At 46.7% G+C, this 72,089-nt stretch overlaps 1 protein-coding gene across 1 annotated transcript; it reads right to left on the bottom strand.

Annotated features, from left to right (window-relative positions):
• Window positions 1-15,482: 15,482 nt before the first annotated feature.
• COL6A1 (collagen type VI alpha 1 chain) lies at window positions 15,483-70,971 on the bottom strand. The gene is made up of 35 exons (XM_088476385.1): window positions 70,672-70,971; window positions 65,989-66,118; window positions 62,995-63,195; window positions 62,678-62,837; window positions 62,425-62,547; window positions 60,379-60,399; window positions 60,238-60,258; window positions 59,990-60,034; window positions 59,854-59,907; window positions 59,714-59,758; window positions 59,602-59,628; window positions 59,327-59,353; window positions 57,714-57,758; window positions 57,149-57,202; window positions 53,519-53,581; window positions 53,112-53,174; window positions 50,400-50,453; window positions 50,268-50,303; window positions 48,781-48,843; window positions 46,975-47,037; window positions 42,461-42,523; window positions 38,491-38,553; window positions 37,260-37,310; window positions 36,041-36,076; window positions 35,869-35,931; window positions 34,714-34,779; window positions 34,257-34,292; window positions 33,818-33,854; window positions 32,746-32,754; window positions 32,195-32,328; window positions 31,325-31,434; window positions 29,278-29,461; window positions 29,022-29,202; window positions 28,370-28,399; window positions 15,483-17,683 (listed from the first exon to the last, which is right to left on the bottom strand). Exons 1-35 carry the CDS (start codon window positions 70,850-70,852, stop codon window positions 17,073-17,075), a joined length of 3,150 nt encoding a protein of 1,049 aa, XP_088332511.1. The 5' UTR covers window positions 70,853-70,971; the 3' UTR covers window positions 15,483-17,072.
• Between the last annotated feature and the right edge of the window lie 1,118 nt (window positions 70,972-72,089).

The following is a 72,089-nucleotide window of genomic DNA, read 5'->3' as shown; positions in this document are numbered from 1 at the left end:
TTGTTAACCCTTTCCTAGTGAAAGGACTAAGGGCCTGATTCAGCGTTATATGCTAACGCCGTGGCAGCTGTGAATGTGTAAGCAGTCGCTATGCAAATGTCTCTGTAAAGCGCTGCGGAATATGTGTGCGCTATATAAATAACTGGTATTAATAATAATAATGTCGCAGCTGTGGGCGATGTATTGAGACGCCCACCTGCGGCTTTGCAAATCCCAGCATCTACAATAAATGTTGCAGCATCTGCATACAAAGACACAGCATTATCCGCAGATCATTCGATTGTTCCATTTACCCGGGCCCGGGCTTGCTAGAGGGGCCTGGCGTTCGGCTATATGGCAAAATTTTGCTTCCTTGGACAAAGCTTAATATGCCAAAGAACTTTTCTCAATTTCTGAGTTTGTAGCCAAATTTGACAAGGGAGATTTTACAATCTATTCCACCAAATTGTGACTTGTCTGGCTCAAATTTAAACATTCCTCTCCTGCTCGATCTTGATTCAGTAATAGGTTCACTGGACCATTTGGGATACTTAAGGTGCGTACACACAGGACGATTAAAATGCTCGATATGAACGATAACGATATCGATCCTATTGTCATCGATCATATCATGCATTTTTTGGTCCCCTCCAACCCACCAATGACCTGCGACGCGCGGGCACGCATGGATGATAACAATATCGTCCATCTCCCGTGTATGCAGGCCAACCTGGGTGATATCGACCAGGTTACTATAGGGACCCACCAGGGCCGAAACTAGGATTTTTGTCACCAGGGGCAAGACAGTAATTTGGCGCCCCCCATGTAATTCCCCCTGCAGTAGTGCCCATATTGTAATGCCCCCATAGTAATGCCCCTGTAGTACCCACCATACAGTAATGCCCCTGTAGTGCCCATGCTCCCATATTAATGCCCCTGTAGTGCCCATGCTTTCATAGTAATGCCCCTGTAGTGCCCATGCTCTCATAGTAATGCCCCTGTATTGCCCATGCCCCATAGTAATATCCCTGTAGTGCCCTTACAGTAATGCCCCTGTAGTGCTCATGCCCCCACAGTAATGCCCCTGTGGTAATGCCCCTGTAGTGCCCATGCCCCAATAGTAATGCCCCTGTAGTGCTCATGCCCCATTAGTAATGCCCCTTATTGCCTATGCCCCCATAGTAATGCCCCTGTGGTAATGCCCCTGCCCCCATAATAATGCCCCTGTAGTGCAGCTTATTAAAAAAAAAAAATACTTACCTTGAACCCCGCTCCTGCATCCAGCGTCGCGTCCGGTCCGCCGGCTGCTCCTTGGAACTATGGGGGAGATGTCATGACGTCTCCCCCATAGTGCCCGTGGGGAGAGCCGGAAGCTGGAGTTCGGGAGAGAACTCCAGCCTCCGGCTACACCGCGTCGCTGCAGAGAAGGAGCCGGGCGCCCGCTGGTAATAAATATTACCAGCGGACGTCCGGCTTGGAGCCTCTCTGCAGCGCCGGGCTGGAGGTCACTGGCACCAGGTACAGCGGCTCACCCGGTGCACGTGCACCTCCAGCCCCCCCCTAGTTGCGGCCCTGGACCCACGAACGTTGATCGCGGGTCGTTGCCCGTTGTTGGTGAGTTGGTGGTATGCTGGATGATCGATTTTCGATCATCCAGCACTCCGGGAAGGTGCAGGACGATCAGTCAGTGATATCGTTATTTCTGACTGATCATTCCGTGTGTACGCACCATTACTCCTTGCCTGCTAAGCAATCTATTCACATACTGTAGGGCTCTGTGATTTAGATCGTGAGTCGTTGGCCATCGTTGGTGGGTTGGTGGTATGCTGGATGATCGATTTTTGATCATCCAGCACTCCGGCAAGGTGCAGGATGATCAGTCGGCAATATCGCTATCGCTGACTGATTGTACCGTGTGTACGCACCACTACTCCTTGTCCCCATACTGTAGGGCTCTGTGATTTAGATCAGGGGTTCTCAACTCCAGTCCTCAAGTACTTTCCACAGACAGAAACACTTAAAACATGACCTGCGGGGACCTTACTTGAGGTTTAAGGTAAAGAACCACTGATTTAGAAGCTTGAGTATTTGGAAACATAAAATACCAGGTATAAGAATACAATCAATGTTCAATTATTATTTATAAGACTCTAAAGTCTGGGTAATTTTTTTAATTATGTAACTTTTATAATGACTGAGCTACCTTGCACATAAATCCATTAAGAATACAAAGACAGAACATTGTTAATGTAGTTTAATATGACATGAAAGCCACTAAAAATAGAACACAAAACATTAAATTGTATCTGTTATGGTCATGTATGAAAACAGTCCTATATTTTCTTGGACAGTCACACTGACCTTAATATGGGCTTAGGGCTGTAACGAGTAGTGTGCGACCAGTGCTACCAACTAGGACACATGGCCTTAGGGTTTTCACCACTACTGCCCTGGTGGTAGCCTCCTCTGGCTTGTGGAGAAATAGACCCAACATTCCTGAGATGTGCCCAGCACCTAGCTTTTTACTCCTGGTCTCATCTTCTGTGATGTCACATGTACTTTGGGGAGTTGTGGGTGGGACGGTCATAGGGCACAGAAGTGCTCTGCTGCAGCACTGCAAGGGTTAATATTAGAGGGGCATTGTGATTTGCGGATGTGACCTAAAATGCCCCAACATTCAAATCATGAATGGGACTGTGGGCCTGATTCAGACCCGGATGCTATTTGCGGACGCTCGTTCTTAAAAAGGAGCTGGATATTTAAATTGAGCGCTCGCTCTTTGTGGTTTGTTGACACCTCTATGTCTGAGCGAACGTACGAAAAATGCGCTCGCTATTTTGTAAAGACGCCCCTTTGCCGTTCGCATCACACGTCATCTCCGTTATTTATTAGATTAATTGGGAACATCGAAAGGCATCTGAACTGCTCGCAGTGCATGTGGTAGGATTTACTTCCCGCTATCACTGCGAGCCGTTCAGGCTAAAAGACAACCAAGTGACGTGGTCGATGATGCTCCTTTACTAATTATGCACTCCCATTAAACGCCATTTTGACCGTTAGGCACGCCTGCGTTCGGATCTCCACTCCCCCGTTTTTCAAGCACCTTCCCCTGTTACCACCCACAAACGGTACATTCTGTCAATCAAATTAGCAGCCCCTCGTTGTTTTACGAGCGCACGATTTCCAACCGCAATGACTGGTTTGTGCATGCGCATTGCGAACCATACGCATACGCAGTTGTGCGAACATCGCTCAGAGCGAACGAGCGGCCGCTTACGAGTGGCTCTGAATCAGGCCCTGTGTGCATACGTCCCAATGATTTGAGGGACTCTCCCATAGTCTGAACAGTAAATTTATTCATACTAGCAGGAAGTTGGACAATATGTCCCCATTCCCCATGCAGTGCCATATGTAACCACTAGGCGATTGAGGCAGCAGTCTAGGGCTCAGTGGGTTCTAGGGGGCTCACCTATCATCCGCTCCCAGTATAAACCACAAATAATTTTTTACTTATGTACTCCAATTCTAGATGTAGGAAGCAGTGCAGCTGTACAATGATAGTGCTGCTGGGGGCTATTTACACTTACGGAATCCACAGAGGAAGACCTTACAGCGCTGATACTCGGCTGACTGAGGGCCTGATTCAGCAAGGAACGCATGGATAAAGACGCACGCACCCGTCCACTGCGAGAATATGCTAATGAATGCATACGCACGCAGAATAAGCAGACACCTAGCACCACATAATACCACCCACTTCCCTTAACGTGTGTCCTCTAATACCTGGCAAGACAGTGGAAACATCGATAACCATCGAACACATTAGCATAATAGTGGTTGACCTGATCTCACTCAGGATTTGTGCCGCTTCCTGTGTGCAACTAGACCTCAGGCTATGTCTGTCGCCGCAAGGGCTTAATGATGCACGCCCCTGAAACGCCGTTCAAACACACGGGCACGCCTGCATTTGTCCAACCACTCCCCCGTCATCACCCAAAAACGGCACTTCCTGTCAATCACTTGTTCCTGGGGCTGCGGACTTTCTGCGTACGCATACTCCATCGCACTGGCCGGTTCGCGCACTGCGATGCATACGCATGTACAGAGCAAAACATCGGCCAAGTCCGTGCGTTCTCTCCTGTGCGTTCCTTGCTGAATCAGGCCCTCAATCCCATGAGACTCAACTCCAGGTCAGAGGACCAGGGAGCTGAGCTCTGATTGGAGGAGCCAACCACATGCTCCTCTAACCCTTGGAGGGGGAGATTACATCACTCAGCCTGAGATTGGCACCACCTACAGAGGTACACACCATGTATATATGTGTGTTATGTAATGAGCAGTCTTGCTCACACTTTATATCCATGATACAGTATATATTGAACAATTTAGATATTTACAATGTTGGGAGGTAGAATTTAATGGTTAGACCTTTAAAGGAATATGTAAGTGTGATTATAACCTTTGCACTTGTCTTTGTGATATACAGTATTTTTATGGCGGAGCCTACGGGATTATGCTTATTTATATCTTTAATCTTATGTCTACTACAGTATACAAGCCAGTAGATTAGATCTCAATATTCAAGTTTGATACATTTTGTTTCAGTTCATAGGAAATTAAACTGTATATACTGTATATAAGCAACTTGAATAGTACCAGGAGGAATGCATTCTATAGTAACAGAGTCAAGGGGCCTATCCATTAGCAGATGCTTTTCTGAAAGATAAAAGACAGAAGATATCTATTGAAAATTGCGGTGGCTGTGCTGAGATATCTGTCATGTACATGACAGATTTTGGCAAAAGACGAACGATGAACGATATCGCATGACATCATTCAGGGAATGGATTTTTTTCTCTGCAGCGCTCTGTAACTGCTGCTAATATCTTTCGTTGTTCGTCGTTTACTGCATATAAACTGCCAGATATTTCTAATATCTGGCAGCGATATGCGATAATCGACCAACATGCTGGAGAGATGAAAGATTAAATTTATCGGCCGCGGGACTGCGTATCTGTCATCGTTCAGGGCCTATCCATAGCAGATAAATTGAACGATTGAATGATATATCGTTCTATCATTCAATTTATCTGCTAATGGATAGGCCCCATAACTGTTTTCTCAGGAAAATCTCATTGTGTTTTGTGCATGTAGAAAATGTTAGTGATTTCCTTTTTTTATAACAAAAAAACAGAGGCCCTCATTCAGAGCAGAGCGCACGCTCTGAATGAGGGCCGCCCTCCATAAAAATGGAGCGTCCTCCTGGACGCTCGTATAGCTGTGGGTCACCACCCACAGGCTATAGGAGCGAGCATTTGGGTGGCCGCGATGGTCGTGACCATCGCGACCATCGAAACTGCGAGCCGGAGCCTGCGGTTGAGGTTTTCAACCGTAAGCTCCGGAGTGATTTTGGCTCTATCAGAGCCAAAATCACTCCCACTGACATCACTAGTGATGTCAGTGGGCCGGCTTCTGACGGGAGGCGTTCCCATGGGAACGCCCCCGTCAGGGAGGCACGCCCCCGGCACGCCCACCAAAGGGGGCGTGCTGTCAATCAACATCGACAGCACGCCCCCTTTGATCAGACACAACGAGCGAAGGACTTTCCTTCGCTCGTCGCGTCTTGCGCATGCGCACGACGGAGCTCCCTCCGTCGTGCGCATGCTCAGTGCAGAACATCAACCCACTTGCGAGCGGACAGCCGCTCGCGAGTGGGTCTGAATCAGGCCCAGAGTCTATTTTTTTGGTATACATGCTACCATTGGGTGAAATAATCAGACGTCATGGCCTGGTTTACCACTGCTATGCAGATGATACACAACTGTACCTGTCCTTTTCTCCAGGTTCAAAGGACCCAATAACAACCCTAAATGGCTGCCTATCTGAGCTTCAGGAGTGGATGAGTGCCAGATTGCTGCGACTGAACCCTGATAAAACAGAGGTTCTTATGATAGGTCACAGGACAGGGCTACAGCATAGCCAACCAACAGGACTTACGCTTGGGGGATCAGAATTACAAAACACTAAACATGTGCGGAATCTTGGTGTTGTCCTGGATAGTGGCATCTGACACTTAAACATCAGGTATCAGCCACAATCATATCCTCATTCTTTCATCTGAGGAACATAGCCAGAATCAAGCACTTAATTCCCTCAGAAGATCTGCGTAAAGTCATACATGCATTTATATCATCACGCCTAGACTACTGCAACGGCCTCTACCTCAGTCTCCCAGCAAAAGAATTGCACCACTTGCAGATGGTACAAAACGCAACTGCCAGGCTATTAACCAACCAACCACGTTCCAGCCACATAACACCCATTCTCTACTCCCTTCACTGGCTGCCTGTCAGATGGCGAATTGTTTTCAAGATTGGATTACTAACTTACAAAGCCCTTCATGACCATGGCCCAGGGTACCTGAAGCAGCTTCTGATTCCTTACTGTCCCACTCAATTACTGCGGTCCGTTGACGAAGGACTGTTAACAGTACCTAGAATCTCACGGAATTCGTCTGGGGGTCGAGTTTTTAGTTTTGTGGCTCCAACCTTTTGGAACTCACTTCCCCGCACAGTTCGAGAGGCCTCCACTCTAGAATCCTTCAAAAATAGTCTCAAGACTCCCCTATTCACCCAAGCATTTCACTAATGTCCCTTGTTTAAACTTATTTTGTATTTTGTACTGTAAATGTAAAGCACTTTGAGTCCTTTAGGAGAAAAGCGCTATATAAATTAAATTAAAAAAAAAGTCCAAAATCTGTTTCTGGGTTGGACTTTGTAACTTGCATGGTGGATCTATCCCAGTGTGAATCTCCCTGAAGGGGTGTAGTAGGTGTTACCAAATCCTGATCGTCCCTAAGGTAAGTATCACTAACCTAATCCCCCCCCCCTAACCCTAACCCACCCTTAGAGGTGCCTAACCCTAACCTCCCTCCCAAGTGCCTAACCCTAATCCCCCCTCTGAGTGCCTAAACCTAACCCCCCCTTCCCCGCCGCCTAAACCTAAGTCCCCCGGGGGGGTACCTAACCCTGCCCCCCCCGGATCTGCCTAACCCTAACCCTCCCTTCCCCTAGCCTAACCTCCCAGGGGGGGTGCCTAACCCTAAGTCTCCCCGGGAGCCCTAAACCTAACCCTCCCCCCCCCCCGCAGCTGTCCGCTCCCGGCGCCCAGCATCACTTTGATCGGGATGCCGGGCATCGGTCTTCCGGCGCCTGTCATTAGTACCACGCCGGGATTAGAACGTCTGGAAGCCGGCAGTCGGATTTAGACCGTCGGCTTCCAAACTACATCCCCCCTGTACTTCGCATAGTCCATTAATGAAATCTGGACAGCAAGGGGTATATTTTACTAAAGTGAGAGTTAGAAATGGAGATGTTGCCCATACTAACCAATCAGATTGTAGCTATTAGCTTCTAGAAGGTGCTAGTTAAATGTTAGGTAAAATCTGACTGGTTGCTATGGGCAACATCTCCATTCTAAAAACTCTCACTTTAGTAAATTGACCCCAAGTGTCAACCAAGAACAGTAAGGATGAATCAGCAGATGCACCTTTTAGCGTATTCCGGGTCTGATTCAGAGCTGAGCGCAGTGCCGATATTTACACAGTTGAGCGATATTTTGTTACTGCATATGCACAAAAATTCCAATGATCCCTTACTGTGCACGCAACAACCCAAGTGTTCTATGCCGTTTGAAATTGCGTACGATATCGCTAACCCTTGAAAAGGGGTTTGCGATCCCTGGACATTTCATGGTGGAGACTGGGAGGTGACCTAAAGTGATAGTAAAGAGGGACCATTTCATGGGCGTGTTATGGGAGTTTCATGGGCGTGTCTGGGAACACTGATGCATTCCCAATCGCAAATACAATACTTCATAGGCCATGCTTAGTTGGAATAGAGGAGAGTAGCTAGATTAGACCACAAATGTCGGTGGTGCGACCGATGTTGCGTTGATGCTGGAGTGTTTATAATCTCCATCGCAAATGCACAGACCACACAGCCTGAGAGTTGACCTCTCACCGTTCGCCACACTCCCGGTGAGCCCCTAGACTCCCCCCACCCCTAGTTGCGGCCCTGTCCCTGCCATCAATATATTTTGCTGCTGGATAGCAAAAGAGTCATCCGGGGAGAGAAGCAGCAGGCAGCAGGCAGCAGGAGTTAAGTGTGGACTGGACTGAAGATGGAGAGACATGGGGGGTTTGGGGGGAGCAGGAGATGCAGTGACACGAGTGAATGAAGTTGAAGACATGGAGCTGGGGGGACACGGGGGGTGCTGGAGAGACACAGGATAATAGAGCTGAGAAACATGGGGGAGGGGGAAAAGATGCTGAAAGACACAGGGGAGGATGAGGCTGAGAGACACGGGGGATAAGCCAATGACTGACAAGCCTGTACCAACAAGGAGGGATGGGGGCCCCAAAAACATGAGTGTGCCAGCCCCCAAGATTTCTGTTGCTGACTCTGACCCTCCAACCATGAATAATGGTGCATATTGCAAATCTATAGTACATTTCTGAGTTTCGGACAGATCTTTCCTAGGATCTTGAAAATGTGATATAATTGACTGCGAGTTATAGAAGGATGAGACAAAAGTATTCTACAGTATATTGGGACACACCTCTAAGCAGTATATGATATTAAATATTAAAACATATCTTTTGTTAGGACTTATTAAAATTGCGAATTATAAACCCCTAAGTTATGTGTATAAATGTCTCTTGTAATTATAAATTGTGACAGTTAAAAAAGGGTATAATGACCGCAATAATGGTACAATAGCAAATGTTACCCGATATATTCTAGTCAGTTTATGTAGCTTTCTGTATTCATTTATCACCTTGTTACTTCCACCTCCCAGATCTTTCTGATAATCATAATTGACCACAATTCAGACATTATTACCGGACTACCCCATCCCTAACCAGTTTACCGCTAGGAACAGGGATGGTACGCATTGGATGTAATCCTATATTACCAATAGGGGTTACCACTTCACCTCATGGTTCAGTAGTGGCAGACAGATTGGCCGGTCAGCTCACACCTCCTCTTGCTGAGCAATGTACAATTATAACACCTGGCACAATGCTGCTACTAAGGAGGGTTTATGTTCCGGTTCCTTTGGAACCTCCTCATACACTTTATCAGATAAAACAATATAATTTTTACATTTTGGCGGTTTCTTTCCTACATTATTATATGGGGGCATTGGCGCACTCAGAACATGCACCAACATCCTTCTTCTCTCTTCACTATTGGTTGCGATTTAATACCCCACTCCTCACTTTCACGTTGCCATATTTCCAAACATTCATTGTGCTTAAACTGCTACTTACACAAACTTATTTGACTTTCTTTATCACCTACATTTTGCCATATATTTGTCAAAAGTACCAACAATGGGAAAAGATCTCACACTATCTTTAGTCATTTTTGACTACTACTCACAATATTTACAGTAGTTGCGTCCACACCATATTTTTTCCCTACGATAAACCTAGCCGTTCGGCATAGTACAGGAAATCATTGCTGATGGTTCATTGACCATTTCCGACATCCCCTCTTGTTCTTTTATGGCTTCAAACTCGACTGTCTGGCTCCAATGGCCAGTACCGTGCCTAACTTCTCATCTCATTGGCTTCCCTGGTACAGAGGCAGGTAGGATAATACCAATACAGACAGGCCCGCCAAGAGCCGTTGCGGGCCCGGGTAACAGGGGGCGTGGCCTAATCGCGGGAGGCGTGCCCACTCCCCCTTCCCGAAAAAATGAAAATAAAAACCTTTGCAGCGCCGCTATGTGCTGGGCTGCTGTGAAGGAGGGGGGGGGGGCAGCGCCGGACCCGGGCCCCCGCCGGGCCCCTCAGGAAGCCTGGGCCCGGGTAATCCGTACCCGCTTTCCCCCCCCCTCTCGGTGCCCCTAAATACAGACAAGGTCCCCAGCTGCTTGTCAGCAAAGCCCAACTGTAACTGACACTTTCGCCCTAACGGTCTACCGCATCTTACTCCCCGTCCTGTTTTCTTGCGTTCTAGCAATTAAACTACTCTAGTATATGATTGTAGCCTGGATTTAGACAGACGGCCTCCCAGCCGTCTGCATTTTGACTGTATCCCGGAAACATGCTATATAAACATTGCTACAAGCCATGCCTTCCACCTTAGGACTGAGGAGCAAATACTGAAATGAGTGGAAGCTGGTATCATTCACCTGTACAATGAATAAAAACACAAAACTTAGCACTCACCATTGTAAAATCACGCACTATAATACATAAATGGGGAGAATGAGCCACTTCTATAGTCCCAGTACTAATTATAAGGAAAGACAGGAAGCATTCTTGTTGCAGAGATTTTAAAACAATTATCAGCCCCTGCTCTCTACCTAGAACAGTACCCGTTACCAAAGATTGAGGGGTCCTATGGCAAGGGGGGAGCAGCTTTGCAAAACTTGATCTGGCAAAAGCTTACTTTCAAATGAATATTGAATATTTCACAAGGCCTTATTCCAGTACCACCGTCTTTCTTTTAGGATTTGCACCAGCTCCAGCCATTTCACAAAGAACAGTAGTTCAAGTGCTACAAAGGATACTAGGAACCCAGTAGAATCTTGACAATATGATAGTAACTGGTACAGATTATGTAGATCACTTAAATACACTTGAAAAGGTGCTTTTAGAATATGCAAGAAAGAACTCAGAGCAAACATTGTAAATGGAAATTCAATTTATTTATTGTGGTCACCTGATCAACAGGGTCTACACAAGTCGGAAGGCAAAAACTGAGGCAGATTTAAAAGCTCCATTACCCGAGTCAGTGTCCCTGTTAATACCCATCCTAGGTCTGGAGAATTATTATCACTAAGGTGCATATCCAATTAGCCGCAGGTGAAACCCAGAGGCTAATTGGATATGCCCCTTTGTTTTAACTAGTTTGTCGACTAGGTTGCATCCATTAAATTCATGCCTATGCGTGTATGCACATGTGTGAACACTGCCAGTGGTCATATATCTGTGAAAAAGCTTTTCAAGAAACCAAGAAGTTGATCACTTCAGACAAAGTAATTACCAACATAAACGCATCATTACCTCCAGTATTCAATCGGAGGGCAACTCCTCATTCTACGGAAAAGGGGAGATCCTTTGTCATACCAAGAGGGATGGTAGCAAAAGGCCAATTGCATTCACTTCAATGTATGTGGCAGAACGGAATTATGCACAGATTGACCGCGAGGGGATAATAACTCTAAGGAGAAAAATTCACCATAGCGACTGACTATCAACCCCTAGTGTTGATGATCTTCTAACCCAATAAGGGAGTCCTTGAAATGACAACAGACAGAATGCAATAGCAGACGAAGGCCGTATAGGCATGAGAATAAATAAGAATCCTGGGTTTTCTGCTGATTAGGCTGTCTTGACAGCCTTGTTACTAGGTAGATTTGCTGAGTTATTGGTCAGGTGGTTGGTTATCTGACCAATGGAGTGAATTGTTGGAGTGTTTGAGGATTATGTATATACTGTAAGAAGTGGTTGTGCATGTGATCACCCTCTTTGTCAATTTTGGAGCCCACCCTCCCGCCCAAAGCTTTGCTGCTGGTGTTTTGTTGTGCTAACTTTTTGTTCCTGATTGTGCAGCATGGTGGAAGAACGCTGCATCTCAGTGGCTTTATTGTGGCGCAAGAGAGCGTTGTGAGGGCGCCGGAACTCGATGTATTATAGCAAGTTGGTCCTTTTCGTACGAGGGGACCCGAGCGCTTTTGTACGGAAGCGCTCGGACTAAGCCCAGGAGGGAGGCGAGACCTTCGCAACGTAAGTGCGTCTTTAGGGGGAGCGTTTCAGTCATTCCCCATGTATGTCTCCAGCTTGAAAGCTAGAACTGAGTATGCAGGGTCTCCTGGCCACCTCGGTTAGGTGAATTATTTAATTGATAAATAAAAGCTATGACCTTTTAGCCAAGCTGTATTTGTTTCCGTCTTTTTATTTATAAAATAAACTAAGTGTTAAGTGTAGTAAGGATGTTTAAGGTATTAATCGTCAATAAACCAATGGAGGTCAGAGTTCATTGAACCTTACACATACAAGATAGAGTACAGAGGTTCGAAACTTCACTGCAACACCGATCACACTCTCCCCTTTGACTACCAGATCCTCTAATATGTTTCACGCCAACCTGCTTGAACAACTACCAGTATTCAATAGCCTCATTAATACTTGTAGTGAGACCATGAAAGAACTGTACTGTCAAAAATGGATGACTTGACAGTAAAGAAGTGGTTGTTAAAGTACTTAAAATACTCCACCAGTCCCCTGTAAAAGCTGCACTCCTGGACACCCAGAGAGGCCTAAGCTCAGGTACTATGTTCCCACCTGTCCCCTCTAGGCGGCTCTGGTTACTTTATAGTGGATGACAATTCCAAGTGGCCTGAGTTTCCAAAAATTAAATCTGCTACTCTTCAGAGATGAGTTAACCCTACGGCTTGGAAGAGATAAAAGGCAACAATTCGTCTTGGAAAATTCTAGAAATTCATAAGGATGAATGGTTTTAAACACTTCACTTACACTCCACACCACCCAGCCACTAATGGTTGGCTGCGAGATTCATACAATTGTTCAAAAGAGCCCTTAAAGCTATGGATCACGGACATACAATATACAGTATCTCTAAAGCATAAAATAGTTTGCTTCATATTTGTATCTCAATGCAGAACATGCAACTAATGGCCAATCCCCTGCTTTGATGTTCCTCAATAGAAAACTAAGGTCCCATTGGTACTTATTGAAACTTGAAGTTTTGTAGAAGGTGCATGCCTAACAATTCAATTACATGAAACCAACCTGAAGTTTTAAAGTAGGCCAAGTAGTGTTGGTGCATGAATATAGAGTTGATAAATGGCAATCTGGACCTATAATGTATACAGAAGATCGAGGGGAGAGTACATGGCCGGGTCCTCTAATGTGTACAGAAGATTGAGGGGAGAGCACATGGCAACCCAATATAGATCAGATCCTAGACACCCAAGTAAAGGAGGTCACAATTCAAGCACAGAACCACGTCAGGTGCAGGGTGTGGCTTCAACTTAGACACTTGATGATCTGGATACACCTAGGGAAGCTCCTGCTGTTCTGAGTAGAGCACAATCTTACAACTGCGATGAAAAACCCCATCAGAAGTACCTTATGCCTCTGGGTTCCATAGTCAGTATCCAGGGGGAATCCAGAGACCACCTCAAAGAGTGGACTTGTAGCTAATATGTGGTACCTTGATAATATATGTTACATTATTACCCAATGGGCCTGATTTAGAGGTGCGACCGCGGCGCACAGCGCATGCGTCTCGATAATTTCTGTTGGGAGATGCAGAACGAATTTGAAAGCTAGCCAAACGTGGGCGTGCCACAGCCAGCGACTGCATCTAAAGACAAGTGGCACTGACACAGATGCACATGTTCAGACAAATAATCTGCCCCTCACATAGGGCCAGTGCAATGTTTGATGGTGCGACAGATGGTACATCTTAATACGCACAGCGACTGATTAGCTCCATAGCTGTGTATCACACAGTAGGAAGACCATCGGCCATGGCATTAGCATAAAGATGTCATGGCTGAAGCAAAAGACTGCTGGCGGGATGTACTAAGGGTCTCATATGTACCAAGCACCAGGATGCGATACATTCCGAGGCTTGGACCCGGTGGATAATCTTTAGATGGCATTACAGTAATCTTTAGATGGCGTACATCTGCGCGTGCACCAGGCGGACTTCTGGCTATTTAACTCGGAAGTACTTCCATCGCAAAGGACAGCTCTTACCGGGAGAGCTGTCCTTCGTGATTTTCGATAATTGGCATAATGTACGGCAGCGCGAATCTCGCCCTGCGTCCACTCTTAATCAAGCTCAGTATGTTTAACTGATCTTTCTTATGTAGGAGGTGGGTATACTGTAGTCAGTGGATGCAGATCCGAGGGGGAGGGAGATATACTTATATATAGGCAAGAGGATATGTTGACTGTGTAATGTGTTTCCTGCTGGTATGCAGTAAAAGGTTCCCGCAGCGGTTGCTGTCTTTCATCACGTGTTGTACAACATTTTGATGCGGTTCCCAAATACTGCAGGGTGATAAGGAGCAGGGCAGGAGTGTATGTAGCCTATGAGCACTCAGGGACTCTGAGTCCAGCCATAAATGCAGCTACCATTAGCCCTATTGTGTAGTTAGTACACAAGAATAGTTAGCAAAATAGAGCAAGGAGATCATTTTATATGACTGGAGAGACATAAATCTTTAGGCTAGTTTGCACCAGACTCAGCATATGATTTAAATGTTAGTTAGGTTGCAGTGAGATGATTGATGGGGTCTTTGGCCAATAGGTTTATTCTCTAGGTGTTAAGGGCAGTCTCTTTTGTTGTGACCTTTGCCCACCCTCCCGCCCTATTAGCTTTGTTAGCGTGTTTGTCGGCTCTTTGGGATGGCGGCTGTTGCAACAGCCGGATTGTATTTGGGGTACTTGGAGTTTTGGGGGTGCTTCTCATTCTGGGCAGAGGGATAGGCGTACTGATCCCATGGGTCAGGGTCCCCATCGGTCCAGGTGGGCCCTTTCCTTCTTGTCTGAAGTAGGATAGCATTTCAAACTGGGGCGGATGACGGCAGAAGGCTTCATCCCGTATAGGCAAGATTATTTTCCACGCAAGGTTCAGGGGTCTATTTACTAAGCCTTAGTTGGCGATAAAGTGAACGGAGATAAGGTACGAACCCATCAGTTCCTAACAGCCATGTCACAGGATGTGTTTGAAAAATTACAGTTAGGAGCTGATTGGCTGTACCTTATCACTGTTCACGTTATCTCCATCTAAGGCTTCGTAAATAGACCACTTAGGCAGTTGGTCTTTACCTTGCAAGTCGGAGACGAGGATGTGTTGGCGGCTTGCCTCATCCTCGTCAGTCGGGGGCCTTTCGGGCTAGTTTTCTTTTCTGATTGTTATTCGTTTTGCTATTACTAGCGCCGTTCTTCACACTGCCACCAGACAAAATTTTATGTACTTAACAATAAATAAAAAGCTGACCCGTTCCCCGTCACCAGGGCCGTAGCTAGGGTAGTGCGGCCGGTTCCATCTCATAGGGCACCACAGGTCAGGGGGGCGCTGTTTGGGCCTGTCAAATTTCTGTTTATTATCATTCTTGCTTGTAGCTTCCTCTTATTTCATCCCCAGCATCTCCTGGCCTCTCCTATCTCTTCCCTGGCCCTTCCCCATGAAGCCATGGCCCTTTTTTGGGTGCATTATGTCCCTTTGAAAAATGAGGGGGGCGCCAATGCTCTTTCTGGCACAGGACACCAAAAAGTTTAGTTACGGCTCTGCCCGTCACATAGCTGTATAGTGTCGTTATTTCTTAGAATTAAGCAAGTTAGAGTGAGTGTAGTGTGTATCAGCCGATAGTTTATAAATCAAATACAGCAATTACAATGAAATAACCCAATAATACATCTGTTTTAGCAATTAACAACTCAGACTCAGTAGAGGCAAAACCCTTTTATTCAGAGACCAAATGAGTAGAGGTTGAAACAAATAGGGGGTCTGTTAAGCACTCGGTGCCAGAGGTGTTACAGTCACCCCACCAACCCAGCACAGAGTGAGCCAAGCAATACAACATATTTCTGTACACAGAGACAGAGGTGGTCTAGACCCCACATGCTCTTATTTTTCCTGAATATAGCACCAATAAGAGAAAAAAATATATATTAACCTCTGCACTTCCGGATTGATTGTACCAAAATCTGAAGTCTGCCAGCGATCCTATGTTCAGCGGAAGTGCAGAGGCGTACAACGTGAGTAAACCGCACCGGAAGCAAAGTGGTTCATCATGTAATTTCACTTAATGTACAAAATAAAAATGATGGTCCCTGTTTATTTTGTTTTGGTCATTATTGAGAAAAAAAAAATTAAATGGATAAAAAAATATGTTAAAAAAACTCTTGGATTATATATCTGAAATATGACATTTACATGGCGGACAATAACGGTTTTTTTGTACAGCGTTCGGTCCAGCTCACAGGTATGTTTTTTTTTTTCCATGTGTTGAGTAAAACCTGTATATCGTTTATGTATAAATCACCAGGATCACCACCAGATGTGCATGGCATGTTCTCTACAGATGGAATGATTGCTGATAAGACTGGTACTGTATATAAGTAATCCTAGGGGTATACTGTATGTACTAAAATGCGGATCTTTAGAATTGAAGTTGTTGCCCAGAGCAACCAATCAGATTCTAGTTATTATCTTCTAGAAGCTGCTAGATAAATGATAAGTAGAATCTGATGGGTTGCTATGGGCGACAACTCCACTTCTAAAAACCCGCACGTTAGTAAATATACCCCCCTAGTCTCATTAATGGGTGATTTATTGGGCAGCCACTTTTGTCTTTTGACCAAAACATTTTGTGTTTTGAGCATCTACTGTTTACAGATTTCATTTATACAATAAATCCTTATAAAAAAAAAAAAACTTAATTTCTAGGACACAGAATATACAGGCAAGCCCAGGCAAGGTTCTGTAAATTTAAGTAAGTGTGACTTTTTTTTTGTAGGGTCAACCTCTTGTGTAATCTGGGTTCCTGTGTGTATATGGGAATGTACATTACAGATACATGTAAAGACATATATATACCCCCACTAAAGCCATTACCCCTCTCTCATACCTTTTTTTTTTTTTTAAGAAATCAGTGTCTAAATTGAAATATTAAACATGTCATAGCGAATACTGTGCCGAGGGACTAATATCTCTGAGCATCCTGGAACCCTGAGAAAATTGTGATGCCAAAATAGTGCCGGCTTTTTTCTCTCATACTAAGGGGACACAAAGAAAAGGGCAATTTACCCCAGAAAGGTGAATACAATGCAGTCAAAACATTGTGAACACTTTTACCGTTTCACTAAAATGAAGGAGGAATGCCTGCCCAATTCATCTCAGGGTTCAGAGGAAGGTACAGTATGAGGGCCTTTGATGGACAGGATAGAATTAAAATCATTATTATCTTGGATCACAGTGCATGTGGCTGAGGTTACGACTCCAGCCTAACGTGTCGGGAAGAGACGAGCTATTAATCTACTGGGTTTTAAGAGAAACTCGGCGGCTCACGGTTTTGTACAGGACACCACGAAGGAGAGAAGGGTAGTCAGCTACACGGAACAGGTTCCTGTCATTGAAGGAGGCTTTGGGATCCGCAGGAGCACCTGTGAGCAGTACTCGTAAATTATCCTCATGGGGTCGGTTTCCTACGGCCAAGACGAAGATCTCAATCCCGGCATCTCGAGCAGCTCGCGCTGCCTCTAATAGTTTTTCCTGCGCCTGCGTGTTCCCATCAGAGAAAAGCAGAAGCTTCTTGCTTGCTCCAGCGCTAGAGACTTCTCGGAAGAGTTCAGTCACAGCAGTCAGTGCTGCTCCTACATCGGTGGCACCATTCAGGAATTTCATCTTATCTATCACACTTACCACCTCAGTGTAATTGGACCAGAACTGTGGTTCCATTTCTACCTGAGTAGCGCCACTGTACTGCACTATAGAGACACGCACAGAGTCAATATCGGGACTCTCGGCCTCCAAGAAACGTTTTACCACTCTCTGCACAAAGTTTTTGCTTGTTAGGAAGTTTCGGCTGCCAACGCTGGCTGAACTGTCCACGAGAATGGTGATGTCAGCGGGGGCCTCAAATTTGACTGTGCGAGGAGAGAAAAGAAGCTGAAATCATTGTACATACAGCTCTCACTACTAACACTACACAATACAAAAATTTGCTATGTTCTTTATTTTTGCTGAAGATATTGCTGATGACTATAGTTCATAACTAACTACTAAATATACTTATGCTTTACATGTCCAATACATTATCACATAGCTCATTTATATAGCCATGCAGAAGGTGCCCAATACATTATCACATATCTAAATACCGGCGCCGAAATCCCGTCAGGTCGGGATCCCGGCACCAGTATCCTGACTGTCCACATCCCGAAGGGTAAGTATCGGGGTGTAGGGGGAGCTTAGCGTTAGGTAGCGGGGTTAGGTTTAGGCATTAGGGGGAGGGTTCGGATTAGGGTGTGGGGTAGGGGAGGTTAAGATTTGGCACTAGGGGGGGAGGTTAGGTTTAGGCAACGGGGAGGGGGTCTTAGGTTTAGGGTGTGAGAAGAGGGGGAGGTTAGGTTTAGGCACTAGGAAGGGGGGGTTAGGTTTAGGCACCAGGGAGGGAGGGTTAGGGTAGGGAAAATACTTACCATGGGTTTGTATGGGTGTCGGGATGTCGCTGACGGTATTCTGAACAGCGGCATCCCAAAAGCCGAGATATCATACCCAACCCATATAATTTATATACTCATTCAGAAAGTGCTCAATACATTATCACATAGCTCGTTTATATACACATGCAGAAAGTGCTCAATACGTTATATAACATAGATAATTTATATACAGTGGCGTCACAAGGGGGGTGCGAGCCGCACTCGAGTGTCACCCGTCGAGAGGTGACACCAAGGTGCAGGCTCCCTCTTAGTGACAGGAGCCGAGTGTTGCATGTGTAGCATTAAGTGCAGCACTCGGCTCCTGTCACAGTGAGGGAGCCGGCATTGCCCGTGCCCGCACCTCCGACAGCCCCCAGCACCCCACTGACGAGTTTAACCACGAGCCGCATAGCCGGGACTGGGTACGGGCCGCGAGGTCACGCCCCTTTCCAAGGCCATGCCCCTTCACTTCACGAGGCCACGCACCCTTTTCGGCATCGCGCGGCTGTGCCGCGTGCATGGCATCTCTCCCCGCATCGGGTGTCACCACAGGGAGGGACGCCACTGTTTATATACCCATGCAGAAGGTGCCCAATACATTATCACATAACTCATTTATATCCCCATGCTATTGATGCACAATACATTATCACATAGCTAATTTATATCCCCATTCTAATGATGCACACTACATTATCACATAGCTAATTTATATCCTCATGCTAATGGCGCACAACAGTAAATCTTCTAAAAGGAACAAGAAGAAGTGTTACCCACAGCAACCAATCAGAATTTAACTATCATTTATAAAGTACATTCAATAAAATGTCAGTCAGGGATATATTTACTAAGAATCGTGATTGGAGGTTTACTAAAGCAAAACACTGGTGTAAAAAAACAATCCAAACAGAAACACATGGCCAAACACGTAAGTACTTTCCATAGACAGGTATAAAACTCACGGATTTACTAAGAATTGTGTTTATAAAAACACGGTAGAACATGTAGCAAAATAGAAGAATTCAATAGACCTCCCTGTGAGCTGCGTGCAGGGGTGTATCTAGGGGTCCGGGCGCCCCTGGCAACGTAATGGACTGGCGCCCCCCATAGTTTCTGAAAAATTACACTATACACTAAGTACTTATGTCTCCCCAGCAAGTATCCCTTCTGTCTCTCCAGCCAGCCCCCATGTTTCATCAGCCAGCACCTCCATCTGTCTCCTCAGCCATCCCCCTGTCTCCCCAGCCATCCTCCTTCTGTTTCTCCGGAATCGGTATGTATTATCCTGACGCGAGAACCCGGACCTCACCCTAAGTGCCTAACCCTAACCTCCCCCCAGGGGTGCCTGTCATTAGTACCCCGCGGTCGGAATCTCGACTGTTGGCTTCCTGACTGCATCCCATTTCTCCAGCTACCCCTTCTGTCTCAAAAAACCAGCCACCCTTATGTACCACACTGTGTGTGTATGTATATATAATATATATATATATGTATATATAAAATATTTTTAGCTGGACTATATAAAATTAGTCACCCAGTCTGCCCCCATAAAGGCAGTGCGATGCCAGTAGTGAGGTCTCGATGAGTAGGAGGAGTCCCTCCCAGGCCGCATTCACAGAACTCAGCTCTAGCTTCTCACTGAATCTACAGGCAGGCGGCCGGCAGCATACCTGACCCTGTAGGTGATGTCACCCGGAGGAGACACTGAGACCCTATGCGGCGCATGAAGGCCTTGTGAAGCCTTTCACTGCGCCAGTCTTTTTCCCAGGTTATGCCCAGGTTTCTCTGACTGCCCCCTGCTCCTCCGGTAGGTGTGGTGGTGACCCGGCAGGGTTTAATGGGTGGGACCTCGCTCGGACAGGCTGTTTTGAGGAAAAAAATACTCCTGTCACCAGCGGTTTCTGAGGGGGCAGCGGGCCTATTTTCATTGGAAGAATTTCGACCCCTTTGCCGCGGGTGGCACTGCCGGATGGCGCCCCCCTCTAGGTCGGCGCCCCTGGTGAGTGCCATCCTGGCCAATAGGTAGATACGCCCCTGCGTGTTCTGCAAAAGCGCTGCATACAGTAGATCAGTGTCATCTGGGCAGTGCTTCTGTGTTATAGGTGTGATAAAGTTTTAAAAATGTGAAAAAAACACAGCGTGGCTTGGCTCTCACCCCCCAAAAGCCTAACCAGCCCGGAACCTCTGAGCCTGTTCTGGTAAAGGGAAAATGGGAAAAACCGGTGTGGTGTTCCCCCTATTTTCCTATAACCAGCAGCGGGCTGAACCTAAGCCATAGCAGGGGGACACACAGCATGGGGTCCCCCTGCCAAAGCATTCACCAACCCCAAACTGGTCAGCCCAGAAACTGGTCAGTCCTCGGAAAGTGGGGACCCCAAAAATAAAATGGGGACCCCTCTCCTGAGGATCAATCAGCACTGCTGGCAGTGGGTGCAGGGGTAATCTGTAAAATATAGGAATAAAATTGTTCTTTACAGTGAGACTACAGGTCTCAGAAGCCTACCCTGCAGCACCTGTAGAACCACAAGTGCCAGCAGGCTGCTGGCACCTGTACCCCCACTGTGAAGATATTTAACAAAAACAGAGTGGGCCTGATTCAGACCCGCTCGCGAGCGCTGAGCGCTCGCAAGTGGGTTGATGGTGCCCTAGTGCGCATGCCTGATGTCGCGATGGTCTTGACCATCGCGACCATCTTTTTGCCCGCTCGCATAAGCCAGGAGGCCGCTCCAATTTTAGGTAGGAGGGCCCTGATTCAGAGCGAGCGCTCTGGTCAGAGCGTCCGGCTCTGAATCAGGCCCAGTATACGGATACATTTTTTAACTCTTTATTACACATTCACTCGTTCACTCACTCGCACTATACCCCTACTTCATGGCACTGGTCAGTCCTCTTCTCCAGTAGGCATCCAGGGTCTTTTAAAATAAAATGGGGTCTCCACTTTCTGAGGATTGTCAGCCCTGGACTGACCAGTTTGGTATTGGTGAATACCCTATTCAGTGTGTCCTCCTGCTATGGCATTGTTACTACCCAGACTGGTTCTAGAAAAATAGGGGGAATCCCATGCCGAGCTCAGAGGTCCAGGGCTAGTTATGCTTTTTTTTTGGGGGGGGGGGACCCCACTACCTTTTTTTCTTAATTTTTAACAGTTTCTTCCACCTACTGTACAACACACAAAAGTCTGCACAGATCACACTGACTGTGCAGTGTTTCTGCAGAACACACTGCTCACAGGCAGGTCTATTCATTCCAGTCCACTAGGACTGAAATCGCACACGATCAAAAATGATGGCATAGACCATCGAAATACATGATTCAGTGAAATACGATTCTTAGTAAATCCAGGTGTGAGAAAAACTCACACATGTCCCAGCAATGTCCAGTGTGTTCAATCTAGACATGGTTCTAGAGTCTATGGGCAATGCCTCAATGTGTCTTCTGTAGAAGGCAGAAGGCTGGATAATGTAACTGCCACACCAAGGTTCTTTCACAGGTGCTTTATCGACTCCCCTACTAGACAACGCTAGTAGACCATACCTGAAGACTATCTGGCTGCCCCCACCGGGAGGGGGAGCCAGGTTGGCATAGCTGGGGGCCTGGTGTGGCATAGGGGGACGTGATGACAAATAATATGAGATATGGTAAGAACTTACCCTTGTTATCTCTATTTCTACGAAGTCCATAGGGTTCCACAGGATACCTTGGGTATAGGTGTGACGTCAGTCGCAGGGCACCAAAGAGTTAAGCTTTCAGCCTCCCAGGATGCACTAGGTCCCCCTCCTATACCCCGCCCCCGGGCCAAGGCACCTCAGTTAGTTACCAAGCCATAGGCCGGAGGAGGAGAAGGAAGAGAGAGAACAAAGATCTGGACACATACAAGAATCACATTCTCACCAGAGGGAGACGGAAAACCGGTGACCAGAGCAAAGCCCATCTGCAGCACAGGTGCGACAGGGCGGGAGTCCTGTGGAACCCTATGGACTTCGTAGAAATAGAGATAACAAGGGTAAGTTCTTACCATATCTCATATTTTCTACTTCAGGGTCCATAGGGTATCCACAGGATACCTTGGGGATGTCCCAAAGCAGTATCCTTTAAGGGTGGGGACGCTCCTGTGCAGAAAGGAGAATCCGCCGCCCGAAGGAAGCATCCTGAGAGGCGAAGGTGTCAAACCTGTAATACCTCACGAAGGTATGGACAGAAGACCACGTAGCAGCCTTGCAGATCTGAACTGCCGAGGCACCACGTCGAGCTGCCCACGAAGGACCCACAGACCTAGTGGAATGAGCCTTCAGAGAAGGAGGGACCGGTAGGCCTTCATGAAGATAAGCTTCAGAAATAGCCATACGGATCCAGGCTGCCAAAGTTTGCTTTGAAGCAGGCCAACCCTTTTTACAGAAGCCATAGAGGACAACAAAGCGTCCGACTTCCTAAACAAAGAAGTGCGGTCAACATAAGTCCTTAAGGCCCGCACAACATCCAAAGAGGCCTCACCCACGGAAAGACCCGGTGAGTTAAAGGCCGGAACAACTATTTCCTCGTTAACATGAAACTGGGAAACAACTTTGGGAAGAAACTCGGGCCGAGTGCGGAGCACTGCCCTGTTCCCATGAAAAACCAAGAAAGGGGGTCTACAAGAAAGAGCCCCTAACTCAGAAACACGTCTGGCTGAAGCAACGGCCAGAAGGAAAACAGTCTTAGCTGTTAGCCATTTAATATCCACTGAGCCCAGTGGTTCAAACGGCGGTCCTTGGAGAGCCCTCAGGACCACAGCCAAATCCCAAGGCGCCACAGGTGGAACAAAGGGCGGCTGAATACGGAGAACACCTTGCATAAAGGTGCGCACATCCGGGATTGTAGCAATCCTACGGTGAAACCAGACAGATAGGGCCGAAACCTGTACCTTCAAAGAAGCAAGGCGAAGCCCATGATCTAGTCCCGCTTGCAGGAAGGCGAGAATCCGAGACAGACGAAACTCCCGCGGTGCATAACCTCTCGGTCGACACCACTGGAAGAACGTATGCCACACGCGATGGTATATCCTCGCGGAAGACTGTTTCCGAGCTCGTAACATGGTACGCACCACAGAGCTGGAAAACCCCCAGGACCTCAGCATGGCCGTCTCAACAGCCACGCCGCCAAAGACAGCCGAGTCAGGTCCGGGTGAAGACAAGGACCCTGAGACAGAAGGTCCGGTCGTAGCGGCAACCGCAGAGGACTGTCCACGGACAGACCCTGAAGGTCTGAGAACCAGTGCCGTCTGGGCCACGCGGGAGCTATCAACAGGAGCGTCCCTCCTTCCTGTTTGAATTTCCGGATTACCCGTGGAAGAAGGGAGACCGGAGGGAACAGGTATGCGAACCTGAACGTCCACCGGACGGACAGAGCATCCACCAGAGACGCCCCTTCATCTCTTGTGCGAGACCCGTACACCGGCAACTTGTTGTTGTGCCGGGACGCCATGAGGTAGATTTCTGGAAGACCCCACCTGTCCACCAGTAGTTGAAAAACGTCCGGGTGCAGGGACCATTCCCCTGGATGAACGTCCTGGCGACTTAGAAAGTCCGCCTCCCAATTTAGCACTCCCGGAATGAAGACCGCTGATATGGCCGGAAGATTGCGCTCCGCCCAAACCAGGATCCGAGAGACCTCTACGAGAGCCGCCCGACTGCGAGTTCCTCCTTGCCTGTTTATGTAGGCCACGGTGGTAGCATTGTCCGACTGGACCTGCACCGGGTGACCCTGGAGAAACCGCTGTGCCTGCAGGAGAGCATTGAAGACCGCACGGAGTTCCAAGATATTTATTGGAAGCTCCGCTTCTGTCGGTGTCCACCTGCCCTGGAACAAGTGTGGACCCGAAACTGCTCCCCAGCCCCGAAGACTGGCGTCCATTGTCAACAGGACCCAATTTGGAACCCAGAACGGACGTCCCTTGTTGAGGTGGGTCGTCTTTAACCACCACGCAAGGGACAGGCGAACCTCCGGGGTGAGCACAATCGTCTGGAACTTCAGAGACTGAGGCAGCCCGTTCCACTTGGACAGGATCAGGTGCTGCAGAGGTCTGGAGTGAAACTGGGCGTATTCCACCATGTCGAACACCGACACCATGGAGCCCAGTAACCTCATCGCCGAGTGTAAGGACACCCGGCGGCTGTGCAGACAACTGCGCACCCTTGACTGTAAAGCAGAGATCTTGTCCTCCGTCACGAAGATCCTTTGCTGTCCCGAGTCCAATAAGGCTCCAAGATGCAGAATCCTCCGAGACGGGATTAGAGTGGACTTCTGCCAGTTGATTAGCCAGCCGTGCCATTGCAGCAGTGCAATGGTCAGGTCCAAGTGGTGTAACAGGAGCTCTGGAGATCCTGCCACCAATAACAGGTCGTCCAAGTACGGCAACATGCGGACTCCTTGCAGCCGCAGAGAAGCCGCCATGACCGCCATAGCGTCCTGTAAGTTCAATGACACCATGTAGTCCCCAGGTTCCAGCGCCAGAATGATGGACCGTAGGGTCTCCATCCGAAACTTCGGGACCCGCAAAGACTTGTTGAGTGCTTTGAGGTTGAGAATCGGACGATATGACCCATTGGGTTTCTGTACCAAAAATAGATTTGAATAGAAACCCTGGCCCCTCTGGGAGAATGGAACAGGCACTATAACTCCAGCCTGGAGCATAGTGTGCAATACCTTCCGCAGCTCCGTAGCCTTGTTCCGGTCTGATGGTAGACCCGTGGTGAAGAATCGAGCCGGGGGTCTGTGCCGGAAGGAGAGGGCGTACCCGTGAGAGACCACCTCCAGAACCCAAGTGTCTGTCGTAGTGAACGACCAACACCGGGAGAACTGCAGCAGGCGGCCTCCCACCCTGGGATCCCCCAAGGGGAGACCCGGACCGTCAGGCCGCAGGCTTGTCATCTGGCTTGGGGGCCGGACGTCTGGTACTCCATGCCTGTTTCCGGGGCTTGACCGATTTCTTAGGGCCAGCTTGTCGAGGAAACGACTGTGGTTTGGGCCTGCCCTGGGCCCTAGATGACCGAAAGGACGATGGTCCAGAACCAGAAGGAGCAGCGGCCGACGGGAGACAAGCAGATTTGGCTGCCGCCAGCGTGGCCACAATCTTATCCAGATCCGGACCGAAGAGAACTTCTCCGGTAAACGGCAACGCTTCCAGACCTTTCTTGGATCTGCGTCCGCCTTCCAGGATCGCAGCCACAAGGTGCGACGAGCAGCTACCGCTGCTGAAGAAATTCTAGACACCAGAGTACTAATGTCTAGAGCCGCCTCGTTGATGTAGGTGGCCGAATCACGGAGATTGCCAATCAACTCCGCCTGTTCGGCCGGACAGTCGGATTCAAAAGAAGCCTCTAATGAATCCGCCCAGCGCTCCATCGCTCTGGCAACCCAGCAAATGGCCATAGCCGGCCGTGCTGCCCCCCCTGCAAGGGAATAAGCGGACTTCAGGCAGATTTCTACCTTGCGGTCCGTAGCATCCTTAAGGGAGGACATGGATGGCATCGGCAATGTGGCACTACGGACCAGACGGGTCACGTGAGAATCCACCTGTGGAGGGGATTCACACTTAGCAAAATAATTATCCGCGAACGGATAAGCCACCGCCAGGCGTCTCTGCGGCTGGTATCTTTTGCCAGGTTGTTTCCACGCCTCCTCTAAATGGTCCACCAACTGACCCGAAAGAGGAAAGACTGTGGCATCGCCCTTCACATCTTTCAAAAAGGCATACTTAGATTTAGCCGCTGGGGGAACTTCGTCCTCAATCACCAAGGCTGTGCGGACCGCCCGAATAAGTCCAGGAATATATACTTTGGACTTAGCATCAGCGTCCTTAGTATGGAAAGGTTCCTGATCGTAAGGATCCAGAATCTCCCCATCATCAGACGTCCCTTCGTCATCCTCCTAAGGAGCGGACAGAGACGCCACCGGCCTTTTATGAGGCCGCATCACAGACTCCCCTTGCAACACATCCGACAAGTGCTGTACAGAACTCGTCAGGGAGTTAACCCACGCTGGCTCCTGAGAACCCGGGAGCGGGGAAATAGGGAGACTGTGGGGTACCACCAATTGTCGTGGGAACCCCTGCATGGGTGACGACACCACAGACTGCTGGGACAAACCCATCGGAGTAAACGCGGGCTGCGGAGCTAACTGGCCCACTAAAGCTGTTAACGCCTGAGCGAAACAAGCCCAGGGCGCCTCCTGTACCGGTGCTGTAACCGTAATAGGCCGCGCCATGGACAAACACTGCCGGCAAAGGCCCTCCGCGCTACCCTCCCCCTCCGCTAACGGTACTTTGCACGTGGTACACTGTAGCCGGAGGGGAAAATCACTTTCAGACATGATGGCACCACGTATGTGACCTCTCTCACCAATTAAGTATTAAATAGGCGAGAGACCACCCTGCAGCACCGCACCGCAAGGGCTTTAGCAGAAAGAACAGGGACAGTAATAAAGCTGACAGTTTAGAGAAGAAAAGTTACAGGCAGCGCTAGCACAGTCACATACAATGCAGAGAAATAACAATTCCTGCACTAACAGCGCTGATCACTCAACTACACAGACACAGGGCCTGGTAGGACACAGCGCTGCATACACAGACCTGAGCCACAGCGGAGGAGAGGTATGCGGGGGGACCCAGACCACGATGCTTCCTTCCAGACTTCCAGCAGCGTTCACCATGCGTTGCAGAGAAGATGGCCGCCGAGGAGCAGAGAGAAGCTGGCCTGGGGGAGGAGCGCTGACACAGGACCAGTCAGCACAGTGCAGAGAGGGCTGTGTGCAGCGGGGGAGGCGCCGGCTGTGAGACAGGGAAGGCGCGCTCCCCTGGCATGCATTTAACCCCTGGGACGCCGCAGCGCTACCGCTCTGCTGCGGTCCGCTGTCCCAGGGGGTAGTGGAAGCGCAGGTTGGTCGCCTGGCTCCACGCTGCAGCCAGTCCCCAGGGAGCCCCCTGCCTGGGGACTTAGGACCATGTGATCAGCGGGGACCCACCGCGGGACCCCGCTGCTTACCTCTGTCCCCCTTGAATCCGGCCATGGTCCGGAACATCTGGGGTCACCGCTAGCTGTGACCCCAGACGCCCACCAGCATCCCCGGATCAGTACCGGCGTTCTGGTACCGGCGGGGTGTAGGGAAGACAGCATGGACGTCAGGACTGACTGTCCATGCTGTTCATCCAGATGTGCAGCCACAGCTGCATGAAGAAAAAGCTTCAGGGGCTCTTCTAGCCCCCACTCCAACAGGTGCACCCGACTCCGGCCGGGCACCAAACTAAACTGAGGTGCCTTGGCCCGGGGGCGGGGTATAGGAGGGGGACCTAGTGCATCCTGGGAGGCTGAAAGCTTAACTCTTTGGTGCCCTGCGACTGACGTCACACCTATACCCAAGGTATCCTGTGGATACCCTATGGACCCTGAAGTAGAAATTTGCGTAATTGTGGCTACAATGTTGCAATTCAGCGCAAATCACGCCATCAGCCGCCCACTTCACTATGGAAGATGGCGGCACCGGATGGACAAGGGCAGCTCTGGGAGACTTGAATACTCTACCAGGCGGCCGGGATCCCCACCCGAGCTTCGGGAGCCTCCCGGCCGTTCTGTGTGGGTGGGCAAGTCTGTAGTAGACACATCTAAATTTGGCTTTTTAGTTGCTATTAGATTGGGATTCCTCTAGGTAAAAAAAATATATATATATAAAAATAAAAAGTCCAAAGATAAGTGTGAATGGGTGAAGAAGGGGAGAGCAGGCAAAATGATTGCACAAGTACATGATGTCAATGTGTAACATCTATTATACCTGATATTGTATATTGAGGCTTAGGGGTCTAATTACTAAGCAGTGTTAGGAGACAGAGTGAAAAGTGGTAAGGTGCCAGCCAATCAGCTCCCAACTGTCATTTTTCAAACACAGCCTGTGAGATGACAGTTAGGAGCTGATTGGCTGGCACCTTATCACTTTTCACTCTGTCTCCTAACACTGCTTAGTAAATAGACCCCTTAATTACAATGCACTATAGGGAATAATAGGTGAATCCATTACTATAAAAAAATTGTCTGAACCCATGATATGTGTAGTTTACATTTTTAACCCTGGACATTGTAGATGATTGAAAGGAATACTTACTGGCACAAGTGTAATCTGGGCATTTCTTGTCTGTAAAAAAGCAAAATGAAAGGTCACATGATCCACTCCCATCTAGACTGCTGTAATGCTACTGCCACATAGCTTGTGTACAAAATGCCCCAGTCCATCTTACTAAGGGGTTTATAAGTGAACAGAATATGGGGGAAATGTACCAAGCCTTGGAGAGAGAGAAATCGGACTGAGATAAAGTACCAACCAATCAGCTCCTATCTATCTTTGTTCAAACCAAGCCTGACATAGTTAGGAGCTGATTGGTTGGTACTTTATATCCATCCACTTTATCTCTCTCCAAGGCTTAAAACATAGACCCCCCCTAACTGAGAAAGCCCTGAGCAAAGACTTTATTATATCAACAATTAGCTTAATCGTACACATAAAACAAATTTGTATTATAGATATGGCGCCAACAAACACTGGTCACATGGTAAGTTTATCACGCCATCATTCACCATTAACTGCGTTGCACTTCAGAGGTGTTACTATTGGGGAATGGGTGGGTGTAGCACCACATCTTACAGTGCATCCTTTTTACGTTCGGGAAACACTAGATTGTGCTATTGTACAATACAAAATATATATATATGTGTGTGTGTGTATCTTTAAATACATTGCATCAGCCACGTTTCATTACCTTTGCAGATATGTGCAGTCAGATTATGCAGGAAGCCATCTTCTAGTAGCTCTGCATAGGTGTTCCTCTGTAGAGAAAGGCTCTTTATATGCGTTTGTGATGATTTTGTACACGCAATATCCGCTAGTTGGTCAGGGTTGGCGGGAGACTGGAAAATGTCTCCGACTCCCACAGAAACAACCTGTTGGAGAGAAAGAGTATGAGCAAGATGCCATAATACATGGAGGAGGTACAGAGGTAATAGAGGTCTTCTTACTGGAGTAACTGAGCAGAGGGCTGCCAGTGATTTGGGGTCTCTCAGGACATCAGAGTGACCATCTGTCAACACAAGTGCCACTCTCTTCTCAGACGCAAACCGGTTCATCATGTTATCTTTAGTAAAATCAAGGGCAGTGCCTGTCCACGTGCCACCTGCGATCCAGCGTAAGTTCTTTATTGCCCTACAGAAAGAAGGCAACAAGATCCAAACTCATCAGCAGAAGAAAGATAAAAGGATTCTCCATCCTGTAGACGATTATGAGCTCGGATTTCTATTACTCTTGCGGGTACAGTTGTAGATGGTATTAAGACAGATACTGGGGGAGATGCATCAAACCTTCAAGAGATAAAGGGCCTGATTCAGACCCGGTCGCAAGCGCTGAGCGCTCGCAACCGGGTCGATGGTGGTCCAGAGCGCATGCGCACGACGGAGCCGGCTCCGTCGTGCACATGTGCGAGACCCGGATAGCGACGGGCAAGCCATCGCTCTGGGTCTCGCACCAAAGGGGGTGTGCTGTCGATGATGAGTGACAGCATGCCCCCTTTGGTGGGCGGGCCGGGGGGTGGCTGCCCAGACGGAGGTGTTCTGAGGAGAACGCCTACCGTCTGGGAGCGGCCTCACTGACATCACAAGTGAAGTCAGTGGGAGAGCTTTCGCCTCTGTTTGAGCCGAAAGCTCTCTGGGGCTTGCGGCAATGAGACCCTACCACAAGGGTCTCATCGCAAGCCCAATGGTCGCGATGGTCTTGACCATCGCGACCATCTTCCTGGCCGCTCGCTACAGCAATGGGTGGTCACCCACAGCTATGCGAGCGGCCTGGAGGCCGTTCTAAAAAAAAAAAAAAAGACCGGCCCTGATTCAGAGCGAGCGCTCTGTCAGCGCGTCCGGCTCTGAATCAGGGCCAAAGTGTAGAAGTTGCCCATAGCAACCAATCAGCTCCTAACTGTCATTTCAAAGACTATGTTAAATAAACGTTAGCTAGAGGTTGATTGGTTGCTGTGGGCAACTTTCTTCACTTTGTCTCTCTCAAAGGTTTGATACATCTCCCCCTATGTATTATACTATGGGCTGTATTCCATTAGGTTCGAAAAGTCAGTTTCTGCGGAAAAGTATCGCAAGTGACGTCATTTGCCATGCGAAAAGTTTCCTCCGTATTCAATTCTGGAGACTTTTCGCCGGTGCGGAAACTCAATGCAATGGGACCGGCGAATAAATTTCACCTATGAACAGGTGTCGAAAAAAAGTGCGGAATTGGGGTTTTGGGGTGCAAACATCGGAAACCCCCCCTGCACCTTTGGGACAGTCCCCCAAAGGAAAACTGCATTAAAAAAAGTTTCAAATTAATTCAGATCACCCCAAAAAAGTACTTTCCTTTTTGGGGTGAAAAAGTTCAAAGTTGGGGGACAAACTTAAAAACTAACGAAATAGACTCCAGGGGGGCCCCAAGTATGCCCCAGTTATTTTTAAGTTTGCATGTGCTTGTGCCAGGTGGATTTTTTAAGTTTTTTAAAACTACACTTTAGCAACTTTAAAATATGCTAGCCCCCATTTTCATGTACCCCAAATTTGCTGGGACTACTTATTTTCTGCAAAAAAACTGCTAAATGCTATTCTTCACCACTTCGGCAAAGATGCTAAATAGCAGCTATTGAGATAATTTAAGTACCCCAAATACTATCAGCAGGCCTATTGGGGGTATCTATAGTGATCCCCAATGCCAGTGCATCTTTTGGGGGGTGTCAGGCTGATTTCCCCAAATCTGACAATACTTTTCGCATGTTAGAGTTTCTCCGGGTCCCGTTTTCGACGATTTCTAATTGAATACGGGGAAAACGGGCACGCGCACGATGCTTTTTCGCATTGAAAACCAGTGATGTCTGTGAAAAGTCCGGCATGCGAAAAGTACAGGACTTTTCGCCTGGAATTGAATATGGCCCTATGTATGATAATTATGCAAGCTAAGTGTTCCATCTTCTTTTTTTGCTTGTAATGCTGGAAACAGTAACACTGACATGCTGAAAAAATGGGTCAGGGCCTCACTCACTCCTTCAGCTGGCCGATGGTCTTGATATTGGCATCGCCCATGGCTACAGATTCTGCTGTGTTTCCGTGACTGTACTGCACCACTCCAATCCTAGAATCTCCAGCATCAAACTGCGGTTAGAGACCCAAAGAGAACGTTCATATTGTGAGGTCATAGAAACATTCGTCTGGATGCAGCAATGAACCTACTGTGCGCCAGTTTGTGTAGCGTACATTTACACTGCACATGCTTACAAAGAGAATGCACGCATGTGTGCCAATGCAGGCTTGTGCCTATCTGCCAATTGCGCCTGCTTACGCCTGGAGAGGCGCTACGGGGCTACAGAGGGGGTATCAATGCGATTTTAAAAGTAATTTACACCCATTTTGTGGCCAAGTATGGCAAAACTGAGCCTATTGCATTGTTTTAAATATGTAAATAGTTTGTGTATGATAACTGCAATTATGGTAAAAGTAAATGTATGGAAACATTATAAGAGAATGTTAATATTGTGTAGGTATGGAAGCATTTACTCTGTACAGCTTACTTTCCGACTCTCCCGGAGGTGCGGGAGACTCCTGATTTTTCTGGTAGTCCCCCAGACCCCCGGAAGAGTGGGCGGATCTTACACATCCCGCCCACTTCCTAGTAAAGTGGGCAGGATGGGAAAATAATACCAGAACTCGTGGGTCCATAGGGAGGGGGTTAAAATAATGTGAAGAGGTCGGCCCCAACCCCGAAAGCGTTCAGCTGCATCTCCCCTCCAGGCTTTTCCCAGAGAGGAGAAACATATGCTGTAAAGATGAAACTAGAACCCGTCATTGCATAATAGATGGTTTGGTGACGTATTATTTTCTTGTCCAAAAACAGTGAAGCCGTGAGTTTTCTCACCTTGACATGTTCATCCCTACTCAGCCGATCAATGACCTTAATGATAAACTCTTTGGAAATCTGGAAATTAGCATGTCCAATACTCTCAGAACTGTCAACCACGAAGAGGACATCAATGGGACCACAGATGCAGTCTGCAGGACACACAGATGAGAAGACACAATGACTATCGCAGAAAGTCTACATTGCAGGAGGCGTGGAGAGTTCTCTGCAGCTATACAGCACATTCTCTGCTAAATACTGTGCACTGTGTGAGCAGCAGGGATGGAGCCGACAGATGGAGCAGGAGGAGTACAGGACATATGAAAAGGCTAAATAAGTAGCAGTAAGTATATGGAATGACACTGGATAGGAGCATGGACGGGCAGCACATTGGAACAGACATTCTTATTATATTGATGGAAAGCAATGAAAATAAGTAGATGAGTCTGAATAAGGTCTGAAATGGTGTGAGCACACTGGAAGTGAGGATAACGTATATACTAGCATTTGTAGGTTAGGCTATGGAGAAAACCAAAGTGTACATGCATTAGTAACCAATGCATACTTACCACAGCAAGCTGAAAAGGAAAGACACACAGGTTACACACCAATCAGAAAGAGATTGTCATATGCCAACCAAACATGTAAGATACAGGGGAGAATGAGCTGGCCTGAAGTCACACAGACACCACCAAGCAGACAAGAACTGAAGCATTTCAGCTCTCCAGACTGTTGGGAGGACAGTTCTTACTGAGGGGATGCGGTCAATATCCTGACGGAGGAGATTCCAGCGCTCAGAATGACAGCACCTTAATCCCGACACTTGTCAGAATCCCAGTGGCGGCATCCTGACCTCTGGAATCCCGAAGGAAAGTAGCGGGGTTGGGGGGAGGGTTAGTGTTAGGGTTAGAAAATAGGGAGAGAGTTAGGGTTAGGCACTAAGGGGGGAGAGTTAAGTTAGGTTTAGGGTGCTTGGAGGGGGAGATTAGGTTTAGGCACTAGGGGGAGGTTAGGGTAAGGCATTGGGGATGGAGAGGGGAGAGGTTAGGGTAGGGAGAGGGGGAGGGTTGGAATACTGACCAACAATTGGCGGTATTCTATCCCTGTTGGGATGCCGGAGTCGGGATTCTGACCGCAGGGATCTTGAGTGCCGGCCAGGGGCATATCTATAATGGGTGCAGGGTGTGCGGGGAACATGGGCCCCTGGGTCCAGGGGGGCCCCGCACCGCACACCCTGCACCCATAATGTTACTTACCTCTCCGGAGTCCCACGTCGGCGCGGGGGTCCGATGCTATAAAACGACTGGAAAATGGCCACGGCGGTCATTTTCCCGTCGTTTGCGCATGCGCATCACAGGGAAAATGGCTGCCACGCCCATTTTCCCGGTGATCTATGCATATACTATAGACTCTGGGCACACTCTAGTGTCCAGAGTCTATAACTCCGGCGCTGGCCGCGCACAGCTCAGTGCGCTGCCGGGCGGAGAGGAGGGGGCTTGGGTCGGAGACTGCACACGGACCCCCTCCTCTCTAGAAATGCCCCTTAGCTAACATTTTAGAAACATAATTAATGAAAGATGTTTATGTGCTTGGGATACCCCTGAGGCTCAAATAAGGGAATACAACTGGATTAGTACTTACAGCACATCTTCATTATAATGTCCAGAACTTCACATTCCTGCCGAATACACATAACAACGATTAATAGAAATTGTAACTAAATGTATAAACCAGACCACAAACAGTAAAAGTCTTTAACACTGAATAGTTTCCAGGCTCCTGATTTAGATGTAGAATGAGTCACTAGGAACATGTGTTTCATATGCCGCCTTAGTATTTCTGTATGGAGTCTCTTAATGCCAGCTTCTGGCACAGAAGGTGGGTATAACAAGACAGAGTGGCTATAACGAATCACCGATGGATGGGTGACCACACTCGGTAGTTGTGAAATCTGGCAATCCTTGCTATGAGTCTCCAATTATTTGTCATCATAATCTTATAGTATTGGCTAATTCATTGTGCCGAGAAGTAGGGAAATGACATGCCACAACAGTGCCATCAAGAATAAAAGGTGACTTACATCTGGTCCTGGTGGTCCTGGAGGTCCTAGAAGTCCCTACAAGGAAAGATGAACAAAGTTAAAAAATCAATTAACAAAATGAGGACCATTAAGTCAGTCAGGGAGCACAGAAGGGCATTAATGTGTAAAATGCAGTGACAGTGAAATGCCAATTGTAATCTGAACTAAGAGAGTATCTGTATGAGCAATCCCAAACCTTGGCCTGTATACAGTACCTGCACACTTTATTATAGTTTATAAAGCAAAGAGTCAATTTCCTAGCAATACATTTACAGTAGGTGTACCATATCATAGCAACCAATCAAACACTTGCTTTCATTTTCTAACTTGCGCTAAGCAGATTAAAGCTAATTGCTGTGGTTCCGTCACAATGAATGTAATATTAGATATGCCCTGGGTTCAGAGCACGAATTATTATCAGATAGTCTGCAGGTAGAATTTGTACTGCAATATTCACCGGTGGTCCTTCTGGGCCTCTGTAGCCCTTCGCTCCATTCAATCCTTTAGGGCCTGTAGCAGGATTCTGGGGGGAAAAAAGATAAATAATACCTGTCAAGGGTTTAAGTAGTTATTTATTTAACATGCAACGAAGCATTGAAGTAAAATGGATACGAAGAATGCAAATCCATGTGTACATCAGAAGTATGTACTTGGGGCATACATGCCTACCCTCCCGGTTTTCGTGGGAGGCCCCCGATTTTTCGGGTAACCCCCCGCACCCCCGGAAGGGTAGGCATTTCTCCCGCATTCTGCCCACTTCCTAGTGAAGTGGGCAGAATTAGGAGAATACCCGCGGCAATCGCGGGTCTCCGTGAAGGGGGCGGGGCTTAATCTGTGATTCTGCATGAATCACAGCATTTGGCCCCGCCCCCTATGTAAATTGTGCCCAATCGCGGAAATTTTACCGTGAGGGGGCGTGGCTTAATGACGCGAATCGTCGAGCCCCACCCCCGTCGGCCCCCTGCTGCTTCTCTTACCCGGGCTTCTCCCGGGAAGAGAATATTAAAGGTAGGCAACCCTGACGGGGTCTGATTTAGCAGTGCACGCAAGTTATTGCATTATTGGGAATCTGCTCGTGCGCAGGATCCATTCTGCGAGTGTGCGGAATGGGTCCTGTGTAGTCGCACGCAGACCTTGAATGCCTCTGCCGGATTGACAGGCAGAGGCATTTAAAGGGCATTGCGCCCCGTTTTTCCGGGAGTGGCCAGCCCATGATCTGCTTTGATCAATGCAGCGTCATGGGTTTGCAAGCCGTCCGGTCTTAGTAATCTGAGGCTTACTCAACTGGCCGGAGCCCCGATGACGTCCACCATCGCTACCTCACGCACACTTGCGCAAGGGCTGACCTTACTCAGGAATTGCTAACCTCATCCCACACAGTGAGTACGCAAACTGCGTATGGCATCGCAGGGGACAATTTATGCACGCCCCTGCAGCGGCGTTCAAATGCACTGGACCGTCTGCGTTTCGCCGACCACCTCCCCGTCACCATTCCCGCAAACGGTACTTCCTGTCAATCCCTCTGCGATGGGTCTGCGTAGTGACTGTGATCGCAGTCCCCATCGCATTGGAGCATAATCAGTGTAAGAATTGTTGCATTCACGGCACCTACATCATCACCAGGATCTCCAGCGTCCCCTTCATCTCCTTTTGGTCCAGGATAGCCCTTTGTCCCCTGCAGGAGATAACATGGTACATTTAGATATTCAGCACTAGCGTCTATACACAAATCCTTTAGGGATAAGTAGTTGAGTCTGTGTTCTGACAAAAGAGCATTTACTTACATTTTGTCCACGGTCTCCCCGACCGCCAGGGTATCCCTAGAACAGACACAGAAGCTTTTACCAACAGACCAGTGACATCTTCTGCTATTGATATTTTGTCATAAAACCCTTATTATATTGATAACTCCTTCAATTTCTCATCATCTACTTCTATAAAGGGTCTATAAAGTGTGTCTTCCTGACAAAAAGATAATTGAGTATTGTACAGGAGTTAAAATATGCATCAGGTCAAATGTAATAGCCCGCAATTTGCGGTAGCCGATGCATTTCCAGGAAGAGAGCTATCAGCTTTTAAGCGGTAATTCGTTGAAAGGCAAAACCAGGTTAGATTTGCCATTTTAAACTAATTGCCGATTTAAATTTAGGGATTATGTTGCTGGAATAGCGCTGGCTCCTGCAAATCGCGGGATATTACATTTGGCCCATCATCTTTACTTTGTAAAATGCTGATAACAGAACCTTTTATATGGTCTCTGTCATATCCTTAGGGACTGACTTCTGTCAAGCATGGCTACTACTAATCTGAGCCAGCTCACAATTAGTTCATATTAAATAAACTGTTTACAGAATACAATCTCATAACCCTCTAGGTGTCGTCTTTAGAGTGCATCACTAAACTGATAAGCAGTATGATTAAAGAGAGAAAACAGAAAAGTAGGAGAATAAAAATGTGCATCCCTGCCTGGTAGATACTGGGGCCTCCTGCTAATGACATGAACACTATTAGTATTATTCAGGCCTTCTGTTACCAGGGGGCAGCTCAAGGTTTAACCAGTTAAACAAGGATTATTGTCTGGGCACCTCCGAATGACATGATTCTATGGCATGCCCTGTAAATCAGTGCCCTGGTTTGTTTGTTCTGACAAGAGTTCAATCTGGCCCAAAAGTCGACCTAACATGGAGGCCACATGGCGCCCTTCGGTGTGATCTGCGGGATGGTGGCGTGTAACCGCTAATACCCTAAGGCTGTATCTCACCGTCCCTCATTTGCCTTTAGGAATGATAAAAGTTACAGATCGTGTCCCCCTCTGGCTGAGAACCTGACCTGTATAAAAAGCAGCCACACATACTCTTCCGCAAACATAGAAGCCATTCACCCTCAGCAAGGTGACAGTACTCGTACACCCAGGAGTATTTAAGCTGGTAAAGTCGGTAGAGCTCAGTAGATGAGATTTATACCATCAGGGATATCAGGCCAACACTTGATCCACAAGCTCACCTGGAATCCAGGGAAGCCATCGGTACCATTTCCTGGAAGACCATCTTCTCCCTAATGACAAAAAAAATCCAATGTTAGGGGGGGGATAATAGTATGGTACTATTATGACATACTGGTTACTCATACACATATATACATTTTAATGTAATATAGACCAAGTATGTAAAAAAATAATGTAAAAACAGTCTCTTAGTTTAGTACATAAGATGTCATTAGTATAGTAAGGTGAGATCTACTGTACATCAAATATTTAATGCTACTCCCTCGATGTCATACCACTAACTGTACAAAAATTGTCTACGTGCAAAAAATCTGACTTACAAATATATATACACTATTACATTCTTACATCACTGCCTACTTTCTATATATAGGGATCCTTGGGCAAAGCTAGGGGGGGACAGGGAGTGTCAACAAGGGGACCTGGGTTCGGCCGTGATTAGTCTCAGAGCCGGAATACGGATGAGACATCCTCTAGAGGTCAGGTCCCAGACTGTCCACTAAAAAATATACATAGTTAATTAGAGGCTCAATTACCTGCTGGAGCAGGACCACTGATGAATATGGGTGCTTGGTTCTTATCTATAGAAACTACACCAGGCAGGGGCAGAACTATGGGAGATAACGGAGGTGCCTGCCGCCGGGCTCCAGCTCTGAAGGGGCACCTCCTCCATTGTCCACAACATATTCACCCAACTTAGGGCTGTAACTGTGTACCGTCACGGCCACCCAAACCCCTTCCCGGCACCTGAGAAGCCACCATACACTAGTGGAGAGCCCCATGTCAGACCATCAGCTGCTACCTTCATCTATCTATCGCCTATCTGCATGCGAATTGCTATACTAAAGTGTCAGCTGCTTCGACGGGGGGGCACAAAATTATAACTTGTCTCCGGGCGTCTGGGATGAATTTACGCCACTGCCACCAGAGGTCCAAAGTATGTCCTCTTTAATGGTTGGCCAAGCCTCTGTGGTGGCTGCCCACACCCTCTCTGCTGGATGACCACCCCCTTAAACATTGGCCCTTACCACTACATTCCCCTGGTGGGTTCTTCATGCCCCAGTCCGACACTGTATTCAGCGCTCATAAAACCTTTCTGTCCCAGAAGAACACACGGAAGTCTGGTCCACCTCTCAGCATAAAACACAACAGTACATACAAATATATATAAAGAACACTCCTACGCTCGTCATGTTCCCAGCACTTATCGCTCCTCTTTGTAGCACTCACCCTATCGCCTGCCACTCCTTGTTCTCCGGGTAATCCTTTAGCTCCTCTTGGTCCTTTAGGCCCCTGAGCAGTAAATAATAAAGCCAAAAATAAGTAGAAATGAAAGAGGAAAAAAAAAAAAAGGATTTATAGCTAATGGGAAACAGAGAGACACAGGAAACAGCTGCAGATGATTCCAGATGCCGGAGAGTCCAGCGGAAATCAAAAGCAGCTCATCAAGTCACACTCTGGACATTCCCCCCCCCCCCCCCTAATTCAGAGCACACTGCAGAGCACAATATGCAGAGGACACAGCACGGAACAATAGACGACATATGCCATCAAGAATAAATGACGTATTTCAGAACAGAACCTGATGTGCGTTCTATATGACACAATGCATTGGCGCCCAGAGTATGTAGAGGTCCCCAACATATTTTCTTCAAAATGTATTCCTTGCCGACACAGAACAGGGGCAGCCATTTTGCGTGTGGAACTATTAATCATGAGGATGCAGCCTGAGTCTGTCAAGTCATTGGGAACTAGTGACATCACTGGGACACTGGATGAACTGAAGCAGTGAATGCTGGGTAAGCCCACAAAATGTCTGCCTCCAGTAGAAAGAATGAGTAAAACAATAATAAAAAAATTCACTCATACTTGCAGACTTTTGACCTGAGTTCGCTGAGATGCTAGAGGGAGTGGCCTAATTGGAAGGTACATGGCCAAGGGGGAGGGGGCTAAAAAACTAGATAAGCTGCCTGAGGCCTGTGGATAGTGCCCTTCTCAACCTTAATACATTAGTGGGCAATATTTTAATATAAAATGCGCTGTAGGCCTGATTGAGAGTTTTACGTTATTGCACAGGTGCTGAGACTTTTTGCCTGATTCAGCGGCGTTCGCAGATGCAACTTCATACGCAGATTGGCCGATTGATCACTAGTGCGCATGCGTAAAAGCCACACTGCGCGTGCGGCGCTGCGATCGCACTGCGATTACGGATGCTCAGAGGAAGCCATCGCAGAGTGAGTGACAGGCAGTGAGTGTTTGGGGGTGGTGATGGGGGAGTGGTCATAAGAACGCAGGCGTGTCTGTCCATTTGAACGCCGTTTCATGGCCGTGCATAAATAAGCCACTGCAATTGCATACTCCCCTTGAGTACTCACTGCGTGCGACGAGACTTGCAGTTTCTGCAGCTGGTCAGACCTGGTGTAAATTGCGCGTGAGGGGCCGATGTGCTTCGATGGTACCGATGTATGCGCTGGAGTGCGACAGTGGGCATCTCTCTATGCCCCGCTGCGATGTGGCAAGCATTAGCATACATTCGCAGCTGCGTTCCGTAAGGATTCGCAGCTGCATGCGCAATGGCGATCCTTGCTGAATCAGGCCCTTTGTACGCAGTGGCTGTGCAATAATATGCTAATTATTGCTAATTATCTGCATCTACTCAGATGGCCAATGGTAACTCAGAGTGATCCGATGCCGCATCTTGCGGCATCGGATCACTCTGAGTTACCATCGGCCATCTGAGTAGATGCAGGCACTGGCCTCAGCATGCCCAGGAAAGTGGGCCGTCACTCCGTTTTCTGGGCCGTTGGCAATCACCAGCCCATCCCCGTCCCCAAAGAGCTGCAGAATGATTGGGGGCACTGTGACTCTCTCATAGGCAGACCGACACATGCACAGTACAGAACCCACACATATGCCGATCGGAAACCATCGGAGTTGCACGCAAACCATCGGGTTTGAGTACAAATCAGAATCAGGTCCAGTGCCCTTCTCAACCTTAGTGGGCAATATTTGCATCATTCAATGACCTCACCGCCACTGGCATCTACTTTTAACAGGGGAAAATAAACACTAGTGAAAATGTACTGTATATAAATTTGTGTGTGTTTACTAGTTTCAAAGCATACTGTAGGTTTCTGCAGCAAACGCAACAACATGGAAAATGCTACCGCACTGAAATGCAAGTAACATTGTCAATGGGTATAGTGCCACTAGAAGCAATGGTCGTTACATGTATTAAAGAGCAGGTAAAAGCACTGTAAAAAATGTCCGTCCTCTCTTGGTGATACCCGGCTTACTGCTAAGTGCTAACACCATCATAAAAAATTTTACTGAATCTTATTCTAACATATTTCTTTTCTTTGCATTTGAAATACTCCAGCACAATAAATAGTTATAAAGCCCAGAAAGCAAAAATGACTTGTAGGAACTACATTTAACATTAAAAAGGGGAATGACTACGCCTTCATTTGCTGCCTCATAACTTTCTGTCTGAGACAGCTGCTTCAAATTGTGCACCGCACACCCTGCACCCATTATAGATACGCCCGTTACCCCCATTATGAAACTGTGTTTAAAAAAAGAGATATACATTCCATTAGGATCAGGAGTGTATTATGAGAGGAGGGGGCCATGTCCATTCCCCATCTGGGGCCCCCTCCTCTCTCCTCGGCAGCTGCCAGCAGACTGAAGGCAGACCGCCGGAGGCCGCAGCATCAGTAGACTGTGGGCACTAGTCTGTGCCCAGAGTCTACTGCGCATGAGCAAGTCGCTGGGGAAATGGCGCGGCCCCCATTTTCTCTGATATTTCCTCACTGCGTATGCGCAAAACACCGGGAAAGTGGCGTCGGAGGCCATTTTCCGGCATTTTGTGCAGGGCTGAGACCCCCGACGAGGGACCTCGGTGAGGTAAGTATTAGAAAATATGGGTGCAGGGTGTGCGGTGTGGCCCCCCTGGATCCAGGGGCCCGTGTGCCCCGCACACCCTGCACCCATTATAGATACGCCCCTGAATAGGATCATTAGTGTAATTTCCCTGCATTGGTTATATAAGGCACAATGATCCCTATGGCTACATGCATTTTCTGAAAAGTATCAGTGTGTTTTCTAACTGCTTATTGGCTCATTTACATTTGGATGTAAGTCAGATTTATGACACGCCTGTCAGATGTAGCAGTACACGCCCACTTCACTGCCACGCTCATAGGTGCTGCTTTCACAATCTCCCAGAATTGCATTTTCAAAAGTAGTCAAGTATGCATTATACCAGTGCATGTAATACACATCTGCCTACTCTGTGCATGTCTCCCTTCTAGGAGATCCAGCAGGGAAGATAGTGGAGGGAAATACAGGATGCGTAGTGCAGCGATTTGCATAGTTGTAGTCCCGGCCCCTGCTGTCAATGCTGTGGTTGGTGGCATTGGGCAGCAGAGGGGCGGCACCATGATTACATAATTCACCGGTATTTACATCACCAAGCCCCCAAAACGCCCACCCAGGCGGGTCTACTCCGGACATTGCAGGAGAGTAGACAAGTGTGACGTAATACTATAATTATCCAATCAGTTAACTGCTTACCAATCATTCTCATGGTTCTTCTCTGACATTGCAAGAAACATTGGGCCTGATTCAGAGCTCTGAATCAGGGCGTTTTTTTTTTTAATGGTGCGGCCTCTTGGCGCTCGCATAGCTGTGGGTTACCACCCACAGCTTATGCGAGCGTCCATGATGATGGTCGTGATGGTCAAGACCATCGCGACCATCGGGCTTTGCGACGAGACCCTTGCGGTAGGGTCTCATTGCCGCAAACCCAAGAGTGCTTTTGGCTCTATCAGAGCCAAAAGCACTCCCACTGACATCACTTGTGATGTCAGTGGGGCGGCCCCAGGCTCCGTCTGGGCAGACACGCCCCCGGCCCGCCCACCAAACGCTACAAAGGGGGCGTGCTGTCGATGTTGAGTGACAGCACGCCCCCTTTGTAGCGAGACCCGGAGCGACGGCTTCCCCGTCGCTATCCGGGTCTCGCGCATGTGCACGACGGAGTCGGCTCCGTCGTGCGCATGCTCTCTGGGCCACCATTGACCCGCTTGCGAGAGAATAGCGCTCGCGAGCGGGTCTGAATCAGGCCCATTGTGCGCTATCTTTGCTTTAATTACTTTTGTTACTGAAATGTGTTTTATTTTACGTTCAGCAGTATACTAACCTCAGGTCCACTTGGTCCTTCATCCCCTCTGTATCCTTTGGCTCCTTCTGGCCCTGGTTCACCCTTTAAAAACAATAAGTAATTACATCTGGCATAGACAGTATAAAATCAGCCAACGTAAATCCGCAACCAATGAAACTGAGAGATTTTGAAAGTGGAAAATGACTCTGAGAGAAAGGAAACCACAAGTCAGGCTGATAAGATTAAGGGAAAGTACTTATAATTCTCTGAGCTTATCTACAGCCTGACAAGACGCTGAGCAGAGCTGCAGGAGATGAGTCCAGGGGGCGAGGGATGGGAATGTGAAAAAGACAATGGAAGAGAAGGATGATACAGTAAGCATACTGGAAAGACCACGAGGGATCTCTTACATAAAGCTTTAGTCGCATTGTCTGTAAGGGTGTAACTGCTGGGGTCGCAGCTGCTACTGAGTCCGCGTCTGATGGGCCCTGCCCCCAGGGCCGGCTCTACCATTAGGCAGCTGCCTAGGGTTCCGGAATCTGTGGGGACTACACTAAGCCTGCTTACCACAAAATTATACTTGATGCAGGTGGCAGCTATGGAACGTGTTGGATGCACTTTCATCTGAGGGGCTGGGAAGTGGGCATTGATGGTGGTTTGGGGCAGTAGGTTGAAGTACTGCCTAGGATGCTGAGAAACCTTGCACCGGCCCTGCTGTCCCCACTATACGGCATCTCACACCATCATGCACTGGATCTGCAGCCTGGCCCCACATATGGCACTACCAAAATAAGGGGCCTATTCACAAATCTTTGCAACTTGACACCGGGAAGCTAGGCCGTGATGGCGTTGGTGCTGGACCCCAGATCCTTCCTATGGGAAGGAAGCCCTGGTTTCAAAAAGGGACCCTCTCTGATCCCTCCGCCCCATTCAGATCCCTCTGCAGCTGGTCAATTATCTTCCAATGATACCTCCAGTCAGAGCCAGGCACATACATGCAGTTATACAGCTGGCTTATTATTATGATAAAGAAGAGATGCAGGCTGGCTTAGTATACAGTGCTATGTAACTATTTAATAAAAAGTGCTGGCCATATCTTTCAGCTTTTGTTTCCAGAGTATTGTTATCCCCTTAGTAAGTGCCCATCGGGTCTTTGGACGTAGTCTCACACGGTAGCAGAAGCTGGAATATGTGGAGTGCACCATTGTTGAATAGATAAGTAGCATTGCTTACTAACTATGGGCCTGATTCAGAGCCGTTCGCTATTTGCGGTCGTTCGTTCAAAAACAAGGGGTGGCTATTCAAATGATCCGTTCGCAAATTGCAGTCTGTTCACACCTCTAAGTCTGAACGAGCGAGCAAAACATACGCTCGTTTATTTGTTAAAAACGCCCCCTGGCCGCTCGCACCATACGTCATGTCCGCTATTTATTAGATTAATCGAGTACATCGACCAGCGTATGAACTGCTCGCTATTCTTGTGGTTGGTTTTTGCTACCACAATCTTGCGAGCAGTTCTGGCTATAAAATAACCCAGTGACGTGGTCAATGACGCTGCTGTATTAATTATGCACACCCATAAAACGCCCGTTTTGTCCTTTAAGCACGCCTGCGTTCTGATCTCCACTCCCCATTTTCAAGCACCTTCCCCTGTTACCACCCACATACGCCTCATTCTGTCACTCAAAATAGCAGGCATTCGCTATATTGCGAGCACATGAATTTCGACCGCACTGACTGGTTCGCACATGCGTATAACGATCCGTACGCATTCGCAGATGTGCGAACATCGCTCGGAACGAGCGTACTGCCGCTAGCGAGTGGCTCTGAATGAGGGCCTATATCAATTTATTCCTCGCGTGCGTGAGCTCTTCTTTCTGATAATAAACCAGCTCACAATCTGCTCAATCCCCTTCATTTTGTCTTAAACACTTTCTAAGGTGGCACCTCTTTACTAGTTGTGGGATTAACAGCAATGCAGCCATGGACAGAGTATGGGGGAGATGTAATTAAGCCTTGGAGAGTGATAAAGTGGAGAGTTATAAAGTATCAACTAATCAGCTCCTAACTGTCATTTATCAAATACAGCCCATAACGTGACAGATAGGAGCTGATTGGTTGGTACTTTTATCACTCTCCACATTATCTCTTTCCAAGGCTCAGTACATCTGTAATGTAATTTGGTTAGAAACACAGATATGATTATTATTATTATCATTACAATGGAGAAACTCCAATCTGTTTCTGAAACTCGGAACATTCTGACTTATTTTCTGGTTCATGTCCCCAACATCTCGGCTACTGCTTCTCCTTACAGTGAGTGCAGGGAAAGGGCTTTGCCAATGTTTATATAAGACAGTTTTCAGATGGAAATGTTTTTTCACAAAGAGAAAATTAGATCAAATAGAAAGTATTTTTTTAATGAAAATTGATGAGCTCTTGCAAGAAGAAAGTTCGATAAAAACAGTAAGCTGTTTTTTTAGAAGATGAAGCTATGTATTTAGGAACATAAAACTTTATAAAGGCATAGTAATAAATCATAGTACTAAAAGAATAAAGATATATTGGTAAATACGCTGCAAGTTGCATAACTATAACACGTGAGCGCTGTGTCCGCATACATCTATCCTCCGTGCGCTACAAGTTGCGTAACCAAAACATGTGAGCGCTGTGCGACTTTCTAACTTCAAATGCATCTTATCTGCAGAGCGAATGGGACACACAAGCAGCTTCTGCTGATTAAAATGATATACAGCCTATGTTCTGTGTGCGACTGCTTGTGTATCTCCATGTGAATGCTACATTACAGAGTCAGTGGCTGTGACACTGTAACGTAGGATTTCGCATGCAGATACAGCTGTAGTCATGCACAGAACATAGGCATGCTGCATATCATATTAATCAGCAGAAGCTGCTAGTGCGTCCTATTCGCATCACTTTATGACGCATTTTAAAGTGAAAAGTCGCACGAAAAGACGCTCTGCGTCACCCAGTTGCACAGCGGTCACGTGTTAAGTTTAACACGGCTTGTAGCGTTAAACATAACAAAGTAATATGTATGTGGACCAGTGGCGGATCTTACCTGGCTGCGAGGCTGCAGCCCCGCCCAGTAAAATCCGCCTCATTTAGTCACAGTGCAGTCTGTGACTGCACTGGCTTCACTGTGATTGGAGGTGGCTTCCCATTGGAAGCGCCACCAGCCAGTCATGCTGAAGACAGGCAGTCTCCTACCCCTGTCAGTCCTAGCTGCGATCAGCAGAGAGCGGCTTCCAGTGGAAGCCGCTGCTCTGTCTTTCGGGCAGCCCTACAGGGCTTCTCAGGGCTGCAAACAATGCAGACCTGAGAAGCTGGTGTTAAGTGTGCGCATGCGCTGTACCACCGCCGCTCATGCGCCGGTCCCGAAGCCTGCCAGATTACACGGGCAGGCGCCGTGACCCAGGCCAGCAGCAGCGGCAGCCCCCCTCGGGTAAGAGGGCAGGAGCCGCTGCTGATGTGGACACGTCTGTATGTATTAGCAGTGCAGACTTTCCAGGGCCAATGTTCAAAATGAATAACTCTTTAACTCTTATTCATTGTATCACCAAGTAATAAAGTTCACCGGATGTCAAAGGTCAACTAGAAGAATAATATATCACAGGGCAGTACATTGTACTTTACACAAGTACATAATGGTGCTATATATGAGGACCTTACTACCTCCCAAATGCCCTGATTTGCAGAAGTCATAGGGGGTGTGATATATAGTAAAATGGGTGGGGACTTGTAAGATTTGGACATGTCATTAACCGATCAGGGCGTAGCCTTCTTTACTATGTGTAACAAAGGTAATAAAAAGTGGGCAATAGGCTGAGAATTTACTTGTGGCTACATAGAAATAGAATTTCATGGCATAAAAGAAAGTATGCTGGTCCTAGTCGAGGGCAATTGTCTTTGTATTTTCATTTTCATTTCCATTCCTTACAGTAAGATTCTGAAACACTTTAATTCTATATGTCCCTTTGGGCAGGGCTGGCTCCAGGGGTAGCCGCGCCCTGTGCTGGCTCGGTGTAAAGCGCCACTAGGCGCGTGCGCCCAAAAATGGGGGCGTGGTCTAATTACCAAAGGCCATGTCCCCTAAGTGATGTTATTTGGGGGTGTGCCCGCCCGGCACCCCTGCCGTGTAACGTCAGGCTGGGAGAGAGCCGTCACTAGCTGGGATTCCCCCAGCCCTCTCCCGGCACTGAATGGATACCGGGCGCATGCACGCGGCATCCATTTGGCTACTCCGTGGTCTGGCACCGCTGCACAGCTGCGGCGGAGGGGGTTCCCAAACTCCCGATTTGACCACCCACGGGACACTTCGGCCCACAGGTGGAACAGCGGGAGAGTGCTGTCCCGCTGAAATCGGGATGTTGGGAGGGGGTGCACCCTCTATGGGGTGGCGCCCCTGTTCGACCACACTGGTCGAGCACCCCAAGAGCCGGCCCTGCCTGTGGGCTCTGGCATCTGCTGAGAGACTGATATACAGTCACATATAGGGCTGAGGTGAATTAAATACAACTATCATCTCTTACTGGTTCTCCACTGGGACCAACAGGCCCGTCCCGTCCTTGGTCTCCTGCCTGTCCTGCTTCTCCCTAGAAATAAAAAAAAAAAAGCAGATACTCCGTTATGCACTGACCATACACAGTAACAAAGTCGGTAACATTGATTAACTAATGAATGAATAAAAGTATTATGGTCCTGATTACACACACAGACCTGCATATACATCGGTAACATTGAGTAACATCGGCCCGTCACGCACAATTACAGCAGCCATGACCTTACTCGGAAAATGGCATCTGTCGTTGCACGCAGTGAGTACACAAGCTGCGTATGCCGTCACAGTGGCTAATTCATGCACGTCCAGGAAACGGCGTTCAAACGGACAGGCACGCTTGCGTTTCTCCAACCACTCCCCCGTCACCACCCACAAACGCTGACGTCCCGTCCCTCCATCTGCGATGGCTTTGTATCTGCGTACATGATCGCAGTGTGATCGCAATGCTAACTCAGGCATGCGCACTGCGGTGCATATGCATGCGCAGTACAAACCATCGGCCGATCTATGGACCTCATTCAGAGCCGCTCGCAAAAAGCGAACGTTAGCTCTGAATGAAGGCAGCCGCTATTTTTTTTTTAAGTCGGCCTCCTGGCCACTCTCTAAGCTGTGGGTGACCACCCACAGCTTTTGCGAGCGGCCAGGTGATGGTCGCGACCATCGCGCTTGCGATGAGACCCTTGTGGTAGGGTCTCGTCTGCCGCAAGCCCCAGTGAGCTTCCGGCTCTAATAGAGCCGGAAACTCACTACTGACATCACTGGTGATGTCATTGGGGCTGCCCACAAACGGCAGGCGTTCCTTCAGGAACGCCTCCGTTTGTCCTGCCACCCCCCCCCCACCCCCACCCCGCCTACAAAACGAGGCGAGCTGTCGATCAACATCAACAGCCGCCCTGATTGTAGCAAGCCCCCCGGAGCGAGTGAAGTTCTCACTCGCTCCGGGGCTTGCGCACGCCGCGCGTGCGTAGTGCCCCACCATCGACCATCGCATAGCGCTTGCGAGCGGGTCTGAATCAGGCCCTGTGTACGCTGTTGCATATACGATCCATAATAAATCTGACCTTTTGTCTTTTATTAACAGAGATTACAATGTAGTTCAAAGACACAAGGTGAGAGGTGATGGGTAAAGAACTCTGTAACGGGGCACTCTTGTGACAAAGATCAAGATAAAATATAACTTTCATTATTTCTATAGTAATGTAGTTATTACATGGCTCCAAAGGGTCAATGGGATCCATTAGATTCTGGCAATTATAGTACATCTGTAACATAGGGATTACTCTTTATCAATACTGTAATCAATACATAGAATGCAAGCTTATTTAAGAGATGAGAGGGCCCAAATTCAGCTGCCCGCACCCCTCCTTCCCTCCCCCACCAGGCAAGGCCCCTCCCCTATACTTGCTCCCAGTGGTGCCAAAGTCTTTGCAATCTCCTGTGCTGGCTCTATCTTTCTGATTATATCCCTGGAAATATGGCACTGCACAGACACGCTGACAAATGTCTCCTGGGTGCAGGGTGTGTAGCTGCCCAGGACGCTGCACCCATTATAGATCTGTAACTGCTTATTTGGTTGCTGGGGCAGTATTTGGGAGGATAAACTTTGTTTCTACAGAAACTAAGGCTTATGACTGAGGCCCTGCTCACCCAAGAACACAGAAAACAGGAAGGACGTTTTAGGATGGGGGGATTTGGATAAAAATATTCTACTTTTACATTTATTCTTCTTTTCGGCCAGTGGCTAAGAGACTGAGTGCAAACTCTACATAACCACTACCTTGTCTCCTCTAGGTCCTCGCACACCAGATACCCCAGGAGGACCCCGCTCTCCTGGACCTCCCTGTTGAAAATGAAGAACAATTAGAACAACATTTTATAATCTTATACAAATTACATACATTGATATACATAATGGCATATGACTATATGACTATATGTCTCAGGTTGTTGAAAATATTAGGACGTATTGGGTGGTTCATATGTATTTTATAGTTATTTAGGGTAATACACCTATTCCGATTCACATCAGTGCATTATTCTAGACATTGATCAGGTGTTTTATTTAGGGCATCGTGACATGACACTCGGGACTGTGGACATTCTAAAATCATGCCTAATGGCTATACAGACTGCAAGATGCCCTTCCTGGCACCCTGCAAGACAAGATAAAGGTGCCAGTGGGGCAGCAACAGTGCTGCCCCGATGGATCCTTGCACCCTGGGCAGTGACTCCAGTCCCACACCCCTAATTAAGTCCCATCTGACCAGCCGTTACCTTCCAGTGTCCTGCCTTCTATGTCTGTTTTTTAAATTCCTGCAGAATTTAGCAAAACACAAACATTCTTCACACCTGCAGCTACAGTAATTATTAATAAGCATATGAATAATCATTACTTCAATTATCCTACTTGACAACAACTTATCATGTTAGTCTAATATCTGAGTTCCTCAAAGTTGTGACTTGGTAGTAGAAGTCTGTATTAGTTTATGCTGTTGCTGTATCCTAATAGAATGTATTCTTTTGCACGATCTTCCAATTTGGTACTCTTTTCTTTTGGAGCATGTTCATAAGCCTTGCTTCTAAATATTCTAATATGCTGAAGCTCAGGCTTCTTTCTGTCCCACTGGTGATATGAATTTTCTCTGCAGCCTACTGTGGATATAACTGTGTAATTTTTACTTAACCACAGTATGTCAGTGGCATGCCTGCATCAAAGATCATACTTCTTACTCTCTGCTATACTATTCTGTTCAGGGGTTACTGTATATTGGAACATAACTCTATTCTTTCTCAACATGGATTCTGTTTTGCGCCTTGTGCATTTAAGGCCCGATTCAGAATGGCATGCTGCCGTTACCGCTTTAGCGTCTTTTGCCGAAGTCCCACCTGTGACTTTATGCTAATGCTATTATCAGCCCTTTTGATGTACAAGCGTGCATCTGAATGTGCAAGCACTGAGACCCACACTTTGAGTATCTATAGACACTAGAATACCAACTGGTGCGTCTTTAGATGTAAACATCGGTCACACTATTAAACTTGCACCAGCTCCATGCTAGATGTAGATTCGCCATCAGAGTATTTCCTCCAATGTAAATGATTACGTTTCTGAGTTTGCAACCATTTCTGCAACATATCCATGGCACTCCCATAATACGTCCAAATGACAATGCACAATGAAAAACATCGACCATTTGCGCAGAATAAAGCCCCTAATGTGGCTTTGATCTGTGACAGAATTCATAATTTTGTGATTTCTCTTACCCGTTCACCTGAAGGCCCATCAGGTCCAGCATTTCCCTGCAAAGACCAAAATCAATAATCAAAAACTTTAAAGCTACCAGTAAATCTCCAATTGCAATCTGTTATATGGTATATGTCCTTACAGCCACTTACCTCGTCACCTGATTCCCCTTTCTCTCCTGATGGTCCATTTGATCCAGGGTCTCCCTGTAATATAACCATGATCATGTTTATTGAAACCAAAAAGTTTGGAACACAGTGACAGAATAAAGATTGCAATAAAACTAATTGTATAAAACAGTTGAATTTGAGGAGATCTTGTTTAAGGCTGGAACACATAAATATTAAAAAGATTTCTGGTTCAAGGCTCCTTTCTACTTATTGATGATATGCAGTATGTTTCCCACCTCTATGTTTTTTCCATGTTGTGCTGGCAAATTATAACATATAGCAAATAGAACGTATGATATCTTTTCTAAGAATGTGTTAGTTGGCTTACTTAGATTCAAGATTTAGTTTTAGTTACATTTGCTTTTCATTTTTCACAGAATTTATATTTTGTATACTTCAAAGCCATGTATTTATCTTGGGAAGCCATGCATTTGGCATTGGTCGTCATCATAAGAAGCGACAAAATCATCATTGGGATCCATGGCTTTAACATAGGAAACAATGGAATTATCTTTGATAGTGATTGATCCTACATAAGAAGCCATGGATTCATCACTGGAAGGCATGAGTCCATCATTGAAAGCCCTGACTCCATCATTGGAAGCCATGGGGCCATCACTGTAAGTCATGAATCTATCACTGGAAGCTCTGGATCCATAATTGGAACCCATCATTGGAAGCCATAGAGCCATCATTGGAAGCCATTAATCCATCACTGAAAGTATGAATCCATTACTGGAAGCCATTGAGCCAACATTGGAAGTCATTTAGCAATCATTGGAAGCAATGAATTAATCATTGGGTGACCTGGATCCATCATTGTAAGTCATGAACCCATTGTTGGAAGCCATGGAGCCATCAATGGAAGCCATGGAGCTATCATTGGAAGCCATGAATCCATCACTGGAAGCTATAGAGCCATCACTGGAAGCCATGGAGCCATCATTGAAAGCTATGGAGCCATCATTGGATGCAATTGAGCCATCATTGGAAGTCATGAATCCATAATTGGAAGCCATGGAACCATCATTGGAAGCCATAAAGCTATCATTGGAAGCCATGAATCTGTCATTGGAAGCCATGAATCCATATTTGAAGCCATGTGGCCATCACTGGAAGCCATGAATCTATCACTAGAAGCTCTGGATCCATAATTGGAACCCATCATTGGAAGCCATAGAGTGAAGCCATTAATCCATCACTGAAAGTATGAATCCATTAATGGAAGCCATTGAGCCAACATTGGAAGTCATTTAGCAATCATTGGAAGCAATTAATTCATCATTGGGTGACCTGAATCCATCATTGTAAGTCATGAACCCATTGTTGGAAGCCATGGAGCTATCATTGGAAGCCATGAATCCATCACTGGAAGCTATAGAGCCATCACTGGAAGCCATGGAGCCATCATTGAAAGCTATGGAGCCATCATTGGATGCCATTGAGCCATCATTGGAAGTCATGAATCCATCATTGAAAACCATGAATCCATCTCTGAAAGTCATGGAGCCATCATTGGAAGCCATGGAGCCACAATTGGAAGCCATGAATCCATCATTGGAAGCCATGGAGCTATCATTAGAAGCCATGAATCCATCACTGGAAGCTCTGGAACCATCATTGAAACCCATGAACTTATAACTGGTAGTCATTAATTCATCATAAGAAGCTATGAGTTCATAATTAGCAGTCCCAAATATAACATTGGTTTTTATTGGTTCATCATAAGATCAGCATTTCTAATCACAGATCTATCATAATAAAGGTATGCAGAGATGTGTCATTGGTAGTCATAGATAAGTCAGAGTGGAAGTCATGGATTTATCATTGTTAGTCAAGCTATTCATTCATAATTTAAAGAAATATATTCAGCACTGAAAACCTTTTATCATGATTAGAAAGAAGCCATAAATTCAACATTTAAAACCATAGATTTATAATGTGGGTTTTTTTTGGATTATAATTTTATAATGTGACTTTGCCATGAATTTATCATTAGAATCCATAAAATCATCATGGAAAGCCATAGATGTACCAAGGCTAATCATATATTCATTATTAATACACATGGATTCACCGTTGGGGCTCATTTACTGTATTTATCAGTCAGTTCCTAATTTGTTTAATTGGAAACTATGGATTCATCAATAATGTCATTAATTTACAATGAGTAGAGTATATAATTGGTGGTTATGTCATAATAAGGCCAAGGGGTAGATTTACTATCCCTTCTAAAACAGACAAGAGGTGGTGTTGCCCATAGCAACCAAGCAGATGCTAGCTATCATTTCTCTATTGCATTCTAGATAATGATAGACAGAATCTGATTGGTTGATATGGGCAACTACACAATTTGTCTGTTTTAGAAGCTTATATGGCTCTTTATTATATTAGATGAATGGGAACATATGGGGGTTTCGGGAGAGTTTGGAAGAATAAATAAGAAGGGTCTTTCATTTCTCCCCTGTGTCAACACTAACTAGTCAAGCACAGGTCATATAATGTCCATAAATGAAGAAAGATAAGCACAGTCTTTACTTTTTGCTCCATTAGCTTAGCTGTACTATGAGTTTGCATGCTTAATGCTTATTACTTTTATATCCTAAGGCTTTGTCAATTCTGATGACTATGTAAGTGTTGAGATGTGTATTTACTGATATACCAACATCCTCAATGGATCTCCTAAGATCTTACCTTGTCACCCGTATTTCCAACACTACCAGATTTTCCAGCAGTCCCAGGGGCTCCAGGATCTCCCTGCAAAGATAATAAATGTGTTGTAACCAAAGCTGGGCAGCAGTTTGTATGTTTGACCAATGCATGCATACTTTACCCGTGCTTATTTTGCTGTATGCATTATCATTCTCTATATATATTTAGCGACATTGATTTTGCACCAGTTTGTGTCACTGTCTGGTGTGTAATGGTCTGTTTTTCTTTCCACCTTTGAATGAGTAATTAAGAGGAACCCATTGGTTCTTTTGGTGTATATATTTCTTATTACCTGTTCTATGTGTATTGTGTGCCAGGTGACCTTCTTGGTCTTCTTGTCTGTCAATTTAGGGTCTCCCTTTCATGGGTATAAGAATAAGTATATTTACCTTAGTTCCTTTTACTCCATATGACCCGGGGTCTCCTTTGGGTCCAGGCGGTCCAGATTCTCCCTATAAAGAAAACAGGTCAACATTTATTTGCAGGTAAAAAAAGCACACTGGATTTGAAAATCGATCACTAGGGATCCCATATTCTCTCCGTTGCATATCTTTTTGGAACCCAAAGTTTCTGAATTAGATGGACCTCTGAACCTTTCATGGCCTGCATATCTACAGAAATTTGAATACGGATGGCATCAAAGCAACAACCATTATCCCCAGGTTGATCTCCCAGTATACATAAATTATGTACTGTTTAATGGAATACTTGGTAAATGTACAAAAAGTCACCCATTACTACTGTACAATTAGGAGGCCTTGGTTATTGTCCTCTAAAGCACCTAGACAAACTAATTATGTGACCTTCTTCCCTCTCAGCATATGTATCTTAAAACTATACTCTTTCCTGAGCTGACTTTATTCCAGCATATCGTTTAGCTGAAGTGTTTTCAATGTTAAACTGTATTGTGTTTTACAAAATATTCAGTAACAGACCACTTTCAGCAATTTGGTTCTAAAATGCCAAAAATGTATCTGAATTAAAAAAAAAAAAAAAACAAAGTCCAAGTTTTTGAACATATTAGAGCTAGTTCAACCATGTACGAGCCTGATTGACAGTTTTTGAGTCATATGCCACGTGAGAATGGTGAAAGCCAACCGTAAATTTTAAACTGTAAAGCCGAATCAGTCCCACAGCCAATGAAGCCATGTTTTTGTGGTTGTCATACTGGTGAAATTCAATCGAAAGTCAAGCAAATTTAAACTGTTTAACATCTGTAATATAGACCAGAGATAGGGCTGATGTTACAGTGTTTCACCTTTATAAGGTGAGCAGCACCCATCTCTATCCCGCTCACTCCACTCTCTGCCCTGTTCTGTACCACCCCACTCTGTGTCCGCTACTCCGCCCCATCCTGTCCTCAGTTCTGCTATGCCCACTCTCTTTCTGCTGCTCTGCCCCATGCTCTATCTCGCTCCACCCCCTCTCAACTATGGGTATTCTTTGATGGGTCCTCCTCTTTTCTGTTAAGCTAAGGTCTGTCTCTTCGCTCCAGCAGTGGGAGCCATTGAAGGGGCTTCCCACTGCGCATAAATTAATCCATTAACTAAATCGGGTGTGATATTTTCTTATAGGAATGCAGGAAGATTCAGTAGAAACTTCAGATAAACACCAGTAACTTGGGGGTTGATGTATCAGTGAGAAGAGTATAAAAGTGGACCAGCTTCATTTTATAGAATGTACTTGATAAATGCTATCTCAAAGCTGATTTGTTGATAGAGGCCACTTTTCCAGTGGTCCACTTATCCATTCTTATCGGTGCTTGATACATCAACCCCTTGATCGATTCACTTGTCATTGAATTGGCACTGCCCAAGTCTCTGCAACAGTGCGCTTTGATTACAACTGCACTGAATATGCAGCACCTACATGGATGTACAGCATTCTTGCCTATTTTTGAGGTATAACCTTTAAAGATGATCCATCCTGGAGAAAGGATGCAAGAGAGAAGTGCGTGGAGATTGGTAATGTGATTCACATCATGATGCCCCCGACCCCATGACGTTATTTGCAGCATCACTCAGCAGCAGGCGTGGCAATGATGACACAATCTTTAGTGAATGGCGTCATCAAGCCCCCACTCCATCCATTTCACTAGGGAAGAGGAGGGTGCACCGCTCTCTCTAAGGTCTGGTAGAAACGGTGCCCTGCTCTTCCTGAAGTCTGCTAGAAAGGGTGCCCTGCTCTTCCTGAAGTCTGCTAGAAAGGGTGCCCTGTTCTTCCTGAAGTCTGCCCCGCTTTTTCTGAGGTCTGCTAGAAAGGGTGCCCTGTTCTTTCTGAGGTCTGCTAGAAAGGGTGCCCTGCTCTTCCTGAAGTCTGCTAGAAAGGGTGCCCTGCGTTTCCTGAAGTGTGCTAGAAAGGGTGCCCCGCTCTTCCTAAAGTCTGCTAAAAAGGGTGCCCTGCTCTTCCTGATGTCTGATAGAAAGGGTGCCCTGCTCTTCCTGATGTCTTGCTAGGAAGGGTGCCCTGCTCTTCCTGAAGTCTTGCTAGAAAGGGTGCCCTGCTCTTCCTGAAGTCTTGCTAGAAAGGGTGCCCTGCTGTTCCTGAAGTCTGCAAGAAAGGGTGGCCTACTCCTCCTGAAGTCTGCAAGAAAGGGTGCCCTGCTCTTCCTGAAGCCTGCTGGAAAGGCTGTCCCGCTCTTCCTGAAGTGTGATAGAAAGGGTGCCCTGCTCTTCCTGATGTCTTGCTAGGAAGGGTGCCCTGCTCTTCCTGAAGTCTTGCTAGAAAGGGTGCCCTGCTCTTCCTGAAGTCTTGCTAGAAAGGGTGCCCTGCTCTTCCTGAACTCTCCTAGAAACGGTGCCCTGCTCTTCCTGAAGTCTTGCTAGAAAGGGTGCCCTGCTGTTCCTGAAGTCTGCAAGAAAGGGTGGCCTACTCCTCCTGAAGTCTGCAAGAAAGGGTGCCCTGCTCTTCCTGAAGCCTGCTGGAAAGGCTGCCCCGCTCTTCCTGAAGTGTGATAGAAAGGGTGCCCTGCTCTTCCTGATGTCTTGCTAGGAAGGGTGCCCTGCTCTTCCTGAAGTCTTGCTAGGAAGGGTGCCCTGCTCTTCCTGAAGTCTTGCTAGAAAGGGTGCCCTGCTCTTCCTGAACTCTCCTAGAAACGGTGCCCTGCTCTTCCTGAAGTCTGCTAGAAAGGGTGCCCTGCTCTTCCTGAAGTCTGCTAGAAAGGGTGCCCTGCTCTTCCTGAAGTCTGCTAGAAAGGATGCACTGCTCTTCTTAAAGTCTGCTAGAAAGGGTGCCCTGGTCTTGATGAATTCTGCTAGAAAGGGTGCCCTGCCCTTCCTCAAGTCTGCTAGAAAGGGTGCTCCGCTCTTCCTGAAGCCTGCTAGAAAGGGTGCTCCGCTCTTCCTGAAGTCTGCTAGAAAGGATGCACTGCTCTTCTTAAAGTCTGCTAGAAAGGGTGCCCTGCTCTTCCTGAAGTCTTGCTAGAAAGGGTGCCCTGCTCTTCCTGAACTCTCCTAGAAACGGTGCCCTGCTCTTCCTGAAGTCTGCTAGAAAGGGTGCCCTGCTCTTCCTGAAGTCTGCTAGAAAGGGTGCCCTGCTCTTCCTGAAGTCTGCTAGAAAGGATGCACTGCTCTTCTTAAAGTCTGCTAGAAAGGGTGCCCTGGTCTTGATGAATTCTGCTAGAAAGGGTGCCCTGCCCTTCCTCAAGTCTGCTAGAAAGGGTGCTCCGCTCTTCCTGAAGCCTGCTAGAAAGGGTGCTCCGCTCTTCCTGAAGCCTGCTAGAAAGGGTGCTCCGCTCTTCCTGAAGTCTGCTAGAAAGGATGCACTGCTCTTCTTAAAGTCTGCTAGAAAGGGGGCCCTGCTCCTCCTGAGGTCTGCTAGAAAGGGTGCCCTGCTCTTCCTGAAGTCTGCGAGAACACCCCAGAAATTGTGAATCTCCCTCAACCATGCAGGAGAGTATGCAAATATGTTATACAGCTGTAATATCTTCCACAGAAAATGTTGAAACAGATATACAGTAAGTACAGTTTATTTAAACAAGTAAATCTAGAACGCACCTAAGCTTTTATTTTTATATTTACCTCAAAACCTGGTGATCCTTTACAACCGGCGAATCCAGATTCTCCATCTTCCCCCTATTAGAAATATACCAAATGGCACATGTGTAAATAAACCTGAATACTCAGGGGACAACTGAATTAGAGTGTGTCAGAATGTTTGAGTCACTGGAGATAATCTATATCACACAAACAAATATGCAGCGCATATTTCTCAGAACAGCTGCGTTTGCTTTTGAGCATAGCACATAATATAAATAGATACATTCCCCACTCTTTATGCTCTATCCCCCCTACTCGGACCATTTTGTCAAATAAATACAGAAATGGAGGTAAGAAATCTCCCTCAGGAGAGTGAGATGCAGCTGACTGGTGATAGAAGCGACGCCATTAGGCCCCGCCCCCTTGCAGCACAATGCCGCAAATGTCGGGTCTATGAGAAGGGGATGGGGCCAAAATGACACAGTTCTCATAGAATCGCGTCATATTGACACAGCCCCCTCCCCATGGACCCGAGAATCGCCGCATTATACTCCTAGTTTACACTTTGATAGTGACCTTATTGTGTTGACATTTCACTAGCACTCACTTTTTGTCCGTCAATACCATCAGTTCCACTTTTTCCTTTGTCACCCTGTAAAAAAAATAAAGATATGGAGCCTTTAGAGAACACAGTAAAGTTTAGGGCAACCACTGGTGGTAGGAAGCAGACTGGTATTGGACACAGGATGCAGACAGAGATGAAGACGGGAAAGAGATATGAACTGTTTTCTGGAGATGCTCAGAGGTGGTGCAGTAGCTGCACTTTTATGTTTAATTTGAAATTGTTTCTATTATAACTAGTTCCAGATATCAGGTGATTGGGCCGATGATTGTATAGGTGCATATGCCGTGCCATTGTAGGAGCGTTAGCCGATAAACGGCTTATAAAACGCCCATGCAACGGACGGGATCGGGAGGATGCATCTTATGTGCTGTTTAATATTTCTTGGCCCGACCTCCCAATCCCATAGAAGCCAGGACACACTGAGCTATAGGGGGCTGCAGGCAGCTGAAAGGGGGTTATGCTGGGGACACACTGCTCGGCTGATCGGAAGCGTTTAACCCGATCAGCCGGGGATCTCAAAGGTGTGTACCCAGCTTTATCCAGAGTACAGAAGCTACCATAAATCTTGTACCACTGTAACTTTAGATGAGTACCGGTACCATTACTCAGAGTACCGGTACATTTATTTATAGAAAAAAAGCACTGGCTATATTTATAGTATTAGGGACAAAATGTATAAATGTGAGGCAAGCTAGAGGCTATATAACAGGAGGTTTGATTGATTGATTAATTGATTGATTACAGGGGGGGCAATAAGATAAGCAAAAGAAAAGTTATTATTTGAATTGGTAGTTTGTTAAGGTGATAATGAATGTGAAATTTACAGACTGAAAGATATTATGCCTTGTACACGCTTTAGCGACTGGCAATCGTGCCCCCCTGGACATCGCATGATTGCCGATACACATTACAGTGATGTAATGAAGGACGGAACGATCACTCGTTCTGTCCTTCAATTACATGCACAGCGCCGTCTGCGATATTGTGTGATTGGCCGTGCAGCATGGCCGACCGGACGCTATCGAATGCGCCTGCAGGAGAGTGCAAATCGGGCATACACATTGAGCGATATGCCTGATTTGCCATTCAGATTTGGCCAAATCGGAATGACATCCAGTGTGTACCCGGCTTTCCTGGGTAGTAATCCGATGGTTACAGTTGACTACTGGTATAATTATTACTCCAGTTAATGGTTGGCAGGAACATTTTGAGATACATTGTAAAAATACGAATGCCTAGTTCCGGTGTCGGTTGGAGTTCATAGACTTTAAATGTTGTGTACAATCTCACATTAACAGCCAATGGCTGTATGCTACCGACAGTCACATACTGTATTATGGCCTTTGCTAAAGGTTATGGGCCATGTTCATAGTTGCTGTTGGGTGGCCACAATGAGAAAGAAAAGGAACTGTTGCATGTGAAAGGCTGATGTTGAGAAATCACAGATTGAGTAGTCGGACATAGTGTTCAAGTAAAGATAGGTATCAGCGGAAATACTAGTTTAGGTGATAATATAAAGATTATATTGATGCTTAATTAAGAAGCAGAAGAGGGTTGTGTAGCAAAAAACTACTGTGAAGACAGCGAACACTTACTTTTGACCCCTTTCCTCCTCTTCCACCCTGTCAAAAATAAAATCAGGACTATTAGGTCATAACAGATTACAATCTAAATCAATGGGGATGTTAATGTAATATTAAATTATCAAATAGACCCCTAGACTATAAGCTTTACTACAAGGGCTTTCACATACAAATCTTCACGGACTCTTTTTGTCACCATACAGTTACCCTTCCGCTACAGATATAGGTGGATGATTCTCTGCGGGATCAAATGTGAGATATTGAAAGACTCCTTGTGCCCAACTCACCTTTTCTCCTCGGACTCCTTGGTCGCCCTACAGAGGAAGAGAGCACAGTTTGAGGATCTGATCACAGAAACATCTATAGTGTCAGGTAGCAAGTACAGTACAGAGAGCATACCTTCATTCCCTGATATCCCACAGGTCCAATGTCACCTTGGCGGCCCTGCCGAAAGACACACACACAAGATTAGATTTATATGTTCGGGCCATAGGTTATAAACATTACTGAGCATTAACTCTGGGAATTGTTGTACTCACGGGGTCTCCTGGTGGTCCACGGTCTCCTGGAAGTCCTGTCTTACCAGTTTCTCCCTGAAAATGCCCAGACAGTAAACTGTTAGGAAAGTTTGGCCATTTTTGCAGTTATACTACTCTCCTTGTTTATACCCCTTACCTCTTCCCCTGGGAGACCTGGTGGTCCTTGAATTCCACGTGGAGGCTGAGGGAGAAAAATAAAATATTTAAAGAAAGTCCTTGAGAAATAAAGCAACAGATTACAGCAATTATCATCCAATCTATGTTTGTAAAAAGTCCACGTAACAGCAATGGCCGATCTTCATAACATCATCTGCGTCGGTAATAGCGCGTTTCGTAACACACACGCAGACCACTTATAGCACTCAGCTTACATGAGCTCCTTACCTGACACTCATAAGTGCAGCACTGCAATGAGAAGAGAGGGAGCGTAGCATTATCATGTTGTAATACAGAGGTGTATTGTGTATTGCTTTATATAATTACTCGCATATACTTTATAGTATTTTACACTTTTGTAGTACTTACCTCTTGTTCACCATTAGCAACCTGAAAAGAAAGAAAGAAAGAAAGATTAATATGGATTACTGAAGCATCACACAATGCTAGGAGTATTATTGAGTGCCCTATAACAATAATATAGTGTTACAGCATGAAATAAGACATGTAATACAAATATTACCACAAATTACCCTCTTTAGCTGAAATACATACTATTATTTCTATATAATAACTGCAGAAGGTCTGTTCCGCCTCCTCAATGCATGCACAGTAGAAGTCAAGGGCTCCCACTGCAAGGGCGACGTGGACATACTTAGGAGACGAGGAACAGCCCCCGTGTTTAATATGGGAGCAGAGGGGTGGGATGAGGCAACGTGGGGGGGGTTGGGGAGACAGAAAGACAGTGATGGAGCCGTGAGGGGGAGGGGCTGGCCAGAGCGGACGGGGGGGGGGGGAGGAGATGGCAGAGACTGAGGTGACCTTGCATACAGGCCCGGCAATAGGGGGGTACTAAGGGTACACCTGTACCGGGCCCTGAGGTTCAGAGGGGCTCTGAGACTCAGAGGGGCCCTAGGTTTAAAGGGTCACAAAGCGACATGGCTGCTGCAGCAACTACATTTCATATACAGCCGTACCGCGCCGGCCGCGCAATTAAGCAAAATAAAACAATCAAGCTGGCCATGGCACCCCCATTTCTCTTCCCCCTTCCCCGGGCACCGTCACTTGGTCCGTGCTGCACATAATAATTAATGATCCGGTGACGTTATTACACACGACGCTGCGCTCACCCTCCCGCCCCAGCCCTTCTGTCCCTGCCTCACTGCAGCTGCGTCCACCCAGGGGCCTGAAACGGGCGGGAGAAAACTTGTTGCGCGGCCTGACTGTAAGCACGGCCGCACAGCACACAGCACTACTGTACGCTCCCTGCAGCACCACTGACTGGCTGCAGACAGCCTGCCTTCCCACCCCGGGCTGCCACAACAACTGTCAGCAAGAAGAACTGGAAGAGCCTCATCGGTTAGATAGACAGCTAGTGGTAAGCCGCAGTGTATTTTGTTTTTTACTTTATTTAAAGACTAGGAGATCTTTAAATTAAAATGATCTTGCCTCACATATCATACACCGGGAAGGGATATGTAGGTGCGGGATCTAGTGCGATGAGGTTCGGGGTGGTGGTGTGTGTGGGGGGGGGCAGGGTTGAGGGGGGTGGGGCCCAGAGACATCAAAGTACCGGGCCCCAAGATTTCTGTTGCCGGCCCTGCTTGCATATGCTGGATACGTTACACTAGTATACTAATAATAATGCAATGCACTTCAAAGTATAATGACCACCAATATGGGGGAAATGTACTGAAGAGCAATTTGCCAAAATCTGTGATTTTCTGCAATTTTTGCAACGGGTTTTTCATTTTGACAAATCACGTCATTAATTTCCCCCTATTTCTTACTTCTGTTCTGTATAACATTTACAGTACTTTATGCATAATGTACTTGCTATGAAATCTACTGAAAACCACTATCTTAAAACAGCTTTGATTGCATAAATAATATTAAACTTCCAAAAGCCTCCAACTGACTTGTGTTTGCTTGAGCTGTATCTACAGTACCTTGAAATCAGTCACACTGTCCACGGTACAAAGTATAGGTCAGTGTACTACAGATTGCTTTCTTATGATGGCTTTTGTTTGCAATCAATTCAAAGTAAACACTATATTATATAAAAAGCTATACAGTGTGATGTACAAACACAATTTACTGTAAGTCCACACAGTGGTTTCCGCCCCCTCATGTAAATAGGTGGAGTTTATTACATTAGTCTTCCTACCTATGTGCTGTGTGCACATAACTACAAGTTGGCCTGACACTCTAAGCAACTCTGTTGCACTTATGCATAGGGATCACTGTTGTGCTATATATTTTTTTGAATGAAGTCTTCAGGCTTAAAGAATCCAAATGAATGAGAATAAATTATACGGATACAGTTTGGTTTTTTATCATTGCTTCTGACTAGCGAAATAGAGTTATATAAATGACAATAACAATTTTAAGACCTGTGTATTGTTAATTACTTACAATGGTGTTTATAATGGTATCAATGGTATTATGCATCTCCTGACTGGACAGGCCGGAGGCACTGGTGGCTGTGAAGTTTTGCCGATAGTGTGGATCAGAGGCGATAACACCGAGACGTGGTTCCTGGAGACATGACCAGAGAAGAGAGCAGTTATGAAGAATTAGGGCATCCTAGATTAGTTTATTTATATAAACTGGAAATATTGCTCTCTCCATGTGCGGTGCTATACGTGCATGCTACAGCATATCTTACCAGGTGGTTTGGTGAGATGGCAACAGAGAAGATTTTTATGTTCAGGTTTTTGGCTTCATTAACTGCATCTTCTAGACCACCGCATGGCTCCTTGTATCCATCCAGGGGATGGCCATCTGTCACCACTACTAGATACTTGTTATCACTCTGGTGGGACCCCCTGTCAGGTGAAAAACATGTTGGATGTCAACTGAACAAAACCTAAATCCATCCATTTTGAGTATAGATATATTGAGACAATGAAGAGAATAATACATTTAAATGAGTTACTGAGCCCGACCTAGAATTGATACAATTTTATTAACTGTTACACTAACCCAATCATGATCTGTTCAATGCCCCTTTTGATGGCACAGTCAGTGTGGGTCCCTTTGCCGATGTACTCCACATTGTCAACTTCCTTCTTCAGGGCATCCCGGCCACTGGGCAAATTGGTCAGGGACTTGATTAACTTGACTTCGTCACTGTAGTGCAGAGCTCCTGCGTTCCATACAAGGTTGCGGTCACAGCGATAATACCTACAGTCAGAAAGGTGTTGTAGAGTTATTGTGAGTTACGCTTACATACTCATTACATGGAGATGAGGTCAGTGCACTGTAGATGCTAATCTAATGCTCATCATCTGCAGTGTATAAGGTCCCTAAAAACGCTCCCTCCTTCCTGCTTTTTGTCATTTTAATAATACAAAGGTAATAATTTGCCAGTGACAATATCGCTCCAGTCAACCTATCCTACTATCAGCCCAGGTAAAGCTCTGCTTCTCCGCAATGCCACCACATTGTCCTTTAAACCCATGCACTTTGGCGGAAATCTAGGTGCACTAGTGCAAACTGCCGAACATGATGTCAACTTTTCACTTTCCCTGTGATTTGTAAATCAACTTCCGTTAGCCGTCATAAATGATCCCTGCGTGTCCACAGATGCATTGACGAACTTATTTCATTGGGGTGGTATGTAGAATGTTATGTTTTATAGATGAGCATTACATTGAGTGGCCACATCCATAAAATAATAATGGGTGACGACTGGCAATATTGTAATGTCCTCCTAAGGATATAAACTATGTATGCCATGCATTCATGCACTGATATGACAAACAGATTAATGGTGATTTAAAATGTCCTATTTAGAAATATCATACTTTGAGGGTTATCTTACATACCTTAAAAGTAGATATGTGAACTACATCCATACCACTCAATCATATAAGCTGTCATTGTCTGATCAGCAGCAGACTGATAAAAGCTAATCACTCATTGTGTCATTCATACATTACCATTATCAGAGCCCATCGTCCAGGGACACTGTTAGAGCGGCAGTGCTCTTCAGGAATACAGCCATGAAAAGCGCCATGGCTGGTTTAGTAGTGGCACCAGTACTGCTTTGACCAGGGATTCTGTTATAATTACAATAAGGCAGCACAATGATGTGGTTTCTCCATATCCCTGGACTCTGATGGTCTGGGTAATATTAAAATGAACTGGTATTCCCCATCTCATCATCCGAGCTGCAGGACCTGCATCCTGGGTGGAGATATAGCGGACGAGTATAAAACTGCAGCTTTCTATTGGTCCACCACCTCATCTGCGGAGTTCTGCATTCCCAGGAAGAACAGTTTCCAAGAAGAACAGGTCTCAGAGAGCATTTGCACAAGACCACCTAATCTTGCCATAGGGTCCATATATGACTAGCTTCCCATGGTAAAACGTCTGCCCATTATACCAAAAAGTAAGTTAGAAATAATACAATTAAATTGCTCAAAATATACATACTCCTTGATCACCCTGTTGAAAATATTTATCAAAAAATTATTTGACATAGCCCAGCACCAACCCAATGCCAAGGACAAACTAGAAGCTCCTTTTACCCAACATATTGGGACTCAGATCCAACGAAAACTGGACATGGTCAGACTGCCCACTGCTGAGGTGTACTGTACTACACAGGCAAAGATAACTACTGTATCTCAGTTTATGAACTACATATTTTTACTTCTTCCTTCAAAGCTCGTTGTTCTCAGCTCCAGCACAATGAAGTGTGTTACTACTGGGGCAGAAGCTGGTATGGGGCCCTTCAGGCCCTGTGCTGCTTCTGAGCATTAGGGCTTCTGAGCCTTCAGTTGGGCCAGTGCTGGATGTGGCCACTGGAGGGGAGCAGAGCTACGGCGCATTTTTATTTACATAACTTTTCCTCAAAGCTGCATCACGCTTAACGGGGCACGTGGTCGCGCCATTGCAGGTCATGCTTCCCCTACAAAGGCCCAGACCTGGCTAATTTGTACTCGCTCCCCTCCCTTTCAGCACCCCTGCTAATCATCCTGCTTTGACGACATGCCCCCACTGCACTGTATATGGTTTGGTGCTCTAAAATTAAATTAGTTTCAGAAAAAAAATTGCCTACTTTCCACTCCTGATTTTCAGTGAGTTCTTCCTAGGGATGGCCATCAACCAATAATGGTTGCCAACCATTGGTGGTTAACCACTGATGGTTGATGGTTGATGGTTTTGCCATCAATTGTGGTGATCCAATGGTTCTCCACCATCGATGGCACAGAGCCAGACAATGGGTTTTTTTTTCACACTGGCGCTGGGACACTGAACATAGCTCTGTACCCTGATGAGACCCATGAAGCCCTTCCCCCAACTCTTAATGGTTCACTGTCTGGTGAGTAAGAGAGCAGGGATGACCATCGGTTGGAGAATTGATAGTTTCCCATTGATGGTTTCATATCACTGTGGTTTACCACCAATGGCACCGTCGATGGTTAACCCACCAATTGCCATCCCTAGTTCTCCCAGACTCCCTGGAGAGTATGGAACCCTCCTGGATGTCACCCACTTTCCTAGTGATATGGGCGTGGCTCGATAATGGGATTCACTGTGAAATGTATCATCATGACCCCCGTCCCCACGGCATGCAGCCACAATTTGTGGTATTCTGACACAGGGGAGAGTGTGACCATGATGATGTAAGCCACACCTCAGGGGTGGTCCCAAAAGCCAGAAAGTATGTCAGGACCTCTGTGTTTCCTTCCACTCTGAGCAGGAAGTGAGAAGGGACATGCAGCGGAAAAAGAGGAGCTGGCTGTGGCTCTGAAGAGTAAGGAGTAAGGGAGGGCGGACATTTTGTTATTGAACACAAAGTTCTTGTTATGCCCTTAAAGCAAGAATAAGGCTTATCCTAATTGTTCACTGCAGTCCTAAAGTGAGAGCTTGTAGGAATCCAACAGCACTGTACTGCATACAAAGAATGATATATTCTTCTATATTGTGGGAAGAGTGCCCCTTTAACATATTATTTGGAGATTTTACCTTGTTATGAGTTTATCTATAAATTGCTTGGTAAAGTCCTTGACTTGTTCAACGAGAATCTTGAATGGTTTCACACGAAGTGCAACACTTTCTGATGTGTCCAACACGAAGAAGATATCCACGGGACAGTCTGTAGGCAAGTAAATTGTAAATAAGTGTATATGACTACAATTAATAAGATGGTGCATACACAGTCTCTCATTGATATATTAGTAGACATTGACAAACAGTATTGTGTTACACAAATGTATTTATTTAAATATCCAACAATGGTACTATTGCTAAGAAGAACAGGAATTATATGTAGGTACGCTAGGAGTGGGACTCAAAAAACTGCCTTTGTCCTGGCAAGCTCCTGCCACCTGTTGATTATTTTAAATATCTAGCATATAGACCCAGCCCTTTTGTGTATATGCTATTTCCATACTTCCTAGAATGTCCAGGAGACTGCTGAATTGTGGGAGAACTCTCCCAGAATCCCAGGAGAGTAGACCAAACTCCAGCATTAAAATCCACTTTTGATTTCTAAATGACAGTGAGTCTCAGAGTTGGACTGGCCCACTGGGGTACAGGGGAAATCCCTGGTGGGCTCCACTGCCTGAGGGTACACTCCCTCCTCTAGGGTTCAGGTTCCAGACTGTGCACTTGAATTTTTACATTGTAACTCTATTTGAGGGTCAGTCATCTGGTGCATTCGGACCACAGATGGACATGGGAGCTTTGCATACTTACCGACATTTAAATGGTGCTCTCCGGGAGAAGGCTCTTTCCCTAGATGGAGGTGGGCTGTAATGGGGACGGGGCTATCGCGTCATTATGCCCTGCCCCCTCACGACGAAGTGCTGCAAGCCCGCCCCCTCCCGCCGTACCATGGATTAACGGTAAGATTCTCCGCATTCTGCCCACTGCACTAGGAAGTGGGCAGGGTTAGGGGAAAGTGCCTACTTTTCCGGGGGTGCGGGGGGGTGTACCTGAAATCGGGAGCCACCCGCAGGTTCCCGGAGAGTAGGCAAGTATGGTGCTTTGTTCATTTCTGTACAAACTACACAAAGATAGGCCCTCCTGCCAAACAAAGGGGGCAGTCAAGACACACCTCGGCCCCATGCTCTTGTTGATTGTGGTCTTTAGTATAATTAACGTAGTCCCTGCAGAATCGGTATGATTTACCGCCGGACCCCTGGCCAGCGGTTCAAATCCCGACAGCGGCAGCCCGAACAGGATGAAAATCCCGATCATCCCCAGGTAAGTATTCACTAACCTATTCCCCCCCCTAACCCTCCTTTAGGGTGCCTAACCCTAACTTTCACCCCAGTGCCTAAACCTAACCCCCCCTTCCCCGCTGCCTAAACCTAAGTCCTCCGGGTGGGTGCCTAACCCTAAATCCCCCCCGGGAGCCCTAAACCTAACCCTTCCCCCCCGCGGCTGTCCGCAGCGGTGCCCGGGATCACTTCGATCGGGATGTCGGGCGCTGGTCTCCCGGCATCAGTAAAATGACAGGCGTCTAGATGGAGACGGGATTAAGCAGTCGGGAAGCCGGCTGTTGGGATTAAGTCCACCGGCTTCCAGACTGCATACCGTTCCTGCCAGTGATTGGAATGGCAAATGTAGCTCTGCATTCATTCATTAACCTACAATTAAGTCATCCCAGTGGTAATGTATTTCACCTTTACTAGACCTAATGCAATTCTCAATGAGATTTAGACACTGGCCGGTCAGTACCGGGATCCCCTATCACATGTACACTGCATTAATGCGGTACATATAGACGGGATCACCATCATGTGCTTAATTATTATCAGCAGCGGTTCCTACCCTCTTGGTGGAGGGGGCTGCCGCTGCCCATGCTGCGTGCACTGTGCAGCATTAGTTCGGAGAGAAGGAGACAGTTCTTGGCCCATTGGGTCCCGGTGCCTAAACAATGGATCTGGCAGGCATCGGGAAGTGGTAGTTGGACCGCACATGCGCAGAACACCAGCTTCTAGGGACCGCATCGGCTGCAGCCACTAGAAGCATGTAGGGCTGCCAGAAAGTCAGAAGAGGCTTTCCACTGAAGCCGCTCTCTGCTAATCGCAGCGTCGACTGGCAGACCCATGGGCAGAAATGACCTCTCCCTGGCGGTTCAAATTCCGACAGCGGAAGCCTGGCAGGGGTGAAGTTCCCGATCGCTAATAAGGTAAGTATAACTAACCCTATTTTCCCCCCTACTCCTCCCTTAGGGGTGCCTAGCCCTAACCCCCCTGTAAGTGCCTAAACCTAACCCCACATTCCCGCAGCCTAAACCTAAGTCTCCCGGGGGGGTGCCTAACCCTAACATCCCCCCGGGGGTGCCTAACCCTAACACCCCCTACCCCTAGCCTAAACCTAACCCTCCTGGGAGGGTGCCTAACCCTAAGTCCCCCGGGAGCCTGACCCCCCCCCCCTGCGGCTGTCCGCACTCGGCTTACCTTTGTTCGGTATGCCGGGCGTCGGTCTCCCGGCATAGGTCTAATGACAGGGTTTTCTACGCCTGTCATTAGTATCTTGCCGGGATTTGCCAGACGGCAAGCCGGCAGTCGGCATTTAGACCGTCCGCTTCCTGATTACATCACCTCCCTAGGACTGCCTGACCTGTGTGTGGTTGGCAGGTAGCGCTTCCAATGGGAAGTCGCTGCCAGTCACAGGGTCTGATTCTGAGCCGCTCGCTGGATTTTTATTTTTTTTTCTTCAGGCCGCTCGCTAAGCTGTGGGTAACCACCCACAGCTTTTGCGAGCGGCCTGGAGCCCGTCACGATTATCGCGACCATCGGGCTGGCGAGGAAAACCTGTGGTAGGGTCTCAGCTCTCGCAAGCCCGAGTGGACTCCCTGCTCTAATAGCGAAGGAAGTCCACTACTGACATCACGAGTGATGTCAGTAGGGCCGCCCACAAACGCCAGGCGTTCCTAAGTGAACGCCTGCGTTTGTGCAGCCACCCCCCTCCCCGCCTACAAAACAGGGTGAGCTGTCAATCAACATCGACAGCCGCCCCGTCTTGTAGCGAGACCCGTAGCGACTGAGTTGCTGTCGTTGGACGGGCCTCGCGAATGCGCACGCTGGAGGCGGCGCATGCGCAGTGGGGGACTATCGACGCGCTTGCGAGCGCTGGGCGCTTGCGAGCGGGTCTGAATCAGGCCCACAGTGTAGCCAGTGCAGTCACCAACTACAGCTGGCTCACTGAGGTAGCAGATTTTTACAGTATTAGGCATGCACCACATATATATATATATATATATATTCATATAAAAAAGGCGCAGTTTATGCAAGTTCCATGAACTAAAACATTCTTTATAAATGTACTTCCATTATTGGCGTCACTGAAAAACAATTGTCATATGGCTGATTGTGTGCAAATAACGGAATGGAATACTTATTCTCCTAGAATACTATCTTCTTTCTGGTGAATCTGAATTAGTAGTTCCCTTTGGAATATATATATATAATTTCTTTACTGCATTTTGACACCAATAGCAAACTTTATTGTACATATGTTGGGTTCTATTTAATGTATGTCTGTATTTATAATTTGTTCTTATTTTGTTGACAATTAATGTATCTCAGAATTTATGACCTGTTTTGGCCATGACAATTTAAACATTGTTAGGGCCAAAATAACTGCAATCCTGTGCTTTACAGCACAAATTATTTGTATGCATGTATGTAGCTACGCTACGGTATGTTGTATGTATGTATGTATATAGATGTATGTATGCATAAATGTATTTATATAGTGAAAGTAGGAATTTGACATATATACACACATATTGGGTCAATTGCAAGGACCTAATGTTAAATTCATGTCAGTCTAATGCAACAAATATGTCTGAGGTGTTGTCGACACGGTGGCCTAGCAGTGGCCTGCCCATCACACTGCATGGCATGACAGTATGGGGGCATTTTACCAAAAGATTACAAAAGCAATGAGCAGTCATACATAAACTCAGATTATGGGACTGGATGGTACTACAGAAAAAGTTGAACTACAAAACCAACTTTTCCAAAACAATTGCTACAGATAGCTATGTACACCCTCTTTTGTTCCCCCATTGTAGTTCAAAAGGGATCATATTCCATTTTGTTTTAGCTCCTCCCACTGCTCCACAACCTCATTGCTCCTCCCACGATTATCTTTAGACGCCAGACTGCAATATTTCACATTACAGATTTTGGGTGCAACCTATTCCCGGGCTGCGAGATCTTGTCTTATGTACATTGCTGTCTCTCTATATAATTAATAACTAACAATGAGTAGAGAAAAATAAATAATGTATGTTACTGAAGTTTAACCAATAACTTCATAAATCAAAATGATTCAATGCCAGTAGATCACTGCACAATACCAGGTAAGCTTTACTACTGTAACACAGCCTTGCTTCTCTTGTAAATAGTAGAATGATGTTTAGAGACAGGCAAACTGCTATCGGAGGACTACATATGCCAGCATTACCCTGGACGTAGTTCAACAAGAGCCACATATTGTCTAGGCTTAGGTGGAGGTGACATATGGTCACTGAGGACCAGGTTATTATCAGATGCTGATTATAAAATTCATCCTAAAAGCCTTGGATGATGGTCACATGAATAGTGTTACAAGTTATATAGAGAAGGTAAAATCAGTGTAACAATAATTCCAGTGAGGTCTCAGTGAAGCAGCATTCCCTACTGTTACCTTGGTAAGAAGATCTGGGTCTGTCCGGGTCAGGGGTGATGATGCTGGTGTTAGGTCCAGTGGCAGGTTGGGATGGGTCTTTGATGGGGTCCTTGGAGGACCCCTGCTGCGTGATGCCCCCCTCAAACAGAAGGCAGAGGTGCAGCAGGGTCAGTGGTAGGAATCCCCGAAGCATCTTCATGGTAGCGATCCCCTGCAGGAGGGGAGAGAGAGCCTCAGTGAGATCCCAGCAATGCAGCAGCAGCGGAGATGGCTTACAGGGATGGGGAGTGCTGCTGCTGGCTGGGAAGGAGGGGGGGAGTGCTGCTGGCTGGGACTCAGAGGGTGGAGTGTAGGGGCTGGTAATTGGGAAAAGGAGGGTTAGTATTATGAGGCTGACAGAGGAGTGCTATGGCCAGAGAGTGTCCCACCACCTTCCTAAGAGCTATACCTGCTGAGGCTGGCATATGGGGGCGGTCATGGTGAAATAGCATGAGGTTTAATGCTGACTTTGCAGGGGAGTGCTTGTGCATTATTACAAATAAAATAACATTATTAATGTTATTCTACTTTTATTATTATTGATATTACTACTACTATTTTTTATTACGTCATACTAAAAAGCAGGAGTTCTGAAAAGTAGATAAAGTAACTAAAGATCATGACTTGTATAACTGAAATGTTAGTAAATAGGCCGGGGCAATGAGCAAAATACTGGACCTATGTAGATTAGATAAAAAAGAGAGTTTGACCTGAAGGACCTGATTCTGAGTCACTTGCAAGTCCAAAAGCATCTAGCGATTTTTAGCGACCTGCGAAGGCGCTGCGCCATGCGTACGCACCTTGACGGAAGCTCCGTGTGCAGCCGGTTCAGTTAGGAGCTGATTGGTCGGTACTTTATCTCTCGCCACTTTATCTATCACCATGGCTTAGTACACCTCCTCCATTATGAGACCTGCGTGTAACTAAAAGACGCCTGTTTCTTAGGGATCTTTTGCATCCAGCATGCGGTAAGTGTAAGTGGCAATACTAATGATGACCGCAGCGGCGCAGTCGGAAACCAGCGGGCGTTGCGGCTATGCGCATAGAGTCGTGCATGAATATGGTTGCTGCGGCCATTCGCACTTGCGGCCACTTATGTGGTATTTCAAACTTCTATATTGTTTGAGCATTAGAGATGCAGTCATTGCCGCGTACTGAAGTTTCCATTGAGCATAGGACCTCATTCAGAGCCGCTCGCTATTTGCGGTCGTTCGTTTAAAAAAAGGGGTGGCTATTCAAATGAACCGTTCGCTCTTTGCGGTCTGTTCACGCCTCTATGTCTGAACGAGCGAGCAAAAATTTTGAAAAATACGCCCCCTTGCCGCTCACACCATACTTCATGTCCGCTATTTAATAGATTAATCGAGTATATCGAAAGGTGAATGAACTGCTCGCTA

The sequence above is a fragment of the Taudactylus pleione genome, unplaced genomic scaffold (assembly GCF_031769625.1).
Source record: "Taudactylus pleione unplaced genomic scaffold, aTauple2 ptg000188l, whole genome shotgun sequence".
Taxonomy (NCBI): Eukaryota; Metazoa; Chordata; class Amphibia; order Anura; family Myobatrachidae; genus Taudactylus; species Taudactylus pleione.
Note: the sequence above shows the minus strand (reverse complement) of the source record. Positions and strands in the feature narration are given on the sequence as shown.

What these genes read in the sequence shown, in the direction of transcription:
- COL6A1 (XM_088476385.1), bottom strand. Translation starts at nt 70,852, where the DNA reads ATGAAGATGCTTCGGGGATTCCTACCACTGACCCTGCTGCACCTCTGC. An exon ending in TTGGAAATACGGGTGACAAG is followed by an intron (nt 50,454 to 53,111) that starts GTAAGATCTTAG and finishes GTTATATTACAG; the next exon opens with GGAGACCCTGGATCAAATGG. An exon ending in CAGGACCACCAGGACCAGAT is followed by an intron (nt 33,855 to 34,256) that starts GTAAGTCACCTT and finishes TGTATTCGGCAG; the next exon opens with GAATGTGAAGTTCTGGACAT.